The sequence below is a fragment of the Lygodium microphyllum genome, chromosome 3 (assembly GCF_053477565.2).
Source record: "Lygodium microphyllum isolate KBCC chromosome 3, Lygodium_microphyllum_v1.1.10, whole genome shotgun sequence".
Classification (NCBI taxonomy): Eukaryota; Viridiplantae; Streptophyta; class Polypodiopsida; order Schizaeales; family Lygodiaceae; genus Lygodium; species Lygodium microphyllum.
Genome location: NC_141137.1, coordinates 190,349,359 through 190,421,447, shown reverse-complemented (window position 1 = coordinate 190,421,447; position 72,089 = coordinate 190,349,359). Strand labels below are relative to the sequence as shown.

At 36.6% G+C, this 72,089-nt stretch overlaps 1 protein-coding gene and 1 pseudogene across 1 annotated transcript; one reads left to right on the top strand and one right to left on the bottom strand.

Annotated features, from left to right (window-relative positions):
• The first annotated feature begins 19,791 nt into the window (after window positions 1-19,791).
• LOC148039336 (uncharacterized) lies at window positions 19,792-20,756 on the top strand (annotated as a pseudogene).
• Window positions 20,757-25,813: 5,057 nt separating this feature from the next.
• LOC148039335 (uncharacterized) lies at window positions 25,814-36,338 on the bottom strand. The gene is made up of 8 exons (XM_087675335.1): window positions 36,195-36,338; window positions 27,830-27,962; window positions 27,694-27,741; window positions 27,441-27,628; window positions 27,143-27,383; window positions 26,612-26,688; window positions 26,232-26,470; window positions 25,814-25,931 (listed from the first exon to the last, which is right to left on the bottom strand). Exons 1-8 carry the CDS (start codon window positions 36,336-36,338, stop codon window positions 25,814-25,816), a joined length of 1,188 nt encoding a protein of 395 aa, XP_087531461.1.
• Window positions 36,339-72,089: the final 35,751 nt, after the last annotated feature.

Genomic DNA, 72,089 nt, shown 5'->3' with positions numbered 1-72,089 from the left:
AAAAATGTTGCCTAAGATGTTGTGGCGGTAGCAGTTTCTCAATGTCAAGCACTTTTGGTAGGCTGCCAAAGTATCCAAATAGTGCTTGTTGTATTCCACTTCCTATTTCATAGGAGACAATGCCACTAGATACACCTTAATTGTTGCAATACTACAAATAGACCCTTGAGGAGATGTGAGCGAGGATGCTAGTGGAAGCACCATTGTTTGGGCCAACCCCCAAGTATACACCACTAGATACTCCCATAATGTATGTTTTTTTTTGCATCTCTTACTTCTCAATGTTTCATGTTCTTCTTTTGCACACAAAACACACACTTTGGTTTATTTCCCCCGTGGAAAATGTTATCAAAAATCTATTTCAATATCATCTCTTACCTAAAAAATGACTTTATCTCTCTAGAATTGATCATTCTAGAGAGAGAAAGTACCATGGAGGCCAGGTACTTACACAATTTGAATGCATCTAAGACCAAGTGGAAGGGTCTTGAGGTAAGATAATTTCTCCTAAGTGTCTAGAATATCTTACCACGACTCCATAGGAATTTACAGGGCGCAAAACGGGAAAGAAATGCCTTTGAAACAGAGTAAAATGGCTCAAAGTGTGGGAACAAAGGCTAGAGAGAGGTGGAACATGGGCCACATGATGCAACCAAGGGCCAGGATGGAAGGGGAGATGGGCCAAGGCCCATCTAATGGCCAAAGATGAAATGCTCGTCAAGAAAGTGGGCTTCCCTCACCTTTTTGGGGTGCCCCCCACCCTTTAAGGCCTTTTTCTCTATTTTTTAGCAGGCCACACACACACACACACACTCAAGCATGAAAAATTTGAGATCAAGAAAGGATCATAACTTTCTCATTTGGTGTTAGTTTGAAGTGTTGTCAGTTGCTACTCTGAGCTCTCTTGAACCTCTACAAGGTGATATGTATATGTGCTATCATCTGGCAATCTATGGTGCTTCCATCCTTGGTTGCATCTATTAGCATACTAATTATTCTTCATAATCTTGCTTATTACACCCTACTTAATCAAGAAGAACAGTTCCAATTGAAGTGATGATGCAAGCTACAATAGGCAAGTGATTCTACATCGAGGGATGGGCTCCATAGGTAATATTTATTGCATATTCATGGTTACTAATCATGTTTTTATGTGAAAAATAGCAACTAATCAAGAGGGAATGATGGAGTCTTAATGACTCAAGACAGGGCAATGTAACTACCTAAGATTACATTATGAAAAATTCCTTTTGAGGAGGGGCCAACCTCATGAAATGCGGCCCTCTATCCTGTGTAGTGTCCACAATTTCTTTTATGAAGCAAGTCTATGATTATGTCTATGTTTATGTGTAGCATAAGGATTAGTGGCTCCATCACTAATACCTTATGCATAAGGAAAATTGCAATCTATAAGTATTTAGTGCAACCATTAAGAATGTCATGCAATGCATCTATCAAGAGTCTATACAACAAATTGGCCATGGGTATACATACTTGTGTATGCTTGTGGGTATGTGTGCCAATGGTATAAGCTCAAGGTAGTGCATGCCTATGATTATATTAAAAAGAACCATAAAGAATTGTGTGAAGGGTGTTTCTTAACAACGGTAGAGAATATTAGATTTTTCTTTATTTATGTTGCATAAACACAAAGAGATAAAGGATTCCAAAATTTATTACTGTTGACATTGGTATCAGAGCATCTGGTTTTTCCTTTCTTGCAAAAGAAAGGAACTATCTCAAGGCACTCTAAGCACAAGGCTAAACAAAGTTTGTGCTAAAGAAACATGCACTTTCATGCAAGTGAAATTTGCACTTAGAGAGAACTTGACTCATTGAGCTTGAAGGATCTAAGCAAGGGCGTACTCTAGCCAAATCAACTTGCATGTGGGTTGTGTGCAATTCTTGGCCACAAAATCTGATTTCCCTTGAGTTGCTTAAGATGTAAGAGAATGCAACACTTCCTAACCATGATGAAGAACAAGAGCGGCTAATTGCACAAAAAGAGATGACCGTTGGTAAGCGTTACCTAAGTCGGCTAAGGAGTTATTATTCCGCAATCGTTTGGCAGCCACCAAGGGGAGCCCTTGTCTTATTAGCATGCCCAAAAGGGTTACCATTGGTTTTAGTGCTAGTGAGCATGCAAAAAGTCTCTTGGCTCCATCATTTGGGGGTGGCAATGTTAACCGTTAGTACCGGCTAGTTAACACTTGCTGATCAGGGATTGCTCATGGGTGTGCTCTTACCCTACAACTCTTTGTTTTTCTCATAAGTTTAAGAAGTTAGAAACCATGTTTGATCACATGTAGGAATCTGTGGACGTTTGCACTATTAACTAGAGGGAGGATGAAGCCTCAAGAGAAGGCACACAAGCTTTGAAGTACCTGGTGTAGTTGCTTCATGACACCCAAGCCAATCCCTCCTTACAACCTATGGTGCAAGTGTTGATGAGATCCAATAATCTCCTTCCTCCTAATAGCCAGGCTGATGCACCAAATCAAATGATTGAACCCTCACATAAAGGAGGATGAAGCCCAAGGGATTTAGAGAAGGAGGAACACTTGTTTAAGGTTGCACCTCGAAGGAGATGCATCCCCCATTCTCCTAACCATGCATAAAAAAGGAGCCACCATCTGAGCCCAAGCCTTGACTCTTTCTTGAACAAGGGGAGAAGTGAGAGAGGTAGACACCTACAAAAGAGGAGAAGGTCTCCCTCTCCACCTTCAAGCTCACCTCCTTCAACTGAGATGCCAGAATCGTCTTCATCAATAGGATCATCTTACAAGGTGTGTCCCTCAGGAAGCAGAAGGGATCTTATCAAGCATGGAAGAGGGCAAAGAAATTGGAAACCTTTAAAGAGGGAGGTAAGAATATTACTTTCCTCTCTTATGATGGTTCATACGGACAAATGGACAAGGTTCTAGCCTTTGTCCAACAATTTGGTGCGGCTTTTGGTGGGGAGCATTTCACAGAGAGGTCTAAGCTATGTCATGTTGCAATGCACTTCCAAAAGGGCGCACAGCAGTGGTGGGCTAGCTTGAAGACCCAAGGTATAGCTCCTTGGATGTGGAAGGAATGCTGTCAAGAAATTATGAAGCAATTCTTGACTGACCAGGCTAAGGATGATGTACTAGCAGCATGGCGAGGACTTAAGCTCAAGAAGGGTGAGTCAATGCAAAGGTACATGGATAAGTTTTGGGACTTGCATATCAAAGCAATGGTGTACCAAAAGATTGATTTCTCAAAGAAAAAGTAGCAATATTGTGTAGGTCTAAACGAAGATATGAAGACTTATATCAATGCACAGAAGCCCAAAACCATTTCAGAAGTTATACATCATTCACTAGTTGCTACCAAAATATTTTCTCCTAACAAAGGTTTTATGAAGTTGCAGGACAATGGAGAAAAGACTTTTGGGAAAGATTGTGCCAACAAACACGCTAAGGGTATTGGTAACAAGGATCCACATACCAATGGTAGCAAGAAGAAAGAAGGTAAAGAATACAAAGGTCAAAACAAGCTGTCTCCTATAGAACTTGATAAGTATTGTAAAGAGAATTGATGCTTTTGATGTGGGGAGCAAGACCATAGTTATTGCAATTGCCTAAAGAAGACACAAGGAACACCTCAAGCATCGCATATTCTATCCACCCATGATGATGGAGTACAAAGTTCATCCCAATGGTTATACACATGGGGGAGAGTGCAGGATCAAAGTGCTTTTATACTCTTGGATCCAAGCTCTACCCATAACTTTATCTCAGTTGAACTTGCATAGAAGCTAAGGATCAATGATGAAGACATGGGACCACCTCTACAAGCATTAGGAGCCTTTGAAGGCCAGCAAGTTCCAGTCACACCTTTGATTGGAAAGTTGTGCTTTCACATACAAAACTACTCAGATAGTGAAGACCTTTCCATGTCACCATTAGTTCATCAAGATGTTATTTTAGGAATGCCTTGGTTTCATCATTTGTATGCCAAGATTCAATTTCCAGAAAAGGTAGTTTCATTCACACACCATGGTGGGGAATTTAGCATTAAATCACAACACAAAGGGAACACTATCCCTCTTGTAAATAGCAATTCTGCTAAGACGACAATAAAGAAATCCCTTTTTGCATATATGAGTCATGTTAAAGATTCCCAACCCCTTTATGTTAATGAAAACTCTGTGGATGTTAATGTTTCCTCTCAAGTTGTTGATAATAATAATGATGTTAATGATGCAAATCATTTGAATGAGTTCTTGCATACATATAGTTCATGCTTTGCTAATGAGATTCCTAATGAGCTCCCACCCTCAAGAGGAGAAGATGACCATAGGATAGACCTTATACAAGGTAGTTCTCCTCCCAATAGGGCTCCTTATAGAGTTTCTTTAGCCCAACAAGAGGAAATCATGGTCCAAGTTAATGAACTTTTAGAGAAGGGCATGATTCATCCCAGTTCTTCACCATATTGTTTGCCAGTCTTGCTAGTGCAAAAGAAGGATGGTACATACCATATGTATGTGGAATATTGTGCACTCAACAAGACCACAATCAAGAATAGATTCCCTATTCCCCAAATTGAAGACATCTTTGACAAGCTTCAAGGATCCACGTACTACAATTGTATAGACCTCAAGAGTGGCTATCATCAAATAAGGATAGTACCTAAGGACATACATAAGATTGCATTTCATACTCAATTCGGTTTGTATGGGTATTTAGTGATGCCTTTTGGTCTCACTAATGCTCCTGGAACATTTAATTGTCTCATGGATAGAATATTTTGAAAACACCATTCATTTACAAGAGTCTTCTTTGATGACATAATAGTGCACTCTAAGACATTAGAGGAGCATAAAGAGCATCTTGCAAAAGTTTTTAAGGAGTTACAAGAGCATAAGCTCTATGTTAACTCAAAGAAGAGTGAGTTCTTCTTGAAAGAGATACGCTATCTTGGCCATATCATTTCTAAAGATGATATAAGGATGGACCCAGATAAGATTAAAATTATTCAAGAATGGCCACAACCACTCAACTTACATGAGTTGAGAAGTCTCATTGGCCTATGCTCCTATTATAGAAGGTTTATAGAAAAACTTTCTATAATAGCTAGGACCTTTGCATGATTTAACCAAGAAGAAGGTTAAATTCCAATGGACAGCTAAAGAAAATGAGGCATTTAATGAACTCAAGAAGAGACTTATGTATGGACCCCTACCAGTGCTTCTTGACCTCAAGAAAACCTTTGAAGTTCACTGTGATGCATCAAGCAATAGCTTAGGTGTTGTCCTTTCTCAAGAAGGGCATCCCATAGCTTATGAAATTTGCCGCTTGCAACCACAAGAACGATCATTAGAGATCTATGAGAAGGAGTTATTAGTAGTGATACATGCTTTAGATACATGGAAGCATTATCTTCTAGGGACACCATTCATAATAATGATCAATCATCAAAGTATCAAATACTTTATGACTTAGACCAAGCTTTCAGACAAGCAAATGAGATGGGCCAATTTTTAGTCCCAATTCAATATTCACAAAGCTCATATTGCTGGAAAGCATAATTTAGTCCCAGATGCTCTTTCAAGGTGACCTTTGGTTAATGCAATTATTATAGCTCATCATAATGATCTTACAACCATGATTGATGACTATGTAAATGATGAGGATTATGCTAGAATTATGGTTAACATATCCAATGATCTTCCTAATGAGCCATATTCTCTAAAAGATGATTCTCTATTGCATGGTTCACGATTATGCATTACAAAGAACCTTAGAGATAAAGTGATGTATGAATCCCATGTCCCTCCTTATGTAGGGCATCGTGGTATTCAAGCTACTACCCAAGCAATAGAAACTTATTTCTATTGGCCAAACATGAGGAAAGATATACATACATAAGTTGAAGAATGTATGGTATGTCAAAAGCTGAAATACAATAGAGGAAAGGCTCCTAGCCTATTACAACCTCTACCTATTCCAACGCTCCATGGGAGAGTATTTCAATGGATTTTATCTTCGGATTACCCAAGTCCATACAAGGAAATACTGGAATTTGGATAATAGTGGAACACTTTAGTAAACAGACACATTTTACCCCTGTTAAGAAGACTATTAAAGCATATCACATGGCCAAGTTTTTTATCTCCCAAATTTTCAAGTATCATGGATTACCTGCATCCATAATTTTGGATAGAGACCCCAAGATGACTAGTTTATTCTGGCAGGGACTATTTGAAAACTTGGGTACAAGATTGAATTTCTCTTTGTCCTATCACCCTCAAACGGATGGCCAAAGTGAAATTGTCAATTATGTAATCCTTGATTTATTAAAGTGTTATGTAAATGAGGTTAATAAAAGAAATCAATGGGAAAAGTATTTGCCATTGGTAGAGTATGCATACAATAACACGATGCATTTCTCTACTAGTAAATCTCCATTTGAAGTGATAAAAGGCAAGCCAAAACCTCCTCTTATGCTTAAGATAAAGCATAATATTTTTGCTATAGATGAGTATGTGAGGGGTATTAAAGAATCCTTCCAAAAGATAAAGGAAGCTATTTTTGCTTCATAGCACAAGCAAAAGAGGGTTGTAAACAAGCATAGAAGACCTCTAGAATTCAATGTTAATGATTGCGTTCTACTTAAGTTTTCTAAGGCTCGGTTAAGACACACCACAGGTAAGGATTGGCAAGGTGAACCAACAGGTTATCGGAAATTCTATGCCAAGTTAGCTAAATGCTACTACGGTCCTTTCCAAATTCTTGAGAGGATTAATGAAACTTCATATCATTTGAAGTTTCCACCTACATGGCATATACATAATTCCTTTCATGTAAGTCTTCTTAAACCCTTTAAGGGAATGCCTCCTACGAAGCCTAAGGGATTGCCTGAGTTTGATGAACAAGAGGAGATCTTACAACTTGAGATCATCCTAAGGCATGAGGACAATTTCCTAAGAAGTGGCAAAACCTTAAGATGATATTTAGTTAAGTTTAGGAATTATCCTCCTGAAGATGCATGATGGATGCAAGAAACCCAGCTCAAAGATTCCATAGATATTCTCAATGAATATAAGTCTTTGTATGAGTTGGAGTAGTAATAAGACAATCATTTTTACAATTCTTTATTTTGTCAATGCGTAATTTATTGTTTTATAAGTGGTTTAATGTTAAACTTCTCATTAATAATGTTTTATGTTTTATGGTGTACATAATGTTTCATGAAAAGATGGTTCTCCTTAGCATGACTATGTCACCTAAGCATCTGCTAGCATTAGCTATCTAGCCCAAAGAAGGAACCTTATACTCAAATGTGGATCCAAAGTATAGACCTGGCTTATTTAAATCCCTAGTATTCATAGTCAAGGATGACTATGTTTTCAAGGGCAGGGTAATGTTATCAAAAATCTATTTTGATATCATCTCTTACCTCAAAAATGACTTATCTCTCTAGAATTGATAATTCTAGAGAGAGAAAGCACCATGGAGGCTAGGTATTTAGACAATGTGAATGCACCTAAGATAAGGGGGAAGGGTCTAAAGGCTAGAGCATTTCACCTAAGTGTCTAAAATATCTTATCAGGAGTCCATAGGAATTTATAGGGCTCAAAATGGGTAAGAAATGCCCTCGAAACGGAGTAAAATGGCTCAAATTGCGGGAACAAAGGCTAGAGAGAGGTGGAACATGGGCCACATGATGCAACCAAGGGCCACAATGGAAGGGGAGATGGGCCAAGGCCCATCCAATGGCTAGAGATGAAATGTGCATCAAGAAAGTGGGCTTCCCCCACCTTTTTGGGGTGCCCCCCACCCTTTAAGGTGATATGCATATGTTGCTATCATCCGGCAATCTATCATCCAGCAGTCCATGGTGCCCCCAAAGTTTGAAGTACTATCAGTTGCTACTTTGAGCTCTCTTGAACCTCTACAAGGTGATATGCATATGTGCTATCATCCGGCAGTCTATGGTGATTCCATCCTTGGTTGCATCTATTAGCATACTAATTATTCTTCATAATCTTGCTTATTACACCCTACTTAATCAAGAAGAAGAGTTCCAATTGAAGTGATGCTACAAGCTACAATAGACAAGTAATTCTACATCAAGGGACGGGCTCCATAGGTAATATTTATTGCATATTCATGGTTACTAATCATGTTTTTATGTGAAAAATAGCAACTAATCAAGAGGGAATGATGGAGTCTTAATGACTCAAGACATGGCAATGTAACTACCTAAGATTACATGATGAAAAATTCCTTTTGAGGGGGGGCCAACCTCATGAAATGCGGCCCTCTATCCTGTGTATTGTCCACAATTTCTTTTATGAAGCAAGTCTATGATTATGTCTATGTTTATGTGTAGCATAAGGATTAGTGGCTCCATAACTAATACCTTATGCATAAGGGAAATAGAAATCTATAAGTATTTAGTCCAACCATTAAGAATTTGGTGCAATGCATCTATCAAGAGTCTATACCACAAATTGGCCATGGGTATACATACTTGTGTATGCTTGTGGGTATGTGTGCCAATGGTATAAACTCAGGGTAGTGCATGCCTATGATTCTATTAAAAAGAACCATAAAGAACTGTGTTAAGGGTGTTTCTTAGCAACGGTAGAGAATATTAGGTTTTTCTTTATTTATGTTGCATAAACACAAAGAGATAAAGGATTCCAAAACTAATTACCATTGACAGCAAGACATATTATGACCTTGATGAAGAGGGATGGATTCTTGTTGATGGTAGGGGGAATCTATTTCTAACAAACCTCAAAGGTCTATTAGATGTGTATATGCTCAAACACATGTTCACAAACTAGAGGAAAGTGCCCCATGAACAAAAGGTGGTCATACAAAACATATCACATGAGAGGTATGTTAGGTGTACATGTATGTTATCTCTTTATTCCATGTTTTGTACACATCATATACATGTTTTCTATGGTTTGTGTGGTGCAAATTTCCAAACACTCATGGCATGGTTGTGAGAGAAGATATGCTATTCTCTCACATGGGCAAAATTTTTGTGATCCCAGTGTGCAAATATTGTCAAGACCATCAAGAAGAACTATACAAAACATTCTTGATGTTCCAAGGCCCTCTAAGAATATGCAAAGGAGTGGCATAGGAAGAATGAGGGCAAGTCATCCCAACAATGCAAGGCACAGAGAGTGTAGATGGAGACCTAGGGCACTCACAAAAGAGGGAAGTGGAGGCAAAGCTCACTTCAAGGAATTCTTTGTAAGTGTGTCATCTTAATGTTGTATGTTTTAACATTATTCTTGGAAAAGAAGACCACTTTTGTGGCTTTTTGATGCTTTTTTGAGAAAATCATTCCTCTCTATTCATAACAACCCTATAAAAATCCTTCAAGGGAAAGTTGTAATGGCACATAAAGAAGTTGATAGCAATAAGCATGTTAAAAAGGCATATTAATAAAAATCTTACGCTCTAATATATAAGTGTTTTTGCTAAAATGTGCACTTTTGTCGTAAATTCTATCATAAGAATGCCAAATCTCTTCAAAGCTCACCAAAAGCTACTTGGTAAATTTCTTTGATACGTATATGAAGTTTCATAGGTGTAATTTGAAAGGTTGTGTAGAAGTTTTCTACTCCTTATGTAACACTATATCACAATACTCACATTGCCAAAAATAGAAAAATGCAAATTTCTTTTTTAATCCTTTTATTTTTTTAACTCAAAATGACTCTATGTAATGGATTACATAAGTAGATGACACACAAAAATTTTCAAAATTTGTTAACACTCCGTTGAAAAGTTATGAATGAAATACTATACAACTTTACCCTAAGCCTCTTAAATGGCTTAAGCCAGTTTAGTGGCTCATTACATGACTAGTGTTAATATGGCATATTTTTTGTGTTAACACAAAAAGAAGCCATCAATCACTTTCCCACAAAACAAGACATTGAGAAAGGGAGGGAGATGGAGATAAGTCCCTACCTAGAGGATCTTGGAATTGAAGGCACCCAGCTTCACAAGGTGGATGTCCATCAAGTGGAAATCTACTTCCCTTTATCTTTTGTAGTTTACATCTGTGTATTCAAAGTTCATGGTCACTTAGAAAGTCTCTTGAACACTATTTTGTGTTGTTGTAGGTGAATTATTCACTACTTGAGTACATATTTTCCACCATTTTTTATTTGATGCATATTGATTATAGTTACAATGAGAGCATTGATGCAATTACCCACATGGTAAGGTAGAGAGATGATAAGAGAAAAAAGAGAGTGTAGAGAGTTGGAGAGAGAGTGTAGAGTTAAAAATTGTAAATTGTAAATTGTAAAGTGCATATATATGGTGCATGGTGCTTATGTTCAAGCATAATGCACAAGTGTCTTTATGTCACTTAAAATGATCATTACAATGCCTATTTGTACAATGTTGTTGTGTTTGCTTCTTCCTCCTTGAGTGTCCACTATCTTTCTCACAATTAATTTGTAGCTAGATGTGAAAGGGCACAAAGGTGACAATTGCAAGCACCATTGATGTAGAGAAGATTGTGAAAAAGCTATGTATGGAAAGTTGGAAAGCTTGTGGAAGCTCAAGGGGCACTAGGCAAATAAAAAGACCTTAGATGCACTTGTGAGACAAACATGATAACATTGTGGAAAAAGGCATTATGATTGTCATTTTAAGTGACATAAAGATGCCATCTCTCTTGTTTTTGTAGCTTTTTAATTATGTTTTGCTCACTTGTAGGACCCACCTCTTCTCTTGTAGATAGGCAAACATCCAAGTGAGTCCTCTAACCCCATGGAGGAATATACTGATGAGGATGAGGGTTACTTACCCATGGATAGTGATGAATGGGAGGAGGCGTCAACATCAAGGTTTAAAGATTGATTGGTCTAGTTTGTGCTAGCTTAGGTGATCATTGTAGTTTGTACTAGCTTGTGCTACCTTGGCATTTATAGACATGTCATTTGCACTTCATACTTTGTGTATTTTTGGACATATCATTATGGTGTATTTATTGCTCAATTATATGACATGGTCATATGGTCATCTTGTTATGCCTTGATCATCTCATCATATTTTTGTAAAAGCATTATGTAATTTGTTTATGGTTGGCATAGTACTTTGATTCGCATGGTAGTGCCTTGAAATGACAATGAAGTGATTCAATTTGGTATGGTACAATGATTTGTGAATAGATGGAGTTTTTTTCTACCCATAATATTGCACTATAAAATGATTCAATTTATTGGTGCACAATGTATTTGTACAATGTACAACATAAATATGGTTAATAGGAGGATGTTGATATGCCATCACAACAATTAATACTTGAAAAAAAAAAACGCTTGCTCACACTGGTATTACCGACCACCATATATTTCTACTCATGCTAGTAATATTGGCAACCATATATTTTTGCTTGCACTAGTAATATTGATAGCCATAAAATTTGCAGGTGTTGGTATTACTTATGTTCTATCTTTTCTCTTAATTTTTATTGATGTTAGTATCATCGGTGCCTTACATTGGTATTATCAGCATTGAATGGTTATAGTGCTATTAATGACGCCCACCATTGTTTATTTTTTACCTTTTATGTTGTAATATTGCACCAGTATGGCTATTTGGAAGTATGTCTCATTTAATAGGTGCTCTTCACTATTTAATTAGTTTTTCTAACCTTCTTTTTTTTACAATTTTGACTCCACATACACACACACACACATATATTAATTTCATTTCTATGGATTTTAAAAAAAAAACCCCCCACCCCCTTACAACCCCCCTCCTGCTCTCCCTAACCTCACCTCAATACTTGAACTCTAGACCTATGATTCTCCACCCAAAAGGTTTATCACTAGGCTAAGTAGTTTTGAGTGAAAGTGAAGGGGCAAAAAGAAGATATAAAGTAAAAAGAAACCCACCACCCCCCCCCCCCCCCCCCGCCTTTCCCTTTTCTTTCCATGCCTTCCTCCCCCAACTAACTAACTAATGCAATATTAATTTTTTATTTAAAATGGGGGACCATACTGGCATTTGGAACGTTGGTATTCACATATAATGTTGTAGTGACTATAGAGCACATGTGAGGCTACTTTAGCAAAACTATGCTCCATAGAGAAGATTGCCTCCCAATAATTAGCATTTTTAATTTCTTATACGACTACTAAAATGCAAGGTGAACCCCCTAATCTTTTTGTCTTTACTACCTTATGAATCTCGATCTTTGTAAGGCTTTCTTTAGCTATTCTTAGGCTTCCTCCAATTTCCATACAAGTTTAACATTAGTTTGGAGATTTTATACAAAAATTTCAAGTCTATTTTGTTTCAAGACCTTAAACCCCCCTAATATTTTTGTCTTTGCAAATACTACCTTGAATTTTGATATTTGTACATCTTTCTTTAGCTATCCTTTGACTTCCTCCAATTTCCATACAAGTTTAACATTAGTTTGGAGATTTTATACAAAAATTTCAAGTCTATTTTGATTCAAGACCTTCTCTTGCCTTATTTTAGCCTTTAAAATAGTATCCCTATTATTCAAGTAAGGCTTTCTTTAGCTATCCTTTGACTTTCTCCAATTTCCATACAAGTTTAACATTAGTTTGGAGATTTTATACAAAAATTTCAAGCCTATTTTGATTCAAGACCTTCTCTTGCCTTATTTTACCTTTTAAAATAGTATCCCTATTATTCACGTAGATTTTACAAAGCAACAACGGCTACTAATTAAAGCTAGTTGGTGTTCAAGCATTGTTTCAGATGTTTCTTGGATATACTTAATTTTACTCTCTTTAATATCTTTGTCCTTGAATACTATATTATGATGTATTGTTGCTTTAGAGCCTTATTTTTTTATGGTTGATCTCACCAAATTTTTTTGTTGGCCTTTGCATATTTAGCTTGGTGAGAGATTATTTCATCCTTGTTTGAGCCTTAGTTGCATCTTTTTACCATATGCCAATTGGGCATAGGGTGCTTCTAGTTGCATCTTGTTTGTAGGAGCTCTAGCTAAGGCCTACTAACTCAATACCTATTGTTGCAAGTTTCAAACTTTATAAATCTTTGTGCCATGCCTTCCTTCATTTCTCTAATATGTTCTTTATCACTTTCAACTATTCATCCATTATCACATCTTTAGTCTCCTCCACTTATTCTTAAGCTAGTTGATTTTTGTATATAGTGACTTCTTGTCATTTTGGTCAAAATTTAGCAACCCTTTAGATCTTTACCGATTTATCTCTAGAAGTTCAAAACTTTTTCAATCTCTTCTAGCATCTTCAATTCTGAATTAATAATTTAACTCAAGCCTAAGCTAGCTCAACCTCATCCTTTGTTACTTCCTTTTCACAACTTCTTGGGTTTTTTGGGTAGCCTTTCTTTTATTGTCTTTTTTGAGACCCCTTTTTTTTGCATGTTCTCTATATAGCGGTTTAGTTCTTCATTAAATTTACCTAGCTCCTAATTGATCTTTGGTTGTTCTTGTTTGTTGGCTTTTAGGATGCTCTCACAAACTTGTAAAGTTTTTTTCTAATTTCTTGCACACTCATGATTTTTATCTAAGATCCCTCAAATTTCTTGAGATGAAGCTACTAGATTTTATGACCCATTTCCTATGGTTGTTGTCTTATCAACATTAGTGACATTTAGACGTAGTCTTGTGTTGTTATTTCACACCAACTAGCCTTGTCTATGCCCTTTTGAACATTTAAATTATCTTGTTTTGTAGCCACATACACCCTTGTTGTGATGATTCTATGGTGGTATTAACCTTCTTGAGTGCATCATCGATGAACTCTAAGCTGGGTATTGGTTCCTATTCCCATAGTTGATATGTAGGTTCTTTAAGTGGACCTTGTTGTGACCCAACCAATAAGGGATCACATTTTGTGGTTCCATTAAAAATTGACCATGTTTCCTATGTGCTACTTCCCACACATTTCTTCTTAATGTTTCCTAGAATTGGCAGTTTTCTATGGTACTTCTTTTAATTGTTATAATTGTAACACATACCCAATGATGTTTTCTTGATCTAATTTCAACTATCCTTGCAACTATGAATGCCCGAGAGGTGTTGTAGTTTTTATTTTTTATCAGTCTATATACTAGTGTTGGCTATTGCACTTAGGCTAGTGCATTCTTGTCCCTTAGATTATCCTAATTCCAAAAATTGCCAAATATTCCTCTTCCTCTTTCTCTTTTATATCTTGTGAAAGTACCCAAAATGAGTTTGACTTGTCCTATTTGGGGTCTTGAATTTTTTATTTGCTAGTTTAAATCTAGATGATGCTCACTTTTTTTGGTCTTTTTACATATATTGATCACATAAGCTACTAAATCCTCTAATGTTGTCTATGCCAAAATGTAAGGCGCCATACATGCAATTTTATGTGCCATGCCATATCAACTATGGTAGCTTCTCTATTCAATACTTTTTTGAGAATATAAATTTTCAATCCATCTTCTCAACTCCTTTTGTGGCTCTTAGCTTTTGATAGTTCTTGGCCAACACATGCTAGCCTTTTGTCATCAACACTAAATTTTGCACATTAAATTGCATTTGAATTCCCCTTATAGTTTCAACCACTTCCTTGACTTCACACATGAACCCCTTTTGGGGAATTTTAATGCTAGTGCATAATACTTAACCAAGGTAGACCCAACACCTTCTTCATGAGTTGAGTGCCTATTAATATAAGCTATCTACATTGTATCACTATAATGTCTTTAATGATAAACTCTTCCAACATGTCTTGTGCTCTTTTTGGTTGCACTAGTAATTCCTAACTTTTATAAGCTCAAGAGAGGTCAAGGTGTTCTACCATGACTTGCTGATTTTGGTGGTAAGGTATAACAAGCAATGTGTTCTGATGGAATTCATGGTTTGGAGGCACTTCACAATTGTGCTTTGTATTTTCCCTTAGAGGCCATGTTGCAAATGCATATAATTTTTCTTGTTTTAATTTTTTAGCATGCACTTTGAAAGTTAGCATTGTTTTTCAACAAAATGGGAAGTTCTTAAATAGTATGATGATATTTTTCATTGCTCTTGTTATTGGCTTTTTGAGAAGTTTTACTAAAGCCTTATCAATGTTGCTATTGTTGCTTCTATTATTGTGCATATTGGTAGATTTGGTATAGTGTTCCTAATGTTTGTTATTTTTGATTGAATTTTTAATGGTAACACCTTCCTTGCTTGTGTTTGTCTCTTTGGTGGCTCTTCCCTAGTTCTTTGGAAAGAGAGTAGATTAATTTGGTCTATAGGTGCAATTACTAGAATAGGGTAATGACCATCTAAGGATCATATCCTAATGTTGAACACTCTTAGAGAGTTTTTCTACTTGCATATATTTCCATAATGGAGATTTAGCCTTTAGCTCCTAGCTTTGATGAAGTGTAAGGTCCCATCTTAGTTTTATGTTGTGAATGTTATTGGTGCCATCTCATTGATTATGATGCATGAGCTTAGATTGCTTGCATGTTTTCCTATTTATCTAGAAAAAACCAAGACCATGTTTCCACTCTAGAATCCATAGACTTATTGTGTTTTTCCACCCATAATGTTTTCATTTTTTGTATGGTCTCTTTCAAAATAAAATTATGTTGTTCATATTCCTCCAAATTGATCAACTTATATATCCTTTTGATTTTCCCATCAGCAACCTTTCTTCCATAGGTAGCCTAAGGCTAGGGATTATAAACTCCATGGGCAAAAAATGCCTCCATGCAATGATTTAATGTCTAAAAGACACATAGTACACCACGTAGATTTTTGTCCCAATATTTCCTAGTTGTGCTCACTATGTCTTCAAACAAATTTAACTAATTTTTTTCAAATGGAAATTTCTTACCCATTATATCATGAATGGTATTTTGTGGACTTCTTGTGTGTTATGGGGTGTTTAATTGTGATCTCTTGGTGTGCTTCACTATGTAAAGTACATGATCTCCTTGGTGCCTTATCAATTTAATGGAGCATCCAAAGTTAAAAAAATTATTTTGGTACAAAAACTTAGCCACCTTTCCAATCAAATTATGCCTTTAAACTTTGACCTTACACCTATTTGTGTAGATGTTTATGGCCATAGTGGTGAAATCTCAAATGGACTCATAGGTGGAGGGCTTAATTGGTCCTCTAAAATCTAGGCAACATCTTATAAATGTTTGTAATGTTGTCATGGGGTATGCAAGCATCTATTTTATTATTAATCTATCACAATCTTTGATGTACATCCCACTATTCTATGAAGTATGATACATCCTTATTCATGGTTGGCCACAAGGGTTGTGCCTATATAAATTTTCTCTCCATGGCTTAGTACCTTGATGAAATTGATGAAATATTTATGTGCTTCCATTATAATGTGTTATAGCTCTATGCTTCTCATGGTCTAAAACACACCTCCAATGCAACTTATCCACTCCCTTTTCATAGAAATTATTTATTAAGATCATGAAAACATAACTCTTATGTGCCTTATGGCATGTCAAAGAATGTACTTGCAATCATGCAAATACAACAAAAATTTACATGTAATTCAAGAGAGAATTATGCCACTAAAATGGTTCCTTTGAGAGAACCTAGAGAGTGCGGGGCTGATTACATAACACCTTTCACACACACACATTAATCCATTTAGCATGCATCATAAATAAATATAAATAAATGACAATTAGCAAAGACAACACAATGAGGATAAGTTGTTTGTAGTTGGCTCCATCTCTAAAGGATCCTTTATTATAAGACTTCAATTAGGAGAATACTTTTTAATAATACATTTGTGCTCTTGTGGATCATTATTTGAATCATAAATATGGAAGATTTATGATTCCATGGCCACACTTTGGTGTAGTCTTTTGTCCTAGTTCCCTCAAGCTCTAATGGAAAGCTTAAGCTACACCAATAAAGCAAATGAAATAAGAGAGTGGCTAGAGTAGCTTAGGAAAATAGGCATGTATTTCTAATAGGCTTGCTCCATAGCCAAGATTGCAACATAATTAGAGTGAAAGAGAAGAAATAATAAGGCTCGTGTTCTTACTTGCAAAGAGTAGCCTCCATAGCCCATCTTATGGAGAAGGAGATGATCTCTAGGACTCCCATGAGAGAGAGAGAGAGAGAGAGAGAGAGAGAGAGAGAGAGAGAGAGAGAGAGAGAGAGAGAGAGAGAGAGAGAGAGAGAGAGAGAGAGAGAGAGAGAGAGAGAGAGAGAGAGAGAGAGAGAGAGAGAGAGAGAGAGAGAGAGAGAGAGCTTTCCTCCAAACTTAGGAACTTGTGAGTGAGAGAAGAATGAGAGAGATATAAAGTTAAAAATGATGGTCTTTTTGCATATTTACCTCCTTTAGAACATGAACTATTGGCTCCCACACTCAAGGAGCCAATCATAGGCTACAAAACAAAGAGGCAATATTGTGCATGAGTGACCCATTGTGTAACCTTCCTAAAGCTTAAAAGAATTATTTTTCTTATTACCATACTCTTACTTGAGTTGACCCTTTACCATGCACTCACTTGCCTACTTACACCACTAGGCAAGTGTGTGCACATTGTGATATGTGGCCAATCCATTTTAGTAGAAAGAGGACTAGACTTAACCTTTTCAAATAGGAAGGGTTGAGCCAACCTTGGTATTTTATTATTGCAATTAATTAAATACACTTCCTTATTCCATGCTTCAACCTAACTAGCTCACATGTAAGATCTTAGCACAAACCATTCAAGGTGTTGTTGACATGTCACCACAAGACTTGAGTCACTTTTCTAAATTAGAACCTACTAATTTAGGATGGACTTGGGGAAAATATAAAATTCACCCTTAGTCTTTAGAGCTTAACCTATTGTAAAAATCATTGCATGTCACTTTGGAGGCTTTTTAAAGAGTGAGTCCTAAGACAAGGTCAAAACCTACTCAATTTGGACCTGCCAAATTTAGATTATTTTTTGGAGCTTTCAATTGCCCTTGGGTTTCCCATGCTTCATACCTAGGTTCCAATAGGTAATTCTAATTAATTAAAATATATTTAGTTTTGATTGATTATTTACTATTTAATGATTGATAATTGTATAATTGACCTCTTATTTCCCACACCTTTGATCAAGACCATCAAACTCTTTGCCCTTGGTAGATGTAAACTCCTTTGATCTTGTACCTTTGGTCAAGAATAATTTTCTAGCCTAGATCTTCCAAAGGCTATTTCTTTTGGTCCCAAGACTTTGAACAAAATATTATTTGAGCACTTAATTAACTTCTTTATTTATCTTTTATTTTCCCTATATTAAATGGGCCAATTCAAGCTAGAAAATATTTTGAGAAGTGTGGAAGTTAATTTTCATGAAAGTACCTCTCCCTTGAAATCATATTCATCGTCAAATATGAAGTAGAGAAAATAAAGTCACATCTAGTCCTTTTACTTTGGGTACGGGATCTTCTTTTATTCATCATCATTCTTCCACAATGGGTGACTAATCCCACTTGGTCTTTAAGAGTCCTAGCTACCACAAGCATGTCTATAGTTAGCCCTTGCATCTTTCTTAGCCATTAATCACTTCCATAGTAGGTTATCAAAATCTATTGGGTGCTTGAGAGAAACATGTATGTCACACAAGTATGATACATGGTATACATACACTTAGAAAACATATGAACATTTGAAAAGAAATCTTAGAGTTAAAACAAGATAAAATCATTAATTTAAAAACTTAGTTCATACCTTGTCTTACCCTTGACATGAGTCATTGTAAGCATTTACAGGGTTTACATTATCCTTGGTTTTGATGCATTGCATCCACCTTGCATCTGTAAAAGGATAACTTTTAAACTTCATAAGATATTGTCTAATAGTCTTACCACTATGTAATACCTCAATGTCTTCCTATTGTAATATACTCTTTGGCTATAAAATCTCTTCTTGACCTTCAAACTCGGGGATTTCTTTCATGATTGGTTTTGGGTGAAAGCATGTATAGGTGGCTTGGAAAGTAATGTCAAGGACATTGCTTTTTGGTGCTTTAAAGTTGGTGGTTTGAAGTAGAATATTATCTCACTCTCCTAAGCTACCACACATAAACAAATGGGACTCAACGTACACCTGCTGAAACGTAATTACTATTAAATGAATTCGAAAGTTGGCACTTCTCTTTCCCGCTTTTACAATCTCTACCTGTAGTGTGTTTGCTCGAAGTGCTCTTTGTCATCGATATCTCTCTTGGAGCTCTATCTAGATCCTCTCTCTCTCTCTCTGTCTTTCACTCAGAGCTGTTGCTAAGATTTCTCTCTCTCTCTCTCTCTCTCTCTCTCTCTCTCAGTTCTTGCTCAGTTCTTAGAGCTCTTGCTGATCACACACACTCTCTCTCTGTCTCTCTGTCTGTTTGTCTGAATATCTCTCTCTGTCTGTTTATATACTTGTATCTACCTAATGGCATTTAGATTTGTATTAATCTACTGTCCATACTCCATCATGGACCACACTTCCTCTACCCACTTCCTTCCAAACCTAATACTTCCACCTTTTCTTTTACCTCGATGAATAGGTCTTACCATCAAAAGTTGTAAGCTGTTTTGTCTCATAGGCCAAGTTTGGCCTTTCGTAGATGTTAATAAAGCTTTCTTTCTTTCTCTCACAAACTCTCTCTCTCTACAGGTTCCTCGTCTACATCATTCTTGAGGTATGTAAACAGTTATTATGCTTTGGTACTGTGTTTGCTAATGAGTGCAAGAAGTGCCATGTATTAATTAAAAGTATAGCGTGTAGTTATGATTTATATTGCATTTCTTGTAGAGCAATCCTTTGAAAGTACTTCAACAATGGAGCATAGTGAAGAACTGTCTATCAACTCACCTTCATTGAGTAGAGAAGCTTAGTTTCAGTGCATAAAATCAATGAGGGAATATTGGGCTGGTCATAAGCAAAAGCAACGAGAGAAAATGGTCAACATGGCAACGGAAAGCAATACTGGTGGGATGGATCGAAGCAAGAAACAAAAAATATGTCAATCTATGGTACAACACTTTGATAAAATAACCATGGGAATGGATGCAAGTGCTAGGAAGGAAATCTTTGATGAACTTCTTCAACATCCTTGCTTCCTTACTATGCAGAGTAAATCCAAAGAGTTGGAAGCAATTATGCTGGAAAACATCCGCAACACTTTGAATCATGTGAAGGTCCCAAGATCTTCAAATGAGTTTTTTGTGAAGAAATCAGCTATGTTGATGTTGGTGAATGGTGAAAGCAAGGAGCAAAGCACTGACATGAGCATACCGCAAGCTGCCAAGCTTATGGGGATTCATAAAAGAAACTTTTATTTAGCCAAACAGCAATTAACGGTGGCAAGTGAATCCGATGGTTTGTTCCTTGCATCTGCATGTCATAGACATGATGCACGGAGAGCCCACATCACTCAAACTGTTAAAGATGTAGTCTTTCAATTTTGGATGGATGAGATGAGGGTGTCTCCCAACAAGAAAGATGTTTGCAATAAGAGACTAGCTAGATGTTCATATGTAAAACATCCAATCCACCTTCTTGAGGAGCCTCAGGTAATTGATATATTTTTTTAGCACTTTTTATATGTGCAACTCATATTACTGCTACAACATTGTTTGAACTAGTTTCTAATGTTTTGCAGTAGGTCTTTGTGTTTTAGAAATGATTTTTTTTTTTGAAGTGCTTGAATGAGCTTCTGCGGATCAACCGGAAGCTTTCAACTCACGCACACCCGCTACACACGCACAAACCCCAACCATTTGGGCGAGCTTCCGGAGATTGATTGTTTTAGAAACAATTTTTACTACAAATGCACCAATGCTGCACCATAAACCGTAGTCACATGGGATGGGGGACAGGGATAGTTGCTACAGGTGCAAGAGTTTTTAGTGGTGCAGCTCACTTGTTCCTAGTGATGTAGCAGCTTTTAGTCATGGTGCAACAGTTATAGTAGTGCCATAGAGCTACTGCACAAATGCTGCCCACCACTTTATGGTGGTAACCAAAACAATATTGAAGTAGTTTGACCACATTTTGTTAGGGGCACCCAATTACCTACAAGTGCTGTCACATCACTATAAAGTGGAGCCTAAACACTTACACTAACAAAAAGCAACTTATAAGTGGTGCATAATGGTCTGAAACCACTTTTAAGTGCTAAGCCACAAGTTAGTCATCAAGTGTTCAGGAACCACTTTTTAAGTGGTCAGGTAAACCTTTCACGTGGTCAACAGTTATAGTAGTGCCATAGAGCTGTTGCAAAAATGCTGCCCACCACTTTATGGTGGTAACAAAAACAATATTGAAGTAGTTTGAACACATTTTGTTAGGGGCGCCCAATCACCTACAAGTGTTGTCACACCACTCACACCACTATAAAGCGGTGCCTAAATACTTACACTAACAAAAAGCAACTTATAAGTGGTGCATAATGGTTTGAAACCACTTTCAAATGCTGCGCCACAAACTTCAAGTGTTCAGGAACCACTTCCAAGTGGTAAGGCACCACTTTTAAGTGGTGAGGAACCATCTTTAAAGTGGTTAGGTAAACCTTTCACGTGGTTAGGCAGCACTTTTAAAGAAAAAAGAACCACTTTCAAGTGGTTAACAAAATCTTATCACAATGTAGAAGCGAACGCTTTAAATGGTTACTTACCTGTTTGAAGTGGTCTCTTATTAATTTAAAATGGTGTCCAAATTCTTTCACGTGGTCAATAACCACTTCCAACTGTTCATGCACCACATTCAAAGTGTGAATAACCACTTTCAAGTGGTACACAAAATCTTATCACCGCGTTAAAAGCAACCTCTTTTTAGTTTTAAATGGTTACTTACCAGTTTTTAGTGGTCTCTCACTAATTTCAAGTGGTGAAGGACCACTAACAAAAAGCAACTTATAAGTGGTGCATAATGGTCTTAAACCACTTTCAAATGCTGCGCCACAAACTTCAAGTGTTCAGGAACCACTTCCAAGTGGTAAGGCATCACTTTTAAGTGGTGAGGAACCATCTTTAAAGTGGTCAGGTAAACCTTTCACGTGGTCAGGCAGCACTTTTAAAGAAAAAAGAACCACTTTTAAGTGGTTAACAAAATCTTATCACAGTGTAGAAGCAACCGCTTTAAATGGTTACTTACCTATTTGAAGTGGTCTCTTATTAATTTAAAATGGTGTCCAACTTCTTTCACGTGGCAATAACCACTTCCAAGTGGTCAGGCACCACTTCCAACTGTTCATGCACCACTTTCAAAGTGTGAATAACCACTTTCAAGTGGTACACGAAATCTTATCACCGCGTTAAAAGCAACCTCTTTTTAGTTTTAAATGGTTCCTTACCAGTTTTTAGTGGTCTCTCACTAATTTCAAGTGGTGAAGGACCACTTTCAAGTGGAGAAGGACCACTTTCAAGTGGTGAAGGACCCTATCACCACGTTAATGTGGCATCTTACCAGTTTCAAGTGGTGCCTTACCAGTTTATAGTTTTCTGACACCTTTTTCAAGTGCTAAGCCACTCTTTCACTCATCAAGTCCAGCACTTTAGTGGTCCAGCACTACTTTCAAGCTATAAGGCACCTTTTTCAAGTGGTAACCAGAACCTTATCGCCATCAAGTAATGTGAATTCACTTTTAAGTCGTGCCAAACAACTTTTAAGCAACGCTGAATGCTGTGTCTGATGTGTATTTTTGGTGCATTATTTAAAGCAATTGTTAAAGTGGTCCTCGCCAGACCAGTTTTAACACTTATTTCTATTTTTGGTGCATTATTTTTGCAGGTTGAGCTTTATTTGAGATTCAAAAGAAAGTATGCAAATATTCATATTTCGCAATGTTGTTTCGAGTCTATGAAACCATTCTTTGTCTGAAAATTGAGGGATCGCTACACTTACTGTTGTATTGTGCATGTACAGATGATTTTCCTTAAAGAGGCAGTAAATCACATGCGGACTCAAAGTTTTGATCTTCATGGTTCTTGCTGCATGTGCAGCTACCCTATATGCCTTCATCATGATGGAGTTGTCAACCATGGATGTCTTGCATCCAAAAATGCAATTAAGAGTACCAGTTCACTCTTGGAGTCTATACTCTGCCCTTTACTTCCAGAACATAGTTTTCATAGCTACCAATGCTTAATGGGAACATGTAATGCATGCGGTTTAGGTAAAATTCAAATCTGTCCGAGAGAAATAACTGAGCAAAGTAAGCAATTATTTGTCAAATTTTTTAAAAATATAGTGAGTACTACTAAAGTTGAAAATGAAGGTAGGAAGAGCAGTCTGAAAGACATTGTCCTCAAGAAAATGCTGCCTAGAGAACTTCTCCAAGTGTACCAAGACCACTTGAAGAAGTATATCATTCACAATTTTATATTTAGGTGGCAAGCACAATAGTTCAAGGACTGCATTTCTTTGTTTCTAGATGATGTGGTTGTCTCCGTTGTTGACTTCGCAGAGAACTACTCCTTTAAGGAGAAAAATGAGATCCAGTCAATGCATTGGTACACTAAGCAGGTCACTATCTTTGTCCTGATTACTTATTTCCGCATCGCATAAGGTGCAATAAAGAAGACCATGCACTTTTTTGTCACCTTATTTGTGCAGCATGCTTTTCTCTTACATGCTCAATGGTTGAGAGATCAAGGGCTAAGCTTTATAAAACATTGGGTTTGGTCAGATGGTGTAGCTTCACAATTTAAGGCAAAGCGACCATTTTACTTTGTTGACAGATATTGGAGCCTTACTGGCATGGAAATGAATTGGAATTCTTTTTGTTCAAGACATGGAAAGGGGGAACATGATGGGGCTGGGGCTGTCATTAAAAGGGCTCTTACTCATGAGCAATTGAAGCAACATAGTGTCCAGTTGAACTATGCAGCTGAAGTTGTCTCTTTTTTGAGAATGCATCTCAGTACTGGAGCAACTGCTATGTATGACAAGCAAAAGAGGGAGGTCAGTAGGGTCTTCTGGGAGGTCAAGCTTGGCGATGTTCAGCGATCCCAACAATGGGACTGCAAACCATTGAAGGGAACAAGAGCAATTCATAGTGTGAATGGGTATTCTGAGAACAACACTTGTGCATTGCAATCCAAACGGTTGTCATGCTTTTGTTTTTCTTGTAGACTTGGCCATTGGAGAAGGTGTATAAACAGGTCACATGTGGAGACGTGGCAATATCACACTTTGGAGCCGCTTGATAATGATTCCCAGTCATACAAAGACTCAGACAATGAGGAGTTCCATGGTGCCACTTATGTAGGTCATCATGACTCCTTAAGCGATGCTCTCACACCTGGAGACAATTTTGCTGTCATTTCTGAAGAGAATAATGAGGAGGGTGTTGACTTCTACATTTTGAAGTGTGTAGTAGCTAAGGAACTAACAAGTAACGAGAAAATTGATGCATGGGGCAACAAGATAGAGAAGCATACTTATATGGTCACAGGCCATTGGTATAAATCCCTATAAGCAAACTTGTATGAGCTGTGGGATAACAAGCCAGTAGTTTTTATATATTCCCACTTGATAAGGGCAATAAAGTTCCCTTTGGAGCCTGTAGTGCTTGATGGCATAGGAGAAGTGTTTGAAATTTCCAATGAAAATCATGAGGCCATATACAATAGCATGCCCTTTGAATTGTAATTCAAATCTGATTTTATATAATCTAGTTTATAAGATTGTTTCACTACTCCCCCGTCCAACCCAAACATTAAAACTTAAACAACATTTTAGTGGTCCAGCACTACTAAAAAGTGGTTCTGAGACATGTGCAGTGCAGAAACAAGTAAAAGGCATAGCTACCACTTTTTAGTGGTGGTAGACCACTAAAAAGTGGTGCTAAACCACTAAAAAGTGGCTCTGAAACATGTTTAAGGCAGAAGCACCACTTTTTACTGGTCAAGCACCACTAAAAAGTGGTTCATAACAAATTTCAAGTCCCTTTTTTCAAGCGGGACCTGGTTCTTGGCCCCAGGACACTCAAGGAAAAACAAATTTTGGATTGTGCTACTGCGGTTTGCCATGTGGTCTTATGGAAAATCTGGCTCCATTGAAATGAGAGAATTTTTCAAGGGACCGATACCCCACTTAACCTAAAGGAGGTACTACTCGAATGTAAATATGCTACTAACGAGGCGAAAAGTAGTAGCACAAAGTGCCACTAGGAACTCGTTCTTGTGCAGAAGATTTGCCAAGATACATGTAATTCTTTTTGTGGGATAAATCTCAATATACAGCTCAAATGAGCATTTCAAAAAAAAAAACTTAAACAACTTTTAGTGGTCCAGCACCACTAAAAAGTGGTTCTGAGACATGTGCAGTGCAGAAACAAGTAAAAGGCATAGCTACCACTTTTTATTGGTGGTAGACCACTAAAAAGTGATGCTAAACCACTAAAAAGTGGCTTTGAAACATGTTTAAGGCAAAAGCACCACTTTTTACTGGTCAAGCACCACTGAAAAGTGGTTCTGAGACATTCATTAGTGCACAAATATAAAATAAAGAACAACTTTTTAGTGGTCTTTCTTAACTAAAAAGTGGTTCTAAGTCATCAAGAAGTGTGGAAAAAATGTTGAAGCTAAAAATGTTCGGACTCATTCAAAAGTGTAAAAGCATTATTACAGTATAGAAATATTTTAAAGTCAGACTTACCACTTTTAAGTGGTCTAGCACCACTAAAAAGTGGTTTTGAGACAATTAAAAGTGAAGAAAGATATACAGTTCAGAATTATGCAAAAACCAGAACATTTATATATTACAAAAAGTTTATTACAACAATTATCCTAGAAAGTATACATATTCACCCAAAATGTACAATAAAAATTGTATCTTAATTACAGATGTAGAGCCTCAGTTATCATCATTTTCGAAAACAAACTGAGAAAAGACTTCTCTTGACAATTCATCTCTGGGATTGCTGATGGGGTTTGCCTTTGTATAGTCAAGGGCATTGGGGATTAGGACCCATCTGCACAACCATGGCAACAAGGTCCGTGTGAGGTAATCAGGGTCCTGTTCTTCATTCATAGGATCAAATGTTGGTGGACATATACAATTGTCCCAGTTATTGCGCATATTCTTATATCTACTGTCATCCACCAGCAATGTCCGAGACTCGTCATATTCTGGGAACTGCCTCCAGACTTAACAAAGGGGCTTGAAAAAGATAGGCTTATCTCTAAGGTCAATTGGAGTGTGAGGAATGTCTTCAAAATATGACCACTTCTCACATTGCTTCTATGAGAAGAGAGCCTTAAAGTAGTAAGACCTGTCATTCCATAAGTCTGGCCAGTAGGTTTTGATGATTCGCTGAATGTTAAAATCAGTACAAGTGCTCCAAACCATCACATCTGCTATCTGTCTCAGATCCCAAACAAACTGTTGCACATCCCTGCGGTAATACATCCACAATCTGTCTCCAACTCTTATTAGTCTAACTCTGTTGGAGGCTGGGGGTGGAGGGTGTTTAATTTCACTAGTTTTTGGATTGCGTTTGGATACATCTCGCTTCACAAGCAGCCCATTTAGATCAAGGATGATCAGCTTTTTGATTTTGCAAAAATTTGGAACAAGATATTTCCATCCAGGGTTGTCTAGCAAGATCTCCTCAATTTCAGGGCAAACACCTTCTTCCTAGTCTTCCTGTACTTCATTTGTTGTTAGCTTGGTTGGTATGTCAACAACATTCTCATCTTCTTCTTGAACATGTCCAATCCAGTCAAGCACTGCCATAGACAAGCACCATGTCTTAAAAACCTAAACCAGACGGATGTATTAGCCTGTTTGAAACACACTTGCAAAGTATACCTTGTAGTGTATGGATTTCCATTTCATTAGGTTCATGAACTTCTATGGAAACCACAGTCCACCTGGGAGGAGATACTGTACATTCTTGATCGTCTTCAAAAACTAGAGCAAAAATAAACTCTACTAAGATGCTAATGATAACTTCAATGAACAATAAACAATAGATGGAGCAAAAATAAAGCTGTCTTATCATTATCATCAAAAAGAGGGTACAAAGACAAAATTAGAAAAAGGCTACAAAGCAGGTTACAAAGCACAAAAGGTTGAGGGGCTACAGAAGTTTCTTGTGGGGTTTTGGTTTGGGAGGCTTAAGGTTGTGTCCTTGGAGGTTAGACTTTTTCCTAGCAGATGAATGCTCCATGGTTTTTTCACCTCCTAAATTAGCCTCTGCAGGCTCGGATGCAACCGTTGCTTTTTTCTTTGGTGTGCCAGGCTCCTCAGAGCTGCTCCTCTTTCTCTTACTCCGCAGCATCTCACAAACATCTGAAATACGCACGTCATCATCAGACAAGTTAACTATTGTATCCATTTCAATTGGCTTGTCAGATGAATTGGGTGCATCCTCTACGTCCTTGTTCTCTGCAGGTTCTGGATTCAAAGGCACATTGGCTGACTGCTAGGATGCATCACCTTTAGCTTCATCCACTACAGGTTTTGGCTTCACAGGCACCTCGGCCGACTCCTTGGATGCATCACCTTGAGCTTCCTCCACATCTGCTCTTTTTTTAGCCCTTTCTTCTGCCTTTTGTTGGTGGTGAGTGCCTTCCCCCGCTTGTTTCTGGGATGCATTCTTATCCCCGGCCCCACCACACATGCTATCAATATCGGGCTTGCGTGATGACCCAGCTTGGGAGTGTGCTACATAAAAGTTATGCAAATATCCAAAGAGAAGAATGTTCTGCAGATTCAGTGCAGAATACTACCAAATCCATCAAGAGGAGATCCAAAGGTGCCTTCCATTGGATCTTTCTCTGCTTCTACATGGAGAAAATAAAAAAAATGGTGAAGAAATGAATCTACAATCAGCTTCATATCATAAGGTATAAAAACATTAATCACCTGTATAGAAATGGTCATCCATGTTTGGCTCTCCAGGTGTCAACAGATTCAAAGCATCTTTTAATGGTTCCTCACATCCATGAAACAGACACTGGCTGGCAAACTTACAGGAAGTTACAAAACAAAGTGGGTGTTATCAAAAATCATTTTTGATAGCATCAATACTCTCAAACATGACTTTATCTCTCTAGAACTAATCATTCTAGAGAGAGAGTACCATGGAGAAGAGGTAAATAGGCAATGTAAGTGTCTCTGAGAGGTCTAGAGGCAAGAGCAACTCATGAAAGTGTCTAGGAAATCTTGCCAGGAGTCCATAGGATTTTTCAGGGCTCAAAACGGGTAAGTTATGCTCTCAAAACAGACAAACTAGGTCACAAATGCGAGAACGGGGGCTAGAGAGAGGTGGAATGTGGGCCACAAGGGCCAATCAAGGGCCCAGATGTGTGGATGGTGCATGCAAGCCTCATCCAAGGGCTAAAAATCAAATGCGCATTTTTGATATTCTCTCTCTCTCAAAATTGCCCATGAGCCCCACATTGCATGGCCATATTCTCTCTCTTGCATGGCTGCTACCTAATTTTAGGTAGCCACACACACACACACACACACACACACACACACACACACACACAAGAGAAATTTGAATTCTTCTTCTTGCTCTAACTTGAGGTGCAGGGGTCAGTTTGGCATGCTGTCAGTTGCTATGGAGAGCTCCCATCATCCTCTTCAAGGTGACAGGCATATGTGCTGCCACTATTATCTCTAGAGTGCATCCATCCTTGGATGTGCTTATTACAAGCTTGCTAATACTCATAAACTCTCTTATTAAACCCCTATTAATCAAGGAGAAGCTGTCGAATCAAGGAGGCATTGAAGTCTATGCGAGGAGTGGTGAGTCTGCTACAAACAACGGTGATTATGACACAGGATAATGGAATCTAGAGGTAATTTGATGCTTATTGAATGATGCAATTCATGCTCATGCTTATGTAAACCAGCCCTAATTAAAGAGGGATTAAGGAGCTTTAATAGCTCAAGAAACAACCATGTAATTGCTAAAGAATTACACTAATGAAAGTCCTTTCGAGGGGGGGCCGGCCTCTAAACATGCGGCCCTCTATGCTATGTATTGTTTATGGTTTTCTTTCAAGTTCCTATGCTATGTCTATGGTTATGTTAATGATTATGCATATATGTGTATGTGCAAGGATTAGTGGCTCCATCACTAAATCCTTACACATTAAGGGAAATTGCTATCTATTTCTAGATTAGTGCTACTGTCAAGAATCTAGTGCTTGCACTAGCCATGGATCCATGTCCCACATTGGCCGTAGGCATACATATGTGTGTATGCGGGCGTATATGAGTTTCCAATGACATGAATCTAAGGTTAAGTGTGCCTAGGATTCTCCTAAAAAGAACCCTAATGAATTGTGATTAAGGTTGTGCTTAAAAATGGCAAAGCATGTTAGGTATTTACTAAGTATGTTACATAAACAAAAAACTTTAAAAGATTCTTAAATTAACGCTGTTGACATTTGGTATCAGAGCTTAGGTTTTTCCTTTCTTGCAAAAGAAAGGAACGATCTCAAAACAACCTTAGCGCAAGGTTAAGAGAAGCTTGTGTAAAGACACACACATCTTCATGCAAATGAAGTTTGTTCCTAGAGAGAATTTGTCTCATGGAGCTTGATAGCTCTGAGCAAAGACATACTCTAGCCAAATTCAATTTGCATGTGGGTTGTGTGAAACTCTTGCCCACAAGATTTGAATTTCCTTGAGTAGCTTAAGTTGCAAGAGAATGCAATACTACTTAAGCTAGGAAGAAAAACAAGAGTGCTAATTGCATGAAGAAAGACGACCGTTGGTAATTGTTACCTTAGTCGGCTAAGGAGTTATTACTCCGCAACCGTCTGTCGGCCACCCGGTTCCGTCATTTGGGGGTGGCACTGTTAACCCTTACCGTCTAGTTAACACTTGCCGATCAGGGATTGATCACGAGTGTGCTTTTACCCTAAATCTCTTGTTTTTTTTATAAGTTTTAAGGAGTAGGAAACCATGTCTGATAACGTGCAGGACCCTGTTAACGTATGTACAATCAATTGAAAGAAGGATGAAGCATCAAGGGAAGGTACCCAAGCTTTAAGGTACCTCGTGCAATCATTGCATGATGCTCAAGTGAACCCCTCCTTACAGCCTATGGTGCATGCGTTAATGAGATCCAACAATCTCATCCCTTCCACTAGCCATGTTGATGCACCAAGCCACATGATGATGGAACCCTCTCACAAAGGAGGACGAAGCCCAAAGGATTTAGAGAAAGAGGAGCATTTGTCTGAGGTTGCACCTCGAAGGAGACAAATTCCATGGTCTCCCAATCATGCATCTAAACGTAGCCGCCGTCCAAGCCCAAGTCCAGACTCATTCTTGAATGAGGAAAGGAGTGAGAGAGGTAGGGCACTCACAAAAGAGGAGAAGGTCTCCTTCTCCGCCTACTACCTCACCCCCTTCTTCAGACATGCAAGAATCATCCTCTTCCTCTTTGGGATCATCTTACAAGGCGCGTTTTATGAGGAAGTGCAAGGGATCCTACAAGGCTTGGAAGTACGCAAGGAAGTTGGAAACCTTCAAAGAGGGAGGTAAGAACATCACTTTCCTCTCTTATGACGGGTCATATGGACAAACGGACAAGGTGCTAGCCTTTTTCCAACAGTTTGATGCGGCCTTTGGTGGGGAGCATTTTACAGAGAGGTCAAAGCTAGGCCATGTTGCAATGCATTTTCAAAAGAGTGCACGGCAATGGTGGGCTAGCTTAAAGACTCAAGGCATAGCTCCCCGCACGTGGAAGGAATGCCGTCAGGAAATAATGAAGCAGTTCCTGACCGATCAAGCTAAAGATGATGTGCTTACACAATGGAGAGGGCTTAAGCTTGAAAAAGGAGAAACCATGCAAAAGTATACCGATAAATTTTGGGATTTGCATCTCAAGGCTACGATATACAAGAAGATTGATTTCTCAGAGCAGAAGCAACAGTATTGTGTGGGCTTGAATGAGGATATGAAGACTTACATCAACGCACAAAAGCCCAAGACCATATCGGAAGTAATACATCACTCTTTAGTAGCTGCTAAGATTTTTGTTCCTAATAAGGGTTTTGTGAAGCCACAGGATAATGGGGACAAGAATTTTAAGGATCGTGCCAACAAGGATGCAAAAGCACCAGGCAACAAGGATCAACGTGCCACTAATGGCAAGAAGAAGGAACCCAAAGAGTACAAAGGTCAGAACAAGCTCTCACCCACGGAAATGGAGAAGTATCGCAAGGAAAACCATTGTTTTTGATGTGGAGAGCAAGGGCATAGCTACTGCAATTTCCCAAAGAAGACACAAGGGACACCACAAGCGTCAAACATCCTATCCATTCATGAAGATGAGCCGGTGCAAAGCTCATCCCAACTATTATACACATGGGGGAGAGTGCGGGATCAAAGCACCTTTATGCTCTTGGATCCTGGCTCTACCCATAATTTTATCTTTGTTGAGCTTGCACAGAGGCTAGGGATTGATGCTGAGGATATGGGGCCACCACTACAAGCTTTAGGAGCTTTTGAGGGCCAACAAGTTCCAATCACCCTGTTGATTGGAAAGTTACGTATTCATATTCAAGACTACTCCGATAGTGAAGACTTGTTTATCTCACCTTTAGTCCATTAAGACGTTATTCTAGGAATGCCATGGTTCCACCGTTTGTATGCAAATATTAAACTCCTAGAGAAGATAGTTTCATTTACACATAATGGTAGAGAAATTAGCATTAAAGCACAGGGCAAAGGGAATTCTATTCCTATTGTAACTAGCGATTCCACTAATAAGTTAATAAAGAAGTCTCTTTTCGCGTATATGCTATATGTTAAAGATTCCCAACCCCTGCATGTCAATGAAAACCCTGTGAATGTTACTAATTCTTCTCAAGTTGTGAATGATCATAATGATATAAATGATACCAGTAATTGAAATGAGTTTTTGCATTCATTTGATTCATGTTTTGTGGACGAAATTCCTAATGAACTTCCACCCTCAAGGGGAGATGATGACCATAGGATTGACCTTATACAAGGTAGTACACCTCCTAATAGGGCTCCTTATAGAGTGTCTGTCCTTGGGCCAATAGGAAGAAATTATGTCCCAGGTTAATGAATTACTAGAGAAGGGAATGATTAGACCTAGCTCTTCCGTACACAAAACTGCTTTCCGTACTCAATTTGGCTTGTACGAGTATTTAGTGATGCCTTTTGGTCTCACTAATGCTCCTGCAACGTTTAACCGTCTTATGGATAGAATCTTCCGCAAGCATCGTTCATACACGGGTGTCTTCTTTGATGATATTATAGTGCACTCTAAAACCTTAGAGGAGCACAAAGAGCATCTAGCACAAGTCTTTAAGGAATTGCAAGAGCATAAGCTCTTTGTTAATTCAAAGAAAAGTGAGTTCTTTTTTAAGGAAATTCGCTATCTAGGTCATATCATTTCAAAGGATGGTATTAAAATGGACCCAGATAAGCTGAAAATCATTCAAGAATGGCCACAGCCACTCAACTTACATGAGTTGAGAAGTTTCATTGGGATGTGCTCCTATTATAGAAGATTTATTGAGAAATTTTATGTAATACCTGGACCTTTACATGATTTAACCAAGAAAAGGGTTAAATTCCAATGGACAGCTAAAGAGAATGAAGCCTTCAATGAACTCAAGAAGAGGCTTATGACTGGACCCTTGCTAATACTCCCTGACCTTAAGAAGACCTTTGAGGTTCATTGTGATGCATCGGGCGATAGCTTAGGTGTTGTCCTTTCTCAAGAAGGACATCACATAGCTTATGAAAGCCGCCGCTTGCATCCACAAGAACGGTCACTGCGAATTTATGAAAAAGAGTTATTAGCAGTGATACATGCTTTGGATTCATGGAAGCATTATCTATTGGGAACTCCAATCATAATACAGAGTGATCATCAAAGTATAAAATACTTTATGACTCAGACCAAACTTTCCGATAAGCAAATGAGATGGGCTAACTTTTTGTCCCAATTTAATTTTCATATCGCTCATATTGTTGGAAAGAATATTCAAGTTGTCGATGCTCTTTCAAGACGACCTTTGGTTAATGCAGTCACAATAGCTCATCATAATGACCTTACGGCCATGATTGATGACTATATTAATGATGAAGATTTTGCTCGCATTATGGCTGCAATCTCTAATGATCTTCCTCATGAACCTTATTCTCTAAAGGATGGGTTTCTTTTGCATGGTTCAAGACTATGCATTACCAAGAACCTTCGAGATAAAGTAATGCATGAATCACATGTTCCCCCTTATGCGGGTCATAGACGTATTCAAGCTACCACACAAGCAATAGAAACCTATTTCTATTGGCCAACCATGAGGAAGGATATACATGCATACGTTGAACAATGCCTAGTATGTCAAAAGATCAAGTATGATAGAGGGAAAGCCCCAGGTTTGCTACAACCTCTTCCAATTCCTAATACTCCATGGGAGAGTATTTCAATGGACTTTATCTTTGGATTACCCAAGTCCATACAAGGAAATACTGGAATTTGGACTATAGTGGACCGCTTTAGTAAACAGGCACATTTTATCCCTGTTAAGAAGACTATCAAAGCTCACCACATGGCCAAGTTATTTATCTCCCAGATCTTTAAATACCATGGATTACCCACATCCATCGTTTCAGATAGGGACCCCAGAATGACTAGTTTATTTTGGCGGGGCCTATTTGAAAATTTGGGTAGACGATTAAATTTCTCTTCGGCCTATCACCCTCAAACGGATGGCCAAAGTGAAATTGTCAATTCAGTAATCCTAGATTTACTAAGATGTTATGTGAATGAGGTTGACTAAAGAAACCAATGGGAAAAGTATTTGCCATTAGTAGAATATGCATACAATAACATAGTGCATTCCTCTACTGGAAAGTCCCCATTTGAAGTAATAGAGGGCAAGCCAAAACCTCCTCTCATGCTTAAGATAAAGCATAATATCTTTGCTATAGATGAATGTGTGAGGGATATTAAGGAATCCTTCCAAAAGATTAAGGAAGCTATTTTTGCTTCACAGCATAAACAAAAGAGGGCTGTTGACAAGCATAGAAGACCTTTAGAATTCAACATTAATGATTGGGTTCTATTAAAGTTTTCCAAGGCTTGGTTACGTCACACAACAAGTAAGGATTGGCAAGGTGAACCGACGGGTCATCAAAAGTTCTATGCTAAGTTAGCCAAGCGCTATTACGGTCCCTTTCAAATCCTCAAGTGGATTAATGAAACTTCATATCGTTTGAAGTTGCCACCTACATGGCATATACATAATGCCTTCCACGTGAGTCTTCTTAAGCCCTTCAAGGGAACTCCTCCTACGGAGCCAATAGAAGAAGAACCAACTGAGTTTGAAGAACAAGAGGAGATCTTGTAGCCAGAGATCATCCTTAGGCATGAGGATAATTTGTTAAGGAGTGGCAAAACCTTAAGACAATATTTAGTTAAGTTCAAGAATTACCCTCCTGGAGATGCAAGATGGATGCAGGAGACCCAACTCAAAGACTCTATTGATATGCTCAATGAGTATAAATTTTTGTATGAGTTGGTGTAATCATAATAAAACAATCATTTTTTGCAAAATTCTTTATTTTGTCAATGTTTAATTTATTGTTTTAAAAGTAGTTTAACATTAAACTGTCTAATAATGTTTTATGTTTTATGGTGTACACAACGATACATGTTAAAATGGTTCTCCTTAGCGTGATTCCATCACCTAAGCACCTGCTAGCATTAGCCATCTAGTCCAGGAAAGGAACCTTATACTCACATGTGGATCCAGAGTATAGAAGTGGCCTACTTTAACCCCTAATGTTCATAGTCGAGGTCGACTATATTTTCAAGGGCAGGGTAATGTTATCAAAAATCATTTTTGATAGCATCAATACTCTCAAACATGACTTTATCTCTCTAGAACTGATCATTCTAGAGAGAGAGAGTACCATGGAGAAGAGGTAAATAGGCAATGTGAGTGTCTCTAAGAGGTCTAGAGGCAAGAGCAACTCATGAAAGTTTCTAGGAAATCTTGCCAGGAGTCCATAGGATTTTTCAGGGCTCAAAACGGGTAAGTTATGCTCTCGAAACGGACAAACTAGGTCACAAATGCAAGAACAGGGGCTAGAGAGAGGTGGAATGTGGGCCACAAGGGCCAATCAAGGGCCCAGATGTGTGGATGGTGCATGCAAGCCTCATCCAATGGCTAAAAATCAAATGCGCATTTTTTATCTTCTCTCTCTCTCAAAATTGCCCATGAGCCCCACATTGCATGGCCATATTCTCTCTCTTGCATGGCTGCTACCTAATTTTAGGTAGCCACACACACACACACACACACACAAGAGAAATTTGAATTCTTCTTCTTGCTCTAACTTGAGGTGTAGGGGTAAGTTTGGCATGCTGTTAGTTGCTATGGAGAGCTCCCATCATCCTCTTCAAGGTGACACGCATATGTGCTACCACTATTATCTCTAGAGTGCATCCATCCTTGGATGTGCTTATTACAAGCTTGCTAATACTCATAAACTCTCTTATTAAACCCCTATTAATCAAGGAGAAGTTGTCGAATCAAGGAGGCATTGAAGTCTATGCGAGGAGTGGTGAGTATGCTACAAACAACGATGATTACGACACATGATAACGGAATCTAGAGGTAATTTGATGTTTATTGAATGATGTAATTCATGCTCATGCTTATGTAAACTAGCCCTAATTAAAGAGGGATTAAGGAGCTTTAATAGCTCGACACAACCATGTAATTGCTAAAGAATTACACTAATGAAAGTCCTTTCGAAGGGGGGGCCGGCCTCTAAACATGCAGCCCTCTATGATGTGTATTGTTTATGGTTTTCTTTCAAGTTCCTATGCTATGTCTATGATTATGTTAATGATTATGCATATATGTGTATGTGCAAGGATTAGTGGCTCCATCACTAAATCCTTACACATTAAGGGAAATTGCTATCTATTTCTAGATTAGTGCTACTGTCAAGAATCTAGTGCTTGCACTAGCCATGGATCCATGTCCCACATTGGCCGCAGGCATACATATGTGTGTATGTAGGCGTATATGAGTTGCCAATGACATGAATCTAAGGTTAAGTGTGCCTAGGATTCTCCTAAAAAGAACCCTAATGAATTGTGATTAAGGTTGTGCTTAAAAACGGCAAAGCATGTTAGGTATTTACTAAGTATGTTACATAAACAAAAGACTTTAAAAGATTCTTAAATTAACACCATTGAAAGTGGGTGATACGCATGTTGACACTGGAGCATGTAGACACCAGTAACAACAGGCTGCATTATAGACATCCCACAAGCAACACAATCACCAAACTGCGCACAGCTATTCTCCGATGACAAATGAACAGGCGGCCTAACAGGAACGAAGGGCATTCTTGACTTGAACTTATTAATAATCATTTCCACAAATCAAAGATGCCTTGTCACCACTTCTACTTCCCATAACAAAGTGTCATGCTGACCCTGAAAGAAAATACCACTATGCACTTTATAAAAAGTGGCCCAGCACCACTAAAAAGTGGTTGGCAAATATTCAGAAGTGAAGAAATATAAAAGCCTGAGCAGTGACTTTTTAGTAGTGTAGCACAACCTAAAAGTGGTTCTGAGTCATGAGGATATGTAAATAAAACTATGCAAGAGCCAAAATGACCAATTTTTTGTGGTCCAGCAGCACTAAAAAGTGTTACCATAACCACTAAAAGTGGTACCACCACCACTAAAAAGTGAATCCTTACCACTTGAAAGTGGTTGTAAACCATTTGAAAGTGGTCATGAACCATTTGAAAGTGGTCATGAACCAATTGAAAGTGGTCATGAACAACTTTCAAGTGGTCATGACCACTTTCAAATGGTGACGGAACCATTAAAAGTGGTTTCGTCACCATTTAAAAGTGGTCCTGAACCACTTAAAAGTGGTCTAGCACAACTTTCATGTGATCAGGCACCGCTTCAAAAGTGTGAAGCACCACTTTCAACAAGTTTCGTCACCACTTTAGAGATCACTTTAAACACGGTGATAACATTGTGTACCATTTGAATGTGTTCATTCACACTTTGAAAGTGGTGCCTGATCACTTGGAAGTGGTTACCGACCTTTTGTAAGTGGTTCCTAACCACTTGAAAGTGGTTTGTTACCACTTTTTAAAGTGGTTCCGTCACCATTAAAAAGTGGTCATCAAGCACTTAAAAGTGGTAACGAACAACTTACAAAAGGTCGGTAACCACTTCCAAATGATCAGGCACCATTTCTTACTGTTCATGCACCACTTTCAAAGTGTGAATGAGCATTTTCAAGTGGTACTTTTTTTTCTTAAAAGTGGTGCTAGACCTTGTGAAAAGTGCTGCATGACCAGTTTTTAGTGGTGACTCTACCACTTAAAAGTGGTGCCTTCACCACTAAAAAGTACTAGCAGGTGAATTAATCAAGCTTACATACTTGTAACTCTGCTACCTTTTTGCCTAGGCTATTGAGATTCTGAGCTTCAATATCAATTCCCATGTCTTTGAGGGCCTCCTTTCTGATCTGAATCATGGTCTCAAATTTTGCCACTGCTTCAATGTTTGGCCCAGCCTTGAGCAGCTTGAGTTCCTCCATAGCCATGTTCAGTTTGTCTATGATCTTGGCGGCGCCTTTCCTCAAACCAACTTGCTCATCTCTATCTGTCTTAGATTGATCCAAAGCAACTTTTATCGATTCAAGGCATTGTTGCTTCTCTTTTAACTTTTCAGCAGCATTATCCTTCATTTTAGAAAGAGCTGCTACATCAGTTGTTGACGCAAAAAATGTAGTTGAGGAGACATTTGACATTCCAAATGTTGACATCGAGGCAAAGGCCTGCTTCTTCAGAAATTCATCTTGAACCTGCCCTAAAAATTGATGTTCACCTGAGTTTGTGTGCCTGTCAAATCCTGTACCAGTACTGTTAGTGTAATTAGTCATATTTTCTGCATTAAAAAGGCATGGACCATTTGTAGATCTCCATTTCTCCAATTTCCTGTTTAAATTTTTTTGTTGGCGTAACATTTTGATAACACCTTCTGCATAGACAGCCCATGCAACTAAGCCTTCAGAATCTTCAGTGCCCTTGCACTTTTGCCACATAAATCCATGTGCAAAATGCACACCTATTTCGCTGTTCGAAGGAGCTCCCTGTTATACTTTGTGGTATAGGAGGAGACATTCTTCGTATAGTTCAGGCCTTAAGAACTTTAAATGCATCTTCTCCTTTTGATGGCGCTTGTAAAGCCATATAGACAACCACTCTTCATCTGAGAAATCATCATTGCATAGGAGCTTCGGATCCTGGCCATCCAAGCATAGCCCATATTCAGCATGAAAATCTTCCTTGGTGAAGCAAAATTTTGTTTGAGTGGGTAAGGCCACTCGTGGTGTCGTCCACCTCGCTGTAAAAACATATATGAATGCATGTTAGTATGTAATGAATCATAATTAAACTTGTTTTATCAATAATAAAAAGTGGTTGAAATGATTTCTGCATTGTTTTCCTTGGTACTGCAAATTTTTTAAGTGGTGGTGCACCACTTAAAAGTGGTAAGGCAACACTAAAAAGGCCTGCTACACCTCTTTTGGCTGGTGGAACATCACCTTTTGGTGCTTTTTGACCACCTAAAAGTGGTGCTCCAGCCCTTCAAAATGGGCTCCACCACTTATCAGTTGTGCCACACCACTGTTAATTGTTGTATACCACTTGACAGTTGCAGACGCCACTAACATTTTGGAGAGCAAATTAAGAGTGGTTGACCATCACTCACCACCACTAAAAGGTGATAAACACCACCATAAAGTGGTGAACACCGCTATAAAGTTGTGCTTCTTATCTTAAATGTTATTCAGTACCACTAACAAGTGGTGAAGAGCTTCATTGTTCTGAGTCCTTTTGTAGCATGCATATGTAAAAAACTAAGAAATTTTACAACACATAGAGCCAATTTTAGAAATGCATGATGCATCTAACCTATTTTGTGAGGCGACTCTTGCTTAGAGCTCTTTCCCTTCTTCGGTGTGCCCTTGTCGGATTCTAAAGCTCCTTTTGTACCCTACGTCTTCATCCTGAAAAAAACACAAATACGTAGCTTTCCAGGCATAATCAGTTTTTGTAGGTTCAAAAGTTTGAAGAAAATGAAGAATCAGCAAAAATTCAGGCAAGCATATACACTCAGAGAACTCAGGTGAACAAAGGGATTCAAACTACTCAGATAAACCGAATACCCAGCACCCTGCGCACAACCAGTACATGCAAGGAAATCATTTTACAAGTGACTGGACACCATTTTACAAGCATATACACTCAGAGAACTCAGGTGAACAAAGGGATTCAAATTACAACCCTAAACTGAATAACAAGCACCCTGCGCGCAGCCAGTACATGCAAGGAAATCACGCATACCTATTGCTGCTGCACAGACTTTTCATAGAGCTAATGTTGTGATGTTTTGGTTGCTTGTTGATGTGATGTTGGTTGCTTCTGCTAGCAGAAAAATGCACAGGAGGGAGGAAAGAGGGAAGAAAAAAGCAAAATGGCGCGGGGGAGGGGGGAGGAACGAGAGACGATATACTACTGCAAAAGGACTATTTTGTCATGAGAGAAAATACACGACTGTACTTTGTCATTTCACACGCATCAAATTTTAATCTTCTCTTTTCCCATAAATTGTTAATTTAATCCCACTATTTTCACTGTTTCAAACTCCTAAACCACCCACTTTCTCAACCCCAATAAGTATCTACTATTTGGTACCAAAAGCAGGCCACCTATACATGCTTTCACCCTTCTTTGACTGGCTCCCTTAAAAAAAATTTAGTAGACTCACATGATAAGCATTGTGAACAAGCCATGCACCACGCAACCTTAACTTATAAGCCAATTTTCTTATAGCCTCAAGAACTTGGAAAAGGCCATAGTACATTAACCTGGCATAGTATTTTTGGTGACTTCTAGGGCATCCTTGTTTTCCCTTGCTTGTAGTATGACTTAGGCATGCTTTGGGAAACTTTAACAAAACCCAATCATTTTCCTTGAAGGTCAAGGATATTTTGTGATTATCAAAAACAACCTTTTGCTTTTGGTATACAATAGAGATAGTTTCCTTAATATTTTGAAAAGATTCTTTAAGGTCTCTATTGTACTCATTGGCAACAAAAATTATTCCTAGGAGCTTGACTATTAATGAGATCTTGGGTTTTCCTTCAATTACTTCAAAAGTGCGTTTGGCCTATAGAGGTATGGATAATGTTATTGTATGCATAATCCACCAATGGCAAATAATTATCCTATTGATCTCTTTGATCTACCTCTATAACATAGGCTTTAAGTATATCAATTATGGTCAAGTGAGCTATCTCATTAAACCATTTGTTTGTGAGTGCTAGGCCAAAGAGAAGTTAAGATTGGTACCCAAATTCTCAAAAAGACCATTCCAAAAATTGTTGGTCATCCTAGGTTATCCATTGGATACTATGGATGTTGGTAACCCACATTTGTACTTAAAGACCTATGAGATAAAGAGGGTTGCCACATGATGCTTCTTAATAGTTTTTTTGATTGGTATGAAATGTGCTTGTTTTACTTAACAAGCCTACTATTGTCTATAAACATGTATTCCCATGAATGGACCTTGGTAATCCAAATATGAGATCCATGTATATGTTTCCCATGGGTAATCAAAAATAGGTAATGATTGAATCAATCTAGGTTGCTTTCCTCTAGCGTAATTTGTCTTTTGACATACAATGTATTTGGAAATATAGTCTTGTATGTTTTCCTTCATTGTTAGCCAATAAAAGTACATCTCTACACCCTTAATATTATCTTGAATACCTCTATGTCCCACGTGAGGAGGAACATGATATTCATACATAAATCACATTGGACTTCAAAAACTTTTCTCTTTCTTAGACCAAATGACTTTAATGTTTTGTTTGGTTAAGTCATGCAATGGTCTACCTATCAATGAGATTTTTTCTATGAAGCATCTATAGTATGCACACATACCAACAAAGTTGATAAATTCATGCAATTTGGTAGGTACATGCCATCCTTTTACAGCCTATAATGCTTCAAATCCCATACAAATTCTTTATTGAGAGATATTATGGCCTAGGTACTAAATTCCCTTTAAGAAAATTCACTTTTGTTTTGATTAATGTATAGCTTATGTCCTTTCAAGACTTGAAATATTACCTATAGATGATTCTTGTGTTCTTGAATGCTTTTTAGATAGAAAATAATGTCAACAAAGAACACTACTGTGAAGCTATGATGTGGTTTAAAAAGTTTCTCCATCATGCAGTTGAATGTGGCTAGTGCCTTACTAAGGCCAAAAGGCATTACTAGATATTCATATAAGCCAAATATGGTGAAAATGGTTGTCTTATTAATGTCTTATGTCACTTTTCTTATTTGGTGATAACCAAGATTTAGATATATTTTGCTAAAGTAGGTATATCCTTAAAGCTGATCAAAAAGACCCTTTATCCTAGGAGCAAGAAATATATTGTTTTTGGTCATCCAATGTAGTGCAAAATAATCCACACACATTATATAGTTACCATCCTTCTTGTGTACCAATAAAATAGAAGAACAAAATGAACATGAGTTAGATTGTACCATCCCTTTTTCTACAAGTTCATCCTCTTGCCTCATAATGTCCTCTTGTTGCACTTGAGAGACTTTATAAGGAGGCTTATTAGGAGGAAAAGTACTAGGTAGAAGATCTATGGCATGATCAATCTTGTTCTCTTTTGGGAGGTAGCTCCCTAGAGATATCATTTGTGAGCACATCTTGAAACTCATTTAGGAAACTAAAAGATTCTAGCTTTTCTTTAGATTCATCACTTAGCTCCTTAAGAACACATAAATACTCTTTGAACTCTTTGACAAAAAACCATGTAATAAAAAAGATAAATTCTTATTACTTTGTCAAAAGCTTAAGTATGTGCAAGAGGTATAGTTCTACCCACACTATTCATATCAAGTGCTACATCCTTGCCTCCATAAGTAAAGAGGTATTTTCTTTGAATAAACTTCATAGTACCAACCATCATGTAATCAAACCTCATATGATAACATCTTCATGATTGAGTGGGGAGAAAAAAGAAATAATTTTTATTTACAAATCTTTGGATGTGAGCCTTAGCTTCCAAATTAATGGATTGAAGTTGCTTTCCCCTTAAAATTTCCTTTAGCTTTCACAACATCTCCCATCTCAAAATCATGTATGACTAGGTTGTTAGCTAGATTTGTAGAGATAAAGTTATGGTTGGAGATGGGATTAAAAAGTATGAGTGCATCATGCTCTCTAACATTTCTACATGCATAAGAGAGTGGTGATTCTTAAAATGGCCTTTCTCTTTTAGAGCTTCCACCATAGTGGCTCACTTTTCTTAGGAAACACACATGACATATGCCCTTGCTCTTCATGCTTGAAGCACTTGCTATCTTTACAGTAACACTCTATCTCCCCAAGTGAAAGCTTAGCTTTGCCTTTATAACCCTTATCTTTCAAATTTTCTTTGCTGTTTCCTAGATCCTTTGAAGAGTTTTGCATTACATTGGACTTCCTTTTTGGCTTACTTTATTCCTTTTTTTTTTTGTAGGCTTTGAGCTCTTCTTGCACTCTTGTTGGAAGTGGATCCTTGAGGCAACCACCATATGGTGTATGTATGCCAATATAGTCTTGTGTATTTGTGAGGTTACATAATCACCTATTTCCTTAGATAGGAAAACACAAAAATATATATATATATATTTTAGAAAAATCTATTCTCTTATAGAAAAATTCTTTAAGATGTTACTCCCAAAAAATTTATAGGATAGATTTGTATGATGCAATGTTCAAGCCTTGCCACTCCATGAGGACTTTATCTTGGGCGTTGATTGAGAAGAATTGCTTCATAATAGAAATCCTCATGATCTTTCAGATCTATGGTGCTTCTCCTTGAGCATGAAGGCTTGCCCACCATTGATGGACAAACTTATGGAAATTCATAGAATCATTTCCTAGCTTGACAATTCTAAAAAACCCTCATCTTCAAAAGCTACACCAAATTCTTGGCTAAATGCAAGTATCTCTTTTTTGTATCTCCAAAAGTACCATCATAGGTAAGAAAAAGTGATGTTACTTCCTCCCTCTTTGAGCTTACTTAGCTTATGTGACCTATTCCATGTTGCATAGCTCCTTCTTTTACCTCTACCCTTTTCCCTCTTTGATGAGTACTCACTACTCTCATCATGAGAGGATGGCAATAAAAAATAAAAACAAGAAGAAGATGAAGATTGAGAAGATGGTGAGATCTTTCTCCTATTTCTTCTTCTTTGGGGTGATCCCTTGGTTAAATTGGATTGGGATAGAATGCTTGGAAACCTCTTCCTCTTAGGAGGGCTTGGAGACTATTTAGCTTGCCACGTTCTTGGTGTCACATTATGGAAGTATCATTTTCTTTATTCTTTTTTGATAGTTCTTGAAACATAGCATCCTCTTTCCCTTTTGGAAAAGAGGCTTCAACAAGTGAGCATGGGTATTCTTCTTGCCCTTCCTCTTTGCAATCCAAAGAGCTTCCTCTTGTGGAGGTCTCACAAAAAATCTTTTGAAGAGTTTTTTCTTCTTGTGCACTAGGAGGAACTAGAAGTTCTTCAAGTTGACTTTGAGCCTCCGCTTGCATGGTGGGATTTTGCATGGCTTGTTAAAGCTTTTCAATTAGATAGCTCACAATTCTCCTTCCATCATCTACATTCACACGACTTTGAGCCATATTTATGTTTTCAACATTAATTCTATTCTCTTGATTATGTTGTGCCATTATTAGTTCTTCTTTTAGTTTGTATTATAAATCTTTTCTTCAACACTCAAAACAAAATTTACTTATCCTCTTAACCCTTGAATTTTATCTCTCAAGTATCCACACATTTGGTTTAGCACTTTGTTAATTGCAAGGAATAGTGAAGTGGGCTTAGCATTGCTAATATGTCATATGATAGATCTTGCCAAGATTCCTAATATCTCAAAAGTGGTAAAGTGAAAAGCAAGCCTTATGAGACCCCATTGTTAAGCCCATACCCCACATAGTGGGAATGACAAGAATATAATAAGTCCCAATCCCACTTATTCTACTACAATTCACAACATCAACCTAGATTAATCAAGGATCTTCTTCCTTGAGAAGGAGAATAAAAATCAAATCTCTAATACAAATGATAGAGAATCTAGTTTCAATTATGCAAATACAACAAAAATTTCCATTTAATTAGAGAGATAATTTTGCCCCACTAAGATGACTCTTTTGAGAGATAAACTAGAGAGTGCAAAGCTTATTACATATCATCTTTCACACACACACACACACACACACACACACACACACACACATTAATCCATTTAGTATGCATCATAATCAAGATAAAGAAACAATAATTAACAAAGAAAACACAATGAGGATTGAGATGCTTGCCCCTCCAAAGGATCTAGTAACATAAGGCCTCAATTAAGAAACTTCTTTTTCATGATACATTTGTGCTCTTGTGGAGAATTATTTGAATCATGAATATGTAAGATTCATGATTCCATGAATACACATTGATGTAGCCTTTCCTCTTGTTTCCCTCAAGCTCTAGTGGAAAGCTTGAGCTACAACAAAAAAAATTAATTAAGAGAATGATTAGAGTAGCTTATGAGTATATACATGCATTTCTAATAGTTTCATTTCATAACTTAGCTTTCAACATAATTAGAGTGAAAGAGAAGGAGGAAGAAGGCTCATGTGCTTACTTTGAAAGAGTAGCCTCCATAGACCATCTTGGGGAGAAGGAGATGGTCTCTACGCTTTCCATGAGAGAGAGAGAGAGAGAGAGAGAGAGAGAGAGAGAGAGAGAGAGAGAGAGAGAGAGAGAGAGAGAGAGAGAGAGAGAGAGAGAGAGAGAGAGAGAGAGAGAGAGAGAGAGAGAGAGAGAGAGAGAGAGAGAGAGAGAGAGAGAGAGAGAGAGAAACACACACACACACACACACACACACAGAGTTGAAAGTGACAACCTTTTTGCATATATACCTCATTTATAAAACTACCTAGTGAAAGATTGGCTCTCACACAAATCATAGGCTACCAAACAAAGAGGCAATATTGTGCATGAATGGCCAAGTTTCCAAAATTCCTAACATTAAAAAATTTGGGTTTTCTTCTTCCCATACTCTTACTAGAATTGGTCCCTTACCATGCACTCACTTGCCTACTTACCCACCATTAGGCAAGTGTGTGGACATTATGACATGTGGCCAATCCATTTTAGGAAAAAAAGGACTAGATTCAATATTCTAAAATGGAAACTGCTAATCCAACCTTATTATTTTACCAATCCAATTGATTAAATCAAATTCCTTAGTCCATGCTTGAACCTAACTAGCTACATGTAAGACCTTAAAAACCGTTTGAGGTGCTAACATCTCACTTTAGGACTTGTCACTTTTCTAAATTAGAGCTTACTAGTTTAGGATGGATGTTGGAAAATAAATTTTCACCCTTATAATTTAGAGCCTCATCTCATGTGCAGAAGTTTTGCACAATGCTTTAGAGGCTTTTCAAAGAAGGTCTCAATCAAAACTTGTTAAACTTGCACTTGCCAAAATTTAGATAATTTTTGGAAATTTTCAACTATCCTTGGGTCTCCCACAATTCATACTTGGTTTCTAATAAGATTTATAATTAATTAAATTTTATTTAATTTTAATTAATCATTTACTATTTCAAAACTTTGATAAGTTGCATAATTAACCTCCTTTCTCTTGTACCTTTGATCAAGATTATCTACTTGCAAACCCTTTGACCTTGGTAGATGTACCTTCCTTTGATCTTGTACCTTTGGTTAAGATTAGTTATCTATAAGCTATTTTAGCTCTTTCAAAGGCTATCTCCGTTAGTCCCAAGCCTTTGACCAAAATAGTCTATAAACATCTTATTAACTTCTCTATCTCTCTTTTATTTTCCCTATACCTAAATGGCCAATTTAAGTTAGCAAATACTTTTAGAAGTGTAGAAATTAATATTCATGACATGACATCTTAGTGTCTTTAGATCATTGTCAAGGGAATCATTAGCATATTAGGAATTTTTTAACATCTTCATATCAATTATTCTCTCATTTTGTGGCTAAAAAGAGTAAGGAAGAATTTGATAGTCCTCTAACATGACATGGTTGTCCTCCTCAAGTCTTGATAAAAAATTACATATCACCTTTATTGCTTGAATTGTGTTGAGTAAAATTTAAGCAAGTGTATAATTAACATCCATCTAGCCCTTTTGCCTATTAAGAAGGACCAAATTCCCTTAGTCCATGTGCAAGATAATTTTTTTTCAAGGAATTATTGTTAATATTTTTTCATGGTATATACAATGCCCAAAACTTCTCTTTTTATGATATTGTAGCTCCTCTCAACTTTTTGTATTGCCTTGCTTTCATAATAATTTGATTGCAAAAAACCTAAGACAGTTCTTGTATTAGCAAATTCTCTAGTGTGATGAAAGTCACCATTGTATAGATGAAAAATATTTTTCCAATTTGGGCTTAACATACTTGGTACTATTACAAGCATTGTATTTAGTACCTCAAGTGGCATTTGCATTCAATTTCTTAGGAAAACAAACCATCTTTCTTAATGAGTTGGGACTTTTCTTGTCACTTTGGGACCAAATTTGAGTCCTATAAAGCATGACAAGATCCATGAAGAATTTTCTAAGTTTTTTTGAATATTGTTTTAATCCCTTTTGTCTTTTTTTAATCAACTAGAGAAACACTTCCAACCATCTATATATATTATTTCTAAGCTCTTTTCTATCTTCTATCTTTAGAATTGACTACCTTTAGAGAAAGAAAGTCCATTTAGCTTTAGCTAATAAAAAGTAAATTTTTAATGGAATTTCTTTTCCCTTGAAAGAATAGTCATCATCAACTATACTTATATTTTGAGAGGTTATTTAGCCCACTTACATTATGAATCCTCATTTGAAAAAACAAGGCATTCCCATACTAGTCAGCAAGACTAGTAGGCATTTAGGAGAGCAATATCATTTCTTTAAAAAAAAAAACAAAAAAAACACCAAAAATAATAAGTGCATAATATAACACAAAAGATTTTTTGACATTATACTTACAAAGTATAGTTTGTTCCTATTTGTCTCACAACCCATTATGGATCTTATAGTCTTGTAACAACACAAGAGAATCCTCAAGCTACGGTTACTACACCCTCTTGGCCTCTTATAAAGGATAAATCCTAAACTCTATTAGATACATTTGCTCTATTTTACCACTTTAAAGGATGTTGTCTTAATTTTTGAGAATAACTTTAGGTTGTAGGATCCTCTTGGTCTTCAAAGATACGAGGATCCTCTTGGATTGGTTCTTTTGGAGAATCTCCTTTCAATGGCATCAACAAACTCATAATAAATGCATTGAAAATTTGTAAAATGAATGGATCTAAAAGTCGATATGTTGTCTCATTTATTTTCTCAAAAAATAAAGGACCATATTACTTCTTTGCAAGTTTGGCATAATAGTTTTGATGACCATCTGGCTCACCTCACCAACTCTTGCCCATTGTATGCTACAACTAGGCCTTTGAGAATTTGAGCAAGACCAAAACATCTATTTGAACTCTAATATCCTCCTATGCTTATTTTTATCTTTTTTATGCTTTTTTGGTGCATAATTAAATAGCTTATTTTACCTCGTCAAAAGCTATTCTTATGTCAGGAACATGCTTATCAATAGTAAGTATCTTAACATAAGACTTTAAGATAAGACAAAGTTTTGGGGAGACCTCATTATCTTAAAGAGTGTATTTTTGGTGGAGCTATGTACCATGTTGTTTGTAAGAGTAATAAACCAATGCTAGATCATTTTCCCACAAGCTACTCAGAGAACCTCAATCAAAAATATTTTGAACAAATTTAGAACAATTGAGTTAACTATCTTGCTTTGCCCAAGTGTTTGAGGATGATAGAGAGAATAAAATTTTAGCTTGGCTCCTAGATTCTCAAATAGACCCTTTCAAAACTTAATTTTCATTCATGGATCTTTACTAGATACCATTGAGCTTGGCAAAGGTACTTAAATATTTGGAAAATAAACATGTTGGCTATATGATGCCTTTTAATATGTAGAAAATGTGTCTATTTACTAAAGCAATCAACTATGGTTAAAATTTTTGTATTTTTAGCATTGAATATATTTTGACAAAACAAATATGAAGTCCATGGATATGGTTTCTTGTGGTGCATTTGGGACCAAAAATGGTTGTAATAACCTTGGAGCCTTACCATGATTGTACTTGACCTTTTGACATATTATGCACTTAATTACATAATTTTGTATTTCTTGCCTCATGTTGGGTTAACAAGAGCAAATTTCTATTTCTTGATTTGTGGCTTGGCTTACATGATGCCTAGCATATGGTGCTACATGTAATTCATAAAGTACTTTCTCATGTAGATCTTGTATTGTACATAGCCTAGAGCCATATAGTAGAAATCCATCATGTTGTAAGTAGGGCTCATGAGGTTTTCCATTTTCTAAATCAACCACTATATTTGAGAAGTCACTATCTTGTGCATACCTTTTTATCATACTTGTCAAATCATGAATGTATGCAATGGAGGTTGCATTTACTTTTGGATTTATAGAAAGTGTATTAGCCACCAAATTTTGCTTTTCTATAATATGAGGTATATTAAAATTAAATTTAGACAAAAATTAGCCCATTGCATTGCTTATTGGAAAGGTTTATTTGGATCATAAAGCACTTAATAATTTGATAATTTGCATGAATAACAAAGAATGTTCTTTTATTGCAAATTTAAGCAATGGCTTTCATGAGCAATATGATGGCTTGATTGTGAAAGATAGACACCTTATGCTAGCCTTGCAAGAATTTCAATGAACTTAAGTGGATCTTAACTAACATAAACCTTACCTTTGCTTCTTTCATTCATGTAGCTTTGAAGTGGATCTTACATAAGCTTTAACTTAAGGTCTTGAAAATCTTTTTATTCTTTTTCCATCCATAGAAATGGATCCTTATTACATGTAAGGTCATGCAAGGTATTGGAAATTACTAAGAATTTAGTTATGAAGTGATGATGGTAAGAGAACATACCTATGAAGCTTCATAACTCATGTGAATTCTTAGGCACTGGTCATTCATTTATTATCTTACCTTTCTTAGTATCCATATGGATTTCTTCCTTTGGACTAAATAATGTACATATTTCATAGAGAACCCACACTTATTACCTTAAGCATAAAGCTTGTTAGCACATAGTTTGTTAAAGACTACCTTTAAGCGCTCTTTATGTTCTTCTATGGACTTAAAGTGTATAATGATATCATCAAAGAATACACTTGTGTATGCCTTATGCTTTTGGAAAATTCTCTCCTTTATCATATTAAAAGTTTCTAGAGAATTTGTTAATCCAAAAGACATTATTGCATTTTCATACAACCCAAATTTTGTACAAAATGCAGTATTGTGGATATGTCTAAGGAAATATGTGTATCTAATGATAGAAATTTTTGAGGTGAACCTTGTATCCTATCAAATATATCTTCAATTTTGGGGACCAAAAATATGTTCTTAATGGTGTTCTTATTTAGTGATCAGCATTCTATACACATATAGTAATACCCATCTTTCTTTTGTACTAATAACATAAGAGATTAGAAAGGAGAAGAGCCTGGTTGTATCATTCCCTTCTCAAGAAGCTCATTTATCTATGTAACAATCTTCTCTTGTTAGGAATATGAGACCTAATAAAGAGGTCTATTTGGAGGTATGATTGCTTGAAATAGATTGATATGATGATGATCATATCCTCTAGAGAACAATAACTCATTAGGTATGTCATCAAAAAGCAGCCTTTTAAGTCTTTGAGAAATAATGTTAGAGTACTTTCCTCATTTATAATATATTGAGACTCATTGATTATATAATATTTAGAAGATAAGGGCTTATTATAGATTTTGATAGGCAAATAGAGAGTAAGCAATAAAAAAATGCAAAGAGCAAAGAAGAAGAATATGTGAAGACTAAGGAAGAAGAGAACTCTTGATGTTGTGTTCTTTGTTTTCTATATTCAAGTTATCTCATACAACCTCATAAATTAACTTATAGAGATTCCAAAGAATCCTAAAAATATAAGGCATGTTATCATGTCAAATATCTAGGGGAAGAATACCCATTCAAAGAAAAGTTCCCCTAGTGAGGTCCATCATATTCATGCTAACACTGCAATAGATCTAACAAATCCCCCTTGTAGTGATAGTGTGATTTTTTACAAGTTAGGATATCAAAATTTGTATGTAAGCCTAAATATTTTCAAAAAGCCTCAAACTTCTCACAAGTTAGTCTTTTTGTGAACATATCTACTATGTTGTTCTATGTAGGGCAATAAGTTAGGTTGATCTCCCCTACATGAAGTCTTTCCCTAACATAATGGTAGTGTACCTCTATATGTTTGGTTCTTGCATGAAATAATATATTTCTTGAAATTTCCAAAGCACTCTCATTGTTAGTAAAGATGGTTGTGGGTGTATGTAACACTCACAAAGATCTACTAATAACCTTCTTAGCCATACACAATCAATTGTCAATGTGAATGTTGTCTTGTACTCAACTTCACAAGTTGATGTAGCCACAATGGATTGCTTCTTGTTCAACCATGAGATATAAGATTTTCCCAAGAAGAAACAATTTCCACTAGTGGAATGATGTGTATCAAAATCACTAGCCTAGTCTAAATTGTTGTAACCAAGAAGCTGCAAAACATTTTTCCCAAAATCTTACCCCCTTGGAAATAACAAAGCATAATCAAGAGTTCCTACAAGATTAAAAAATTATGTGCTTAACATCTTACCAATGTTTTGTACTTGGACTATGCATAAACCTACTAGCTTGTGAAACTCCAAATAGAATGTCTGGATGTGTGTTGCCTTCTAAATAGATTAAGAAACTAACTAATGCTACATAGGTATTTACATCAAATGGATCTCTAGCATCATGCATACTCATCTTTAAGCATTCTTCCATTGGTTTAGAGATTGTCTTACAATTTTGCATACCAATGTTTTCCAATATTTTATGCACACACTTTGTTTGATACATGTATATGCCTTGTTCACCCTATACAAGCTGGATACCTAGATAATAATGTAGCGAACCAAGGTTAGACATCTTGAAATTTTCTATCAAAGATTTTTTAAATGCTGCAATCTTATCAAAATCATTTGTTGTTACAAGCATATCATCCACATAAATTGTCAACATATTGATAGAGTCATTTTTTGTTTTTACATATAAAGTACTTTTTTGTTGGATTGTTCTAAAAAACTTGGCCAATCAAATATGCATTTATATTCTCATACCATGCTCTAGGAGCTTGTTTAAGACCATACAAATATTTATGCAATTTGCATAATTTCCATTCTTAACCATTCACAACAATAAAACCTCTTGGTTGAGTCTTATAAACTTCTTCTTATAAGTTACCATTCAAAAAAGTAGTTTTGATATTTATTTGATGTACTTTTCAACCATGATGAGCAACAATTGCAACCAATTATCTAGCTATGGATTCATAGGAAGTGGGAGAAAATGTTTCATCATACTCAACACCTTTTTTTGTGCAAAGCCTTTATCCACAAGTTTTGCTTTGTACTTGTCAATTGTTCCATCATGCTTTCTTTTGGTTTTAAATACATACCTTGTACTAATAGGTTTCTTACCTTGAGACAAGTCCACTAGATCCCAATAATGATTCTTTTGAATAAAATCCCTCTCTTGTTGCATAGCACGATGCCAATTCTCACACTCTTTGACTTCCTCAAAAGAATCTAGCTCCTTTGCACCATAAAGAGTGCTCATGCAAGCCCATTTAGCTTGCTCTCTACCAAAACTAGTACTAACACATGTTTTGCATTGCAATGGGGCTTCTAAATTGCTATCTTGCAATATTTTTTGCACCCACTTTGGCATATCTCTTTCTTCTCTAAGAGCTACTTTCTCTTCTTGTACAAATTCATCAATATCTTGAGATGTAGCCCATTGCAAAGACTGATCAAGGTTGTCATTCTATTGCAACTCACAACTACCAAATGATGATGGAAGAAAGCCTTCAAACACATCATGTGTCTACACATGAGGTACATCAAGCATGACCATGGGTTGATCATGATTTTTCAAAAAGATTACATCATGACTCTCAAAAATTTTCTATGAAATTGGATTGAAAAACCTATAACCTTTCCTACTACAACTGTACCCCTCAACTATACATTTTGTGAGGACCCTGCCAAGGCTGGTCAATACCTATCCTCTCTAAGACTCATCCATTACCAACTTTCCATATAATGGTAAAAATACCTATCCACAAGCAATCATTTGTAACCATCATTCCCAGGTTGGCCAATGCCTATCCTTTCTAGGACTTGGCTATTACTAGCCTTGACATCCCTCCCATTTGAAATTGACACCAAGGCAAGTCTCTACCTACCCTAAAATGCCAAACCAAGGGGGTCTCATATCAACGCCTTTGACCTTATTCTATATGTCCTCTCCAAAACTTTATTCCTTCTATACCCAATAATTGAAGTCATCAAACTAGGGGCGTACTTGACCTTCCCAAGTCCAACTGGGGGAAAAGTACTCTAGTTTTCCCTCCTTGGTTCAAAGAGTACACTACTGGCTTGCTCCATCTTTCAGGAGGTCATAGTTTTTCCACATCAGTCCCCTAAGATGAGTGATTCTTACCTCTATTACTACACATTTGACCCACCTTAATCTATTCCCCTCTGAGTCCCCTCTCCACTTATTACTTTATTAACTTTAATTCTTATTGAGAAGGTAGAATTGTTTCACATTCATAGGGAAAAGGGAAAGGGGGCTTAAATGTCCAGCCAACAACAACAAATTCTCCAGACTCCACCCACCCACCACACCTTTGTGAAGACGGTTGAACCTACCCAAAGTAGTACTAATACTACAAGCAGTGGCAAACAAGAAGGTAGTGAAAATAGCAAGCAAACTATTTTACCTTCAAGTCAATGTTTCCTTGTATGGTAGTCCCCACCATACTTGTGGTTCATTTTAATTCATTTTTCCTTATATGTTTAGGTATTACTATACTCTAGTTCACCTAACTAGACAGTTAGTCACATAGCTAAGATTTATTCTCATCAGGTCTTGCACCTTGGTTTCCATATCTCAAGGTTTTCCTAAGATCAACACTAGTTAAATTTTCTTTATTTGGTGTGGGAAAGGCTTAATCTTTTACTATCCTAGTTCATTTGTAGTTAATTCCCATTTCAAGTAGATGGTGATCAGATGGTTTGATCTTAGGATGACCCAGGGTTCCTAGCCTTTCTAGTTCCTTTTTCCCAAACAATTCAGAGAGCAAGGTTCCTTGGTTATACACATCTCCTACCCTTATGCAAAAGTCCAAACCAAAGATGTTGATTCCCATCCACATTCTTGTTAGAAGGGATTCTTCTATCCCTAACTTGGAGTACTTACTTCCACCTTTGTTGGCATCAGGTCTACCTCACTTAGACCATTGTCCAACCATCAACTATGAACTCCTCAATTATATTGAGGATTTTGTGAGGGCCATGCCTAGGCTAGTCAATACCTATTCTCTATAGGAATCAACCATTTCCAACTTGTCCAATACTAGCTCCAATGCCTATCCATCAAGGACTTGACAATACTTAGCTATTACTCCCAGGTTGGCCAATGCCTATCCTTTCTAGGACTTGGCTATTACCAACCTCAACATCCCTCCCCCTTAGGACCAACACCAAGGCAAGTCTCTAACCTACCCTGAAATGCCAACCCAAGGGGGTTCCAAATCATCTAACTTGATCCCAATTAACACATTCTTTCCCAAAATCCATTCATTCTTTACCCAATATTGTGGTCATCAAACTAGGGTGTACTTGACCTTCCCAAGGCTGACTAGGGGAAGTACGCTAGTTTTTCATCCTTGGTTCAAGGATACCAAGGAATCTTAAGTATTGACCCAGCATGTTCCCCTAAGAGGAGTGAATCTTACCTCTACTTCTACACGTAAACCCATCCTAGTCTATTCTTGCTCTATTTATCACATTATTAACATTAACAGTCTCACAATCATTTAGGGATAAGGGAAAGGGAGTCAATTTTTTTTGGCCAACAACAACAACTCTCTAAACTCTGCCCACCCACCGGACCTTTGTGCAACAGCTAACCCTGCTCAAAGTAGTACTAAGATATTACAAATGGTGGCAGATAGAAGGTAGTGAAAAAAAGCAAGCAAACTATTTTAAGTTTGAGTTAGGGCTACCTGTATTGTAGTCCCCACCATATTTGTATTCATTTTAATTGGTCTTCCCTTATATGTGTTCATATTACTTTCCTCTAGTTCACCTAACTAGGAAATCAATTATATATACAAGGTTCATCCTCTAACCTCTGAACCTTGGTTCCTTGTCTCAAGGTTCCTCTTGGGCAGGCATTAGTCACAATTTCCTTTAATCTTTATGTGGGAAAGGCTTTATCTTTCTCTATGCAAATTCTTTTATATTTAATTTCCAACTTCAAGGAGATATTGATTGGATGATTTGATCTAGGATGGCTTGAGATTCCTAGCCTTTCCAAGTTCCTTTTTCCCAAGAAATTCAATGGACAAGGTTCTTTAATTAAGTACGTCTCCCACCCTTATGCTAGGTCTAAGACAAAGACATCAGTTTCCCATTTCATCACCTTCTAGGGATATTTCAATCCCTAACATGAAGTTCCTATCTTTACTAGTGTTGGCATTGGTCTACTCCCCTTGACTAATAACCCAACAACCTGCTTTGAGTCTTTACTCACAAGAGGATATATAAGATACCCTCTCCTAGTACCCTCCTTGGTTAGTGCACAGAGACAGTACTATTAGGAGAGCCTTGTATAAGGCACCGCTATCCAAATACAAGAACCAATTTCACCTCTTAACTTAGAAAACAACCCTTGTTAGAAGGGTCCTGACTATAAGGCCTTTTTTGGTAGTCTAACATTTTATACCTTCCAAAGGAAGCTTGTTTCCAAATCTCCCTTCATGGGACTAAAACCTTAGCTCAACTGAGCTGGCCAGTATGACAAACAAGATCCTAAGTTCTTTATGTGATGCTAGGGCCATCCTACTCTATCTCCTTGGATTCCTTTTAAGCTAATTCCCTTATTTGCAAAAAATACCATTCAATGCTTGGATATGGTTTCAAGTCCTCTTTATTTAGATTATTCCTCGTAACTTGTATTCCCATTGTACAATCAAATAGGGTCCTAGGTGCAAGAAGATTCAAGGGCAACTCCCGAATGTTCCATTCCCAAGTTCATCCCTTAACCCCATCAAATAAACTTTTGTAGACTTTGAAAGAATAAAGCACCAGAGTCCACTTAGTTACGTAACTTGAATCTAACCTGGATGGATTATAGTGTGGAGTGCTCTTTTTATGGTTTCTTGTTGATTCCTTCCTTTCCCATGAATCTCCTTATAGGTTCAACATGCTTTTGAGTACTTACCATTTTGGCTATTCAAATGCACACCCTATTCCTTTGGAATATGAAACCACTTATGGCTTACAAGTTTTCAAACAACAAGTATGGAACAATGGTTATGGTTATGATACAAATACTTACCAATGCAACAATATAATTCCTTTTCAAGGTGGTGTATGTTATGGTCAAGTACCTTTGCCTTAAGCATACTCTATTCATTTGTGATTTCCTTTACTTGAGGGATGGTTAATCTTTATGGTTTGATTCTTTTATGGTTCCCTATTCAATGCTAGATTACCCTATCACTTATGATCCTTTATTTACCATATTCTTTTATTGCACCTTACCATAAGTTTAGTGTGGAAGATTGCCTAATCTTATCATTCCTAAACTATAACATTGGTTGTGAATTCCTTTTGTGAGTGGAGCATATCTAGTTTTTTTAAAAAGCGACTTCTAAGGTTTACCATAACCTTAAACTATCTCTTTCATGCGACATTCAATTCAATGAGCTATGTGTGGGAGTGGGGAGTGATTTGTGGTGTATATGCATCTCTATGTTAACTACATCAATATTCAACAAGGAAGGCTGTAAACCTTATAGTTCACCCTCATGGAATTGCCTCAATTGCAGGCTTAAACAATTTACCATAACTTGAACCAATTATGCTCCTACATGTGCTCAATCTCTAAGGTTTCATTCAATTATTTGGGAAAGGGTGGATGCAAGACCATAAACCATAACTTACTCAAACCTATTGTTGAGACACCTTACCCTTGAGTGCCTTCTCTTTGAGAGAAGAAAACTTTACCTTACCCCTTCCTCTTGTAAGAAGTATTGCATTCACTTACCATAAATTTAGGATGCATTAGTATTCAAGTACACAAAACCCTTATTTCAACTTACCATAAGTTTAGTCTTGATTACCATAAAACAAGAAGGATTATGCAACAACCCCAAGTGATATAGAGTGCTTACTTGAGAGGTCTTGATCCACAAAATGAGTATCATTTGAGACTTAATCTTGACTATGAGTAAACAAGTATTCCTAAATGGTATTTATGAGCTTCTAAGCTTTGCAGTATCAAGAGATTCTTTAATAACTTATTCAAGATGCATAATGTCCTTAACCCAATGCATCTTCATGCAATCTTTCCTTATCAAGTATGCAAGATTTTTCCATATACTTCAATGAAACAACTTTAAGGAGATATCCATATTCATGCAACTAATTCATTCCTAATCATGTAAACATAGACTAAGTTTCCCTTAATACTTGCAAAGGGGATTAATCCTACCTTAATTGGAGAGTAGACTATGATGAAAAAAAGTGAATCTAATCTTTCTTAACCATGCTTTTAGAACCATAATATAAGAGACTCAAGGAAATACTTAAAACTTTCGTAATCATGCTTAAGATTTACTAAAGAGTAAATAAAGAGTAAACAATACTTCTATCTATGCTTCAAATGATTCAATTAAACTTTCCTACTCAATTAAACAATACTTCTTGATGCACATGCTACTAACCTTCCTACTCAAAAAGATTCTTATCATGCATGTTTTCCTTCTTGTACTCAAATCAAGCAATCTTTATATGCTTAGGATAGATTATCTTCTTTTTCTTTTTCTAGCATGTCCTTTTTATCAATTAAGAGCTATGAATGCATTTATGAGAGTTTCTAAAATGAGAAATTGACTTCAAGAATGATTCCCAACTCCTTTTCATGCATCCTAGACGAGACAACCTTTTTGTGCACCTAATCAACACTCAATTGAAAGAGGGATTCAAATGTATGCATATTTCTAAGAAAAAATTGATATGTCCTATCCATAAAATGGACATTTTCCCCAATTAAACATAGTGTTGAGGTCTTAATTTGGCCTCTTTGAAATGTAGGTAAAATTATAAGAAATAAAATAAAAGACTACTTGAGTGAAGTCAAAGAGGTAGTGTCATAGACACCATTTCCCCTCTTATTTGATTTATTCACACATTTCCTCTATTCTTTTTACTTTTTAAAACTATCTTCTTTGACCATAATGTAAATCTCAACTAAATTCAACATTTTGTTCCCTCCTTGGTTACCATATTTGAAGAAACAAGGAACTTTGCTTACCTTCCTCAGCATACCCTTTGGCTTAGCATACCTACCTTCCCCTTATACAAAGGATTTAGCATAAGGTATGTAAAATACCCTTATAATTAAGAGTTTATATGAGATAATAGTAGATTAAGAAAAGAGAAGAAGGAGATCCACCTCTAGTAGCTTGAGATGCTACAAGAAGAGGGCTTAACCCATTTTGGGCTAATCACTACTCTTCCTAGAACTAGCTCAAGTGATATTCCTCCATAGAGTATAAATAAGATAAAAAAAAGCTAAAATTAAATTAAAGATAAATACAAATACCCTTTTGCATTTTCTTGACCTCCTTGGCTAACCATCCTTGAAATTGGAGAAAGGGGGAGAGCATGACAAGGATGAAGCCTTCCTGGTTCATCCTCTTCCCTTAAAGGCACCTTAGAATCATCTTTGAAAACATTATAAGAGCATCTTGAGTGATATTTAAGGGCTTAAATGCAAAGTAACACTTGCCCTTAAGCTTGGCAAGACTATGCATGTGCTAGAATCTCACTAGGTGAAGACTATGTGGGTAAAAGGGGGAATTTGGCCTCAAGTTTCATGGCTGAAATTCGTCTAATTTGGGGAGTTTCAAAGAGGCTAACAAGGGCTGATAATTCATGGGTAAAATCATCAAGGGGTATGGCAAGAGAACTGGGCAAAACTATGCCATTCTAGGTAGTTGGAAGCAATGAAAAGAAGCCTAGAGATTAAGTTTTGGGAGAGCATCATCTTCCACAAGCTTCCATGGCTTCTTCAATATTTGAGGTGTAGTTAAGAGAGAATTTGAGGCTGAATTATGAGGGAAAATCAAGCTAGCAAGAATGGCAAGGCAAGGCATAGGCCATAGGCTACACTAGGCAAGGCAATTGGGTGCAATTCAAGCAAAAAGGGGGGGGCTACAAAAAAATGCCCTTACAGGTTGAGAATGGGTTTCTTGACTCTCCCTCCTTGATTAATGGCTATGGCAAGTAAAACCCTACAATTGTTCACCAACATGAGGGCAAAGGCTGGCTAAAATCTTGGGGCAATTGGGTGGGTGTAGAGAGAGCTAGAGAGGATGGAATTCAAGCTTCCATGGAAGCTTGAGAATTCCTCTTCTTGAGAAGATGAAGTGAAGTTATGTCCATTTTAACACTAAAGGGGTTTCTTATATAGAAAGAGGGTGGACCTTTTTGAGCCAAGACCAAATTTTGGTCCATAGACTTCATTCTCACAAGTCTAAGGCTCGTTTAGAGTTTCTTTACGAGAGGGTGCTTGGCTTTTAAGCCATTTATGGGAACTAAAAATAAAAATTTCTTGATGTTTCTAGTTTTTGAACTCCATAAGCTTCCATTTTCTTTGTCATGAGTTTATTTCTCCTTCTTGATTGATTGTTTGGACCGCATTCTTCTTTCAAAACTTCTTTTTGAAAAATTTTGCTCTTCTTATTGCGGGATCAAACTTATGAAGTGGTTTAATTACCCTCACTTTTTCAAAATCTTGCTAATCTTGGCTAAAACTTTGGGAAAGGCTTGGGGAAGGCCCTTACATATTTAATAAGTCATCCTCTCCTTGTACCTTCCCTGTTTTGTTAGCAAGGACAACACTCTTAGGAGAGCATTGTATTAGGTGCCACTAACCTTATACAACTAACCAGTTTCTTTTTCCTTATCTAATTAGCCCTTGCTAGAAAGGGTCCTAACTCTAAGTCTATTTATGGTAGTCTAAAGTTCCATTCTTTCCAAAAGAAGCTTTATTTCCGAGAACTCCCCTCAAGGGACTAGAACCTTAGCTCCACCAAGCTGGTTCACACGATCTCACGAGTTCCTAGAGTGTTGCTATGTTTTGCTAGGGTAATCCTAATCCATCCCCTTGGATTCCTTTTACTCCTTTTTTTCCTTTATATTTAGCAAACAATATTGGGGTGTGCTTGGCTATGAGTTTCAATTTGAGTCTCTTTTTAGGTTTAATCCTTGTAACTCATAAACCCATTTTTGGTCCAAAGTAGGATCATAGATGTAAGAAAATTCAAGGGAAAACTCCCAAATAAGCCATTCCTATGTCCACCCAATCCCCGTCAAAGAGAAATTTTGATTGCAATCAAATGAAAGGGTAAAACATTTAATGCTTTCCTAGTTGCACAACTTGAATTCTTACCTGGTTGCATTAAGACATTTGTTGCCCTTACTATGGTTTTTTTTTCCTTGAGTTGTCCTTTATACCATAAGGTCTCCTTAAGGTTCACCATTTACCATAAGTTCTCCTTAGGGTTTGCCATATCTTTAGGTTCCTTACCATATGGTTACTCATTTGCAAACCATATTCTCATTGGGGGAAAAAAAGGACCCCTTAAGGCTTCTAGTTTTTAGATGAAAAAGGGCTAATATGGTTAAGGTATTCTTTGCCAAACAATCCAAAAACCAAACATTGTAGCACAATAGAAATCCTTTGAACTTGAATAAGGTTATGGTCGAGAGATTTTTCCTTAAAATTTACCTATTTCCTTAGTGAGTTGTGTCACCTTGGAAAGATTGTTTTTATGGTTGATTTCTTTAATCCTTTAGTTTTATTCAAGATTATATTAAAGTTTCATTCATTTGTGATTCCTAATTTATCATAACTTTAAGGTGTGGCAATATTGAATATTCATTGCACTAAACTATGGAAGAAGTGAGTGGAATACTGCCTAATCTACCATTTCTAATGTATAACTTTGCTTGTGGGTGACTTTCCAAACATTGTGCTTATGTATGTTTGTTAAAGAGTTTTAAGTCTTACTTTAGACCCTAATTAACAACCACTTAAAACATTCCTTAAATATGTGTACGAAGGAAAGTGGGTTATTGTGCAAATGCATCTTTGACCTTACTTTAACCTAGTTGAAAGACTATTCAATTATACAATGGGGGAGGTTGTAAGCCTTATGGATCACCCTCATATAATTGCCTCAATTATGGGCTCACAATGACTTGCTTACATAAATTTTAAGATTTTAATATGGTATGCTTCCTAGATAGTGCCTAATGCTAAAGTTTCCTTTCACTTTGGGGGTATGGGGAATGCATGAATTAAACCCTATTCATTTAACTTGAGTGAACCTAAATTACCAAGGGAAAAAGGAGGATCAATTTCCTCTTCCATTAACCCATACTTAATCATCCACATGACTAAGGTAGACTACCTTCAATTCCCCTTTCTTTAGAAATAAGTCTAGGCATTAGCATACATTTTTCTTCAAGAAAAATACCTTATTCACTTATCAAAAATAGTGTCTCAATTTCACTAAGGTAAATAAGAATTAATTGAAATACTTTATGCTTATTCAAAATGACTTTATGCAACATTCCTAAGAGATTAGAGTCATAAAATACTTCTTTCAAGCCATTTCTATTAGTGTAAATACTTCTAGGAATGCAATATGCCATTTAAGGTTTCTTTATTTTATCCAAAAACTATGCAAGAATGCTTCATGGGCTTTTCCAAGACTAAATGAGACCATGCTTTCCTTTCAATGAAACAAAGTGATTCCTTTCTAATCATGCCTCTAATAAAAGCTAAGCTTTTATGCATAAAAGTTGCAAAAAGAATTAGCACACTTGGGTGCAAGAGACACAAGAAAAGAAGTATTCATTCTTATGAATCAAATTAATTCTTTCTCTACTTAATGCTTATGAATTTTTATTGAAAATCAAGAAGACATCTTTGAAGACTTAAGAATGAGCAAAATAATTTTGTTCCTTTTTAATGCAACACCTTTCTATTCTTTCCTAAACATGAAAGATCTTGATTATGAATGAAACTTTATTCATTTTCTAACTATGCAACCTTTCCTAAAATCAAAGTTAATTATACCCATGCTTATTCACTAATGATACCTTTTCAACTCTTTTATGTTATAAATGCATCAAGAAAGCTTCAATTTACAATTTCCTTTCAAATAATGCTTCATTAACTCCTCTTTATGCCTAAGCATCAATGGAAAACTTTAATGCAACAACTAGATGCTTAAATGAAAGAGGGTTCATTTTATGCATACATTTTCTTTGGAAATTTTGCCATAATCTCCTTGTAAGTTGGACTTTTTTCCAAATTTTCTACCTACTTGAGGTTTTGTAATCTCTTTGTAATGAGAGAAAAACATAAACATGAGATATAAAGCTTGTTTATGAGGATCAAAGAGGAAGAGTCAATTTGACTACTTTTCCCTCTTATTTGATCTCTTATTCCTTCCATAAATCATTCCATACTTTGTAATAATCTATATTCAACCTCTATTAAGTTTGAAGAAATATTGTAACTCATTTTAAACATCTCATTTTATGAATATTGCTTGAGAATGAAATATACCCAAAAATGACTAGCTTTCAAGCATGGCTTGTACATGACTTGCAAGTCTCTTCATACCTTGAAAGAAAACTTATTTTCAATAGGTAACTTGATCCTTAAAGAACTAAATAATAGGGTTAATACTAATTATCATCACATAAGAGAAAAAAAGCAAGCATGGAAATGATTAAGACTCCCAAATTTGGGGGTTTAGCCATTTCGGGCTAAATCTCCTACCCTTCTTGCATAAATTTCAAGAAACCATAAGATTATCATTCTATCAAGACCATAAACTGATTAAGGCATGAGAAAATTTAAAAGGGAAGGAGTAAGAATCAATATTACTTTTTCTTGATTCTTCAAGGGCTAACTCTTTGAGTTGAGGGAAGGGGGAACGAGTTTTGCTTAAGAGGAGGCTTCAATGGAACCTTCACTTCAACTAGTTGTGGCCCACCATTCCGTAAGATTGAGAGGGAAAGAGAAGATTTATGTAAGGAATAAGAATCAAGGCAAGATTGACCTTAGGTATTGGAAATATTTTAAGCTAAGCTATGGTCACTCTATGCATGGAGGGGAGGGCAAACAAGTAAGAAGAAGGGCACACAAGAAATGTGCATTTCTTGGATGAACAAGGGCTGCACCTAAAGGCTGATAGGATGCATGAAAAGGCTTTCTAAATCTTGAAAATGGCTTAGGGGGGTAGGGGGAAGGTGTGCCTAAAGGCCCATGGGCATTGCTAAAGAGAAGGGGGAGATGGAGATGATGCAAGCTTCAAACTTCCATGAAAGCTTTAGGACTTCCTCTCCTCATTCAAGAAAACAAGACTAGTTCTACCTTTTTACACTAAGATCTCTTCTTTTGTAGAAAGAGGGTGTCCAATTTTTGTTCCAAGTCCGAAATTAGATCCTTAGCCTCCTTTCCCACTAGTTTGAAGCTCTTGATAGTCTTTTTCTTAAGGAAATGTATGGTTTTTACACAGTTTTATGGGTGCCAAAAACATAGGTTTTTTTATTATTTTGTCTTTTTGGAATTTATAAAGGTTTCCATATTACTCTTTTGGAGTTAACTTAGCTCTCTTGATTAATTACTTGGCCCCCAAAGACTTATTTCAAGACTAACTTTAAATATTTACTCTAATAGTCCCGTAAACAAGCTTGTGAGACTCTTTGGCTCTCATTACCTTTTCAAAGGCTTGCTTAGCTTTGACAAGAACCTAGGGAAAAGCTTGGGGGATTGCCTTACACATTTTATTGCCTTGTCATCAATTTTTCCACGTAATTATTGAGGAGCATGAGCATAAGCAAGACAACAAAACACACACATATACTCAACTCAAGGATTATTGGCATAGCAAGCCTCAAATGGAGTGATATTTTTCAAAGTCTTTGTTGGACACCTATTTAGTATATGTGTCACACACAAAGTTTCCTCCATCCATAACTTATTAGGAGAACTCTTAGCTTTGAGCATTGATCTAGCCAACTCCATGAAAGACCTTTTCTTTCTCTTTGCAACACCATTTTGCTGCGATGTATATGGCATGGTACACTTATGCTTTATGCTTTTATGCGACAAAAAGTCCTTAAATGCATTTGACATGTACTCCCCCTCACTATCTATATGGATATTTCATACCTTGCGACCACCTGCTTGGTTCTCAACCATAGAAACAAAATGTTGAAAAACACCAAATACACCTAACTTCTTCTTAAGTGGATAGATCTAACAAAACCTAGAAAAATCATCAATAAAAGTTACAAAGTAATGATAGTTGCCCAATGATGGCATTTTCATCAAATCACATAGATCACAATGTATGAGTTATAGCTTTTACATAGCTCTAACTTAACCATCTTTTGGGAATGAAAATCTTTCAATATTACCCAATACACAACAATCACATAGATGTTTAGGAGGCATTTCCACAACAGACATATCTTGAACCATTTTATGTTATTGCAAGAGCAACAAATTGCCATAACCAATATGCCCAAATCTTGCATGCCACAACTTTGCATTCTCCATGCCTTGAGTTTTTGTTTCTATAGCATATGCTTAAAATTTCTTTTCAAAATGATCTAGCACAAAAAGATCATTTTCTAGTGTACCTATAGTTATGTGAGAGCATTACCATTCTCTCAATCATAAAAAATACATTTGTCATCCTCAAAAATGAGTGATAGCCATTCTTTTACAAAGAGGAAATGGATAATAAAATTTCCTTTATCCTTGGGACATACAAGACATCTAACAAGTATCAATCTACACCATGTATAGTAGTAATAGAAATATCACCAATGCCTTTAATTGGATATGAAGAATTATTTGCAAATGCAAATGTTTTTCCTATTGGAGCTGCACCCAAAGATAAAAACAAATCCTTCTTTGAGATGATATGTCTAGATGCAAAACCATCAAAATACTAGATCACTCATGTCTCATCAACACTAAAAGTGGAAAAATCAAAATAGATTGTGAAAGAATAAGAATAATGTACAATGTTTTTAGACTCATCTTCCTTATTTCTTGCAAGAGAGTTAGAAGATGTTGAAACTACCAAACCTAATTCTTTTTTTTTCTTCTTTTGCCAACCTTTTTTGACACTCACTAATGTAGTGCCTGGGTGTCTAACAATAATGGACTTTACCCTTATTCTTATACTTATCACCATTAACCTTGTCCTTATGTGTTGAATACTAACTAGATTCAAAATTTTATTGATTTCCACCTACAAAATTATTCTTACTTTTCTATACTAGAAGAGCTCAATCATTTGTAATGGTAGAAGTGGACTTGTTTTTCCTTCACTGTTTCTCTTTCAACAGTAAACCCACCAACTCTTCAAAAGTAAGAGGTGTTGGATTACCACAAAAACATAGGGTGAGTGATGTGTGAGGGTTAATTAAAATGAGTAAAGAAGCCAAAGTCTTTGAAATTGCCGCATCTATATTCAATAATTACTTGCACAAATCTTAAATGTTAAAAAGATGCTCAATCATGTTGTCCTCTTCTTTCATTTCCACTTTTTCTAATTCCTTCTTTAAGAAAGAAATTCTAGCTTCATTCTTTGATGAATAAATGGCCTACAAAACATTCCATGCATATCTTGATGTTTTGCATGATATGATGTGTGGTGTTATTGATTTCTTGCCTATGAGAGTAATCATAGACATTGTCTAAGAATCCTTCACATCCCAACATTTTTGCTTAGTAGTAGTAGGTGCTACTGGTGTTGCAAGCGATTTAACTTCTCACCCCTCACCATGACCAAGTGTGGTAGGTGCAATAGCTACAAGACAAACCTCAAATCTAGAAACACAATCCTAGAGATTTTTTGCTACCAAAAGATTCCTGACCATAAAATTTCAAAGAGAGTAGTTGGTCCCATCAAGTTTGTCCTCTTGAGTCAACACACCAAAGATATCTCTATCTTGCCCTTGAGACATCTTCCACAATAGATTCTTGACCACAAAATCCAAAGCAACAAAGAAGAACAAAGCTCTACCAAAAAATATTAGCACAAAGCTAAGAAAACTACTTTCCTGTAAGAACCTATTTACTAGACAAAAAACACAGAAAATTGCACCTTCTTGAACAAAGTTGTGCACAATGTAGCTTATTCTATGTTGCTCAAAACAAAAATTTGACGGCATGAATGGCTTTGCAAGGGAGGTTAAACCCCAATACACCTAATGAGAGTAATCTTAGAGTGACAAAGATGATTTTATGATGTGTTTTGTAGAAAAGCACCTGAAAATTGTGATTACACATGCAAATGTGATTTGAATCAAAAGATTTCTAGAGAACCAAGCTTTGACACCAATTGTAGATATTGATAAGAAAACAAAGAGTAAGGAATAGGAATATGTAAATATCAAATAAGAAGAAGACATAAAAACTAAAGAAGAAGAGAACTCTAGATGATGTGCTCTCTATTCTCTATATTCAAGTTATCTCATACAAACTTATAACTTAACTTATAAAGAGTCCAAAAAACCCTAAAAAAATAAGGCATCTTATCATGTTGGGTATCCAAGGGGAAAAAATCAATGGGAGAAAAGTTCCCCTAGTAAAGTCCATCATATTCACGCTAGCATTGCAATAGATCTAACACTTATTTGCAAAGATCTTAAATGCAAAAAGAGATTAATTTATTGCTTTTTGCATTGATGCATGCAATACAACTAGTATGGTATTGCTCTTCTCTTCAATCTTAATATCAACATCTCTATCTCTAAAATTGAAAGTAATTACCCTTTTTTGAAATTCTATCTTAACATATTGTGGTGCCCCCAAAATTACATCTTCACTAGATAAGGATGAGATGTAGAATTCATCGTCATCAACATAGATTTGGATGTGGATATATAATTTTTTAATTTATGATGTAATTGTAGCTCCTTTTCCTTTGAATAAATGTCTTGATTACAAAGCAAGTCTTGTTTTATGCATGCAAATATCCAACTTTTGAACAAGTCCAAAACTTATAAAGTTAGGGTAGATATAATTAGGATCAAGAAATTTGAGAGCATTACGATCATGAAACTTTCACCTTGAAAAACATACTTGAGTTGCATCCGGATTTGCATCCTAAGAAAAATATATATTGGTTGATTGTAGATAATCCTTCCTTGCATTCTTTAAGGGACATGCATGATACAAGCTCCTTGCTCCCCACACTTGAAGCATTGGTTCTCCTTTTTGTATCTTTGTACTTCTTTTGGTAAGAGTTAGGTTTGATATTTGAGAATTTCCCTTATTTATTCTTACCCTTTTGATATTTAACATGCTTAATCATGTGAACCTTTCCACTCTTATCAAAAGGCTTTTGAGAAGCTTTGGATGGAGTTGAAAAGATTTTTTTTGCAACCATAGGGTGAACCTCCAAGATAAACTTTGGGTTTTGTGTCTAATATAAGCTACATATCTTTAGGATCTTGCAAAAAAAAAAATATTTTGTTAAAAAATAAAACTTCTTTTAACCTTGTATCTATGATTTTGCAAGTACCAAAACATTTTCACACATTTTTGTATTAGTTCTCCCATTTCAAGTTGTAGGCCTTTCCATGTGGTAATCACTTCATCCTTGGATTAATTAGTGAGAAACTAATGCATGATAGCCATATGGAAAGCCTTCCAAGTTTGTGGTTGGATTCCTTGAGCACAAAGGCTAGACCACCATTGGCATGCCAATTTCTGGAGGTACATTGAGACATATCACAATTTAGATTGCCTAGTGAGGTTCTCTCCTCTAAAGGCTACATTGAAATGCTCAATAAAATTCAACACTTTACTAATGCTACCATATTGTCAATCATAAGAAAGAAAGGAAACACTTTTCTTGCCTTCTTTAAACTTGTGAAGCATATGAACTCACTTTGAAGAACATTGTAGCTTTGTGTGCTTATGCTTTGTAGTACACTTTCTACTTAAAAAGGAGCTTAGAGAGCTTGATCATGTAGAATCATATAAAATATATAATGGATACCTCTTCTTCTCCTTCCACTCATGGTGCAAGATTTGTCTTTGGAAGGTGAACAATATTTTTTTATAGCTTGCTATAGTTTCTTGTATTATACTTCCTAGTTTTGCACTAAATATAAAATAAAACTCTAATCTACACACTTCTTTGTAACACAACCTTATTCACATTTGTAAGTTCTTTCTAGCCATGGGTTCTTTAATGTATCTCCTAAGCTCTACCCTTAGCCTTCATGAATGCACATACACATTATGTATTCACATGGATAAGTAATGGGCAAGGCTACTAGATGATATAATGGTAAAGAATCCATTAACAATTGCAAAGAAGGAACAAACATAGTCATTTCCATTATTCTTAAACCATAATATATTAAATTTTCTTACTTTTTTAATCAAATGGCATTTGACAAAGATAAAACTTAGGAAAATAAAGAACTATGACATAGGAGACAACACTACAGGCAGCATTTATGAGGTCCCCCCACCTCTCAAAAGGTTTATCATTATGAAATTGTTTAATTACATCTTTGAACAAGATCTTTATGTCATATTATGGATCTTTTCTACTCAATAATGAAATTAATTCTCCATGTATGAGTAGTGTGAGCATGTACTTTACACTTACAGTATGTGGATCTTGATTGCCTAATGTAATTGGTGACTTGGCCTTGCTTAGCATACATAATTAAATAATTATAGAGTAGTTAGAATGATGTATTAGCTTATGTAAGAGAGAAAAAGGAAGAAATTGGACTAATTATGGAGTCTCCACCAAGGAGATCTCCCACCATGGGTCTTCATTTGTAGACCTGCAACATATGAAATTATAGAGCTTGCCAAGAGCTCTCACTAGGGCTTGACCACTTACAAAACTAGCCATCACAACTCAAGATACAATTAAATACTCCCACAAGTTAGCAAAGGTAGATTCTATTTTTAACAAGATGAAAAGTGGGAGAGAGGGCCTAAAAATGACAAAAAGGATCACAAAGCATGGTTTTTCAACACTTTTTGGAAATGCGTCCCTTCTTAGGAGACTTGGGGCCCAAGGCATCCCCCAATCCACTTGCATGGCCATTATTTGCTCCACTTGCTCATTTTCCCTTGGCCATAGCCCTCATTGTGACTTTTTGGACCATACTTTATCTTTTCTCAGGTCCTTTCTAATGCTTTTTTAGCCCTAAAAGATGTGTTGGACTCTGTATTGAATAAAATGGAAACTTGTGTAGCTTGCCCTAGCCTTTTAGTTCATCTCATTGGCCTTTGGCACTTCCATCCTATCCTTGAACTTGTCCTCCTTGGCATTATCTCTCAATAGAGTGATACGCTCTAGTAAGATGTAAGGGGCCTCCATAGCTCTCGAGAAACCTTATATTAGTTTGGATGTCTCTCAGAGGCAGTGAAAAGAAGGCCATAAATGTAAGAATGGCTAAAATTGGTAATCAAGTTTAGAAAAAGATAGAAAAAGGGGGATTATGACCACTTAACACTTAAAAGAGCTAATCTAGAGGAGAAAGGTGAAGAAAATACCAAAGTTTTAAAACAAAAAGCTCTTTTTTGGGAGTAAGGATTTTGGTTACCACACCTTAAATGCTTACAAACATCAAATAAGTACTCAAAAAGTTTAAGAAAGAAGTGATAAAAGGGGCTAAGGCTCAAATTTGGGTCAAGGATCAAATTTGGGGCACCCTCTTTCTGTAAAAGAAGGGGCTCTCTTTATTTTTTTGGGGAGTTAGTTCATTTTTTTGAAAGTGAAGTGAAGAGCAAAGCTTTCATGGAAGCTTGCCTCCATCTTCTTCTTCACCAATATCTTTCCTCTCTCAAGATAAGGCCATGAAACATCATACAAGCCTTCCTCTAATCTTAGTGAAGCTCCCACTTGAATCTTAGACCACTATCCACCATCTAGGTATGCATGCAAGCTCTCCCTCTCTCACTTTATGAAGGCACATTTCTGTTTTTTTTTTCGTCTTTGCTCATGATGGCCTTCCCTTGCCCATAGATTGTTCCCATGCTAATTACACATGCGCCATAGCTTCCCCTACACCCCTACAACAAGTATTCAAGCCCTCTTCCCCTTTATGTGCAAGAATCAAGGGTTTCCCTAAGCTTCAACAAGAAGACCTCAAGCTCAACAAAGAAGGGAAACTTCCTCAACCTCTTCTTGCTTGATCACCCCTTCCCCCTCAATTAAAGAAGAAACCTATCCTCAAGCTTAAAGAGGTAATGACTTTTGAAGCTCTGGTTTTTCCCTTAATGTCCCTCCTCAAGAATTATTCTTTAGACTTTGCCCTCTTGCTCATGCTTGTATGCATGAGGTAGAGGAGGCAAAGTCCTCTTTCAAGAGGGTTAATTTTCATTTTTTTGGTCTTCTAAGTTTATGCTGACCATTTAGTTTAAAAAAAACCCTTTTCTTTTGGGATTAAATGAAAGGTTTAATTACTCCAAAGCTCATGGAGTAAAAGGGAAAGCTATATGGGGGAAAGCCTCTCTCTTCAAGAGAAGGTGGGCCTCCTTTTATGTCAAGATTTGGGGCTTTTGCTTGTCTTCATGTTTAATAGTTAATTCAAGTCTTAATCATTATTCTTTTGCTTATGAAAAGTCATAATTAAGGTTAAATTTATTAAAGGTAAAGATTAAGAGAAGCTCATGCATAAATAATTAAAATTGGGTGAAGTCTCAAGCCCTTGAAAGAATAGTGTTCCAATTTCTTTAATTTTCTTTTCCTACAAAGAGGTTAGAAACCCTCCATATGTCAAAAAAAAAGAGGAAAATTAGTCCATTTTTTTGGGAAAACTATGGCAAAATTTTTACAAAATTATGCATGCTACTCTCAAGTTGGTGCTTGGCTTAACTAGCTTGAAGACTATGCTGCTTCTCTTCAAAATTGATACGAAGAAGTGCATAAATACATCATAGGAGTGAATTACCTCTTCTTACCTAATGAAACTTTCTTCATGTTCTTACATATGATTCAAGGGTTATGTAAAGTCTTAGGACTCTTGAGTAAGTTGGGAAGTATCTCATGATGCATGCATATTATGCATTAAGAAGGGATTCCTTGCTTATTCATGAATTGCGTTTCTCTTTTCAAGGAGAGCTTCATTTTAGTGTCACTCAAACATTAGGAATGTTCAATTTGTTTACCCTCAACCAAACTGGTTTATGCATGTCAATTATTCATAATGTATCCAAGAAGTTTTAACTTTGAGTTGTCCATGATGCACCTATCTTTGAAGTACTTCAATGAAATAATGATATGATTAAATGATTCTTAAACTATATCTAGACCACAAATTAAGAATAGGAATTCTTGAAAGCTAAAGTTTTAATAGCAAGGAGATTAACGTATACTTTTTTCTTACTCATACACTAGAAATGTATCATCCTTTCTCCTACACTTAGAAAGTTACTAATTGAAGAAATAGGATTACCATTTAAGTAGAAGGAATTATGTTTTGGGTTTCATTATGACTAGATGAATTTCACTATGGTCATGAGTTATTCACTATGGTTTATGATTGTCAACAGATTCTCTTCTTGTTTTGCAAATGCTAAAGTTCAAAGTAATAATTTATTTAAGGAACTTGAATCAAGGGAGGATGACCCTTCTCTCTTATGTGTAGTTGTTTAGAAGAAAACTCATTAAGAAAGATCTTTAGCCCCTCTTTCTAAATTGAGAAAGCTCTCTTGCATACTATATCAACTCAAGGAATTGAATTCATTATAATCTCTTCTCCAATTTTATTAAAGATAATCAACCCTATAAGAAAATACCTTAAATAAGCTAAGCACACATAAGGAATACCATAATATGATTGATTATCATCCTTTTCCTTTTTTTGGAAGAAAGGCTTTATTAAAAGATTTATTGAATGTGCAATCATATTATTTTGGATCATTCATCTTTAATTAATATTACCATATGGATAGTTAAATACACTGAGTAATTTGAATTTTTGGAAGCAAATGACGGTATGGTTTTGAGTAGTAATTCCTTAATTGAAGATTATATGGATTAATAAAGTGGAGTTGTTATGTTGGCATATTCCCCTTCCCTCCTTTAAATGCAACCATCCATGAGGCACTTTAGGACCATGAAGAGTCATTGAATATTTCAAATGTGAGAGTGATCCATAAAGCTTGCAACCTCCTTTTGACTAATTCTTGTATAAATTAAGTAGGTTTTAGTGAAAGTGCACTTTCCACCACAAATTGTTCCCTTGCATTCATATCAATAATAAGCCCTTATTCTTGAAATGTGAGAAGATGCTAATATTCTTGGAGGAGAGGACTACTCTTCCCCAAGATGATTAAAGATCTTGCAAAGAGGTTAAACAAATCATGCAAGTTACAACCTATAGCAAAAAGGGAAGTATTGAATTAAAACAAATAATGAAAACCCCATAACCACCCATATGATAAAAGCAAAGGAGACTTAAAATTAATTCTAACTTGAGAAAATCATCCATGTTTAATCTACATTAGGAGAGCTAGTTAAGGTAACACATAGGACTTCCATATACCAAAGGAGAGTGTTCTTTAGAAAAAAGGAAAGCTTTAAAGGTCATCCTTAACGATAAGGCACTCCTAAAGAAGTTGGGTTATGGTCAATCAAACCATATCTCTCAA

Bases quoted from the DNA above. Each gene is read 5' to 3' on its own strand.
- LOC148039335 (XM_087675335.1), bottom strand. From the start codon at position 36,338: ATGCCCTTCGTTCCTGTTAGGCCGCCTGTTCATTTGTCATCGGAGAAT. The intron at 27,742-27,829 runs GTGATTAATGTT...ATGTAGAAGCAG, and splicing joins GGATGACCATTTCTATACAG to AGAAAGATCCAATGGAAGGC. The intron at 25,932-26,231 runs GTCTTACTACTT...ATGGTTGTGCAG, and splicing joins CCAGACTTATGGAATGACAG to ATGGGTCCTAATCCCCAATG.